At 35.6% G+C, this 72,089-nt stretch overlaps 3 protein-coding genes and 3 non-coding genes across 10 annotated transcripts in view; 4 read left to right on the forward strand and 2 right to left on the reverse strand.

Annotated features, from left to right (window-relative positions):
- Positions 1 to 1,083: 1,083 nt before the first annotated feature.
- Positions 1,084 to 16,067, forward strand: LOC104609829 (Pentatricopeptide repeat (PPR) superfamily protein). Of its 5 annotated transcripts, none has more exons than XM_010276220.3 (6): positions 1,084 to 1,254; positions 1,405 to 1,651; positions 5,282 to 5,435; positions 11,563 to 11,639; positions 12,570 to 15,003; positions 15,341 to 16,067. In XM_010276220.3, exon 5 carries the CDS (start codon positions 12,819 to 12,821, stop codon positions 14,994 to 14,996), a length of 2,178 nt encoding a protein of 725 aa, XP_010274522.1. In that variant the 5' UTR covers positions 1,084 to 1,254; positions 1,405 to 1,651; positions 5,282 to 5,435; positions 11,563 to 11,639; positions 12,570 to 12,818; the 3' UTR covers positions 14,997 to 15,003; positions 15,341 to 16,067. The 5 variants fall into 5 exon arrangements, with proteins under 5 accessions (XP_010274522.1, XP_088752022.1, XP_010274523.1 ...); XM_088895896.1 differs by lacking the exon at positions 15,341 to 16,067 and adding an exon at positions 8,750 to 8,900 and having other exon boundaries at positions 12,570 to 15,213; XM_010276221.2 differs by lacking the exon at positions 15,341 to 16,067 and having other exon boundaries at positions 1,405 to 2,104; positions 12,570 to 15,213.
- Positions 15,304 to 19,978, reverse strand: LOC104609896 (uncharacterized protein At1g28695-like). The gene is made up of 3 exons (XM_010276322.2): positions 19,810 to 19,978; positions 19,295 to 19,675; positions 15,304 to 15,809 (listed from the first exon to the last, which is right to left on the reverse strand). The coding sequence occupies exons 1-3, from the start codon at positions 19,954 to 19,956 to the stop codon at positions 15,318 to 15,320; spliced, it is 1,020 nt and encodes a 339-aa protein (XP_010274624.1). The 5' UTR covers positions 19,957 to 19,978; the 3' UTR covers positions 15,304 to 15,317.
- A 19,283-nt stretch (positions 19,979 to 39,261) lies between these two features.
- On the forward strand, positions 39,262 to 39,333 carry TRNAM-CAU (transfer RNA methionine (anticodon CAU)). Its single transcript has one exon. It is a non-coding gene; the product is annotated as a tRNA-Met (tRNA).
- Positions 39,334 to 60,488: 21,155 nt separating this feature from the next.
- On the forward strand, positions 60,489 to 60,560 carry TRNAM-CAU (transfer RNA methionine (anticodon CAU)). Its single transcript has one exon. It is a non-coding gene; the product is annotated as a tRNA-Met (tRNA).
- Positions 60,561 to 67,560: 7,000 nt separating this feature from the next.
- Positions 67,561 to 67,632, forward strand: TRNAM-CAU (transfer RNA methionine (anticodon CAU)). Its single transcript has one exon. It is a non-coding gene; the product is annotated as a tRNA-Met (tRNA).
- A 514-nt stretch (positions 67,633 to 68,146) lies between these two features.
- The window catches only part of LOC104609830 (rac-like GTP-binding protein RAC2), a 5,563-nt gene continuing 1,620 nt past the window's right edge, over positions 68,147 to 72,089 (reverse strand). Inside the window, exons 5-7 of the mRNA XM_010276223.3 lie at positions 71,000 to 71,064; positions 69,104 to 69,169; positions 68,147 to 68,709 (exon numbers count right to left, since the gene is read on the reverse strand). Coding sequence (XP_010274525.1) covers positions 68,611 to 68,709; positions 69,104 to 69,169; positions 71,000 to 71,064 — 230 coding nt within the window. The 3' untranslated portion in view covers positions 68,147 to 68,610. The remainder of the gene's footprint in view (positions 68,710 to 69,103; positions 69,170 to 70,999; positions 71,065 to 72,089) is intronic.

Genomic DNA, 72,089 nt, shown 5'->3' on the forward strand with positions numbered 1-72,089 from the left:
TACATGACAAGGGTAGTTTCGGTATTTTATAATATTTAAAGTTGCATGTGAATTCATATGCAATATATAAATGATAGAATACTGACAGATGGACCTAGGTGTTTATTTCTGAGTGGTAAAATACTCAAATATCGCAATTAAAAGTTCTGAGTACCTAGGTGTCAATTGACCGGTTTTGATTTGGATCCAATTTGATTCAAACCTTATCAAATCTGATTTGGATGGTCCATTATAATTATTGGATTGGGCTAATCCAAAATAAATTGGTCCATATTTTTATTGGTTTGAATTGAACCTAAACCAAAATTCTAATAATCTGATCATGAGGCCAAACCCTTGTTCAATTTGAAATCAATCAAAATTAAAGCCATCATAAAATCACTTTTACGAAAGCATTTTTATAAAAGTAATTTTATGAAAAGTATATTTACGAGAGCACTTTTAACAAAATACTTTTACAAAAGTACTTTTGTGAGAGCACTTTTACAAAAGTATTTTTTATAAAATCATTTATACAAAAGCACTTTAATAAAATCACTTTTATGAAAGCACTTTTACACGAAAGCACTTTTATAAAAAAACTTTTATGCAAGTACTTTTACGAAAACACTTTTATAAAAAACACTTTTATGAAAGAACTTTTACGAAAGCACTTTTATAAAAGTACTTTTATAAAATCACTTATACAAAAATACTTTTATAAATGCACTTTTGTGAAAGTATTTTTACAAAAGCACTTTTACGAAAGCACTTTTATAGAAGTGCTTTTTTAATCAAAATACTTTTCAAAAGTACTTTTTTAATACCAAGAGTGTTTTTATATAATTTTTGATATTTCATTTGGTTTGGATCAGATGGAATGCATTTACATTTTAACGGATTGGATTAGATATGATTTGTATTGAATTTGAACTGAATTGGATCCGGTCCATTTGTAAGTGAATTCATATTGCACTGGATTGGATTGGACCAAATCTAGTCCAATTTACCTATCTGTAATTTACCGTTTTTCTTCTCCTATTACCTTTCACGTTTCACCCCAATGGTAGAGGTAGAGTTCAGCTTCTGTACATGTTCAAATGAAGGAAGGAGGTATAACCATTGATCCATCCCAGAGCGAAATAAGACAGAACAAGAAAATAATCAAGACGAAGGGATACGACATACGAGAAGGGGCAATTCCTGATCAAACTTGATCCGATGATTCCTCAAGGTTCCATTCTTACCTGAGGATGGAGATGGACGCCTTGACCTGTGAGAGACTCTCTAAATTCTAAAACATATTACAGTTTACCAAAGAGGCATCTCCTTTTATGGCAAATTTCTTTCAGCAATCCGTTTTTACTCGTTGGCATTTTTTATTCAATTCTTTAGATTCTTATTTCTGAGTTTTGTTTTGTCCAGTTTCCTTTCACCGTTTCTATCCATTGAGGCCTTACTTTCGGCAAGCTGAAAACGGCAAAGGTATAGATAGGTAAAATTGGATTTTTATGAAGTTTGACTTGCACACAAAATAGGAAGGTGTTTGTCCGATGATATCATCAGTTCATCGTCAAAATCGAAGTCGCCGTCAACCTTCGAACAACAGTAGTAACCTTCTCTACTGCCCAGAGATCACGGACGAAGTTTCGGTCAGCTCTACCGTTGGAAGGTATGTTGGCGAATGCTTGAAGGGTTTATGATACAATTGCTGCAAGCAAAACAAGTAGAGCCCTGATTCACAGCGTTTCATCCTACCTCGGAAAGCCAGAAGCCGCATTCTTTCTCTCTCTAAAACTTCCGCTCTTTCTCCCTAAACTCTCTCCTTCTATTAACTTCTCTGCTGCCGTCCGGGAGAGGATTTATAGAAGTTGAAGCGATTACAGAGAGACTGTTCAGAGCTCTCTTTTGTATTTGTTTCATTGCTTCCATGGTTTTTGTTTTTCGAATTTAATAGAAAGAGTGTTGGTTTGAGGTTATTTCGTCTGATTGTTGACTGGAGACGTTGAACCGACTGGGAAACTTTCAGTTTTGGAGTGAAAATTCTGTAGAGGATTGGAAGTTGGGGTCTGAGTTTGGTGGAATGGAGCTCGAATCTGCTTCTCAGAGTCGGGAATCAATTTTGGTGGGTTTAGTTTCTTCGCGTGTTTGTTGAATTTCAACTTGAATGTGGGCTGTCATGTCGGTTGGTATTTTAGGGTTTTGGATTCCTTTGGACTATCGATTTTGATGTTTGATGCGTTGTAGTTATTCGGTTTCGAAGTATAAAGGAATTAATCTATATTTCTTCTAAATATATACTAAAATTCAGTTTTCTGTGTTTCTGTTGAGTATATTAGAATTTAGAGTAATGCCACTGTTACTGGATGAACATTCCTTAATTTTAAGTGGTTTTCATTAAAGATTTGATTTGCTTTTCCTGTTATTGATGCTCTGTTGGTTGCTAGTGTAAAAAGAATTGATGCTTTGGTATTCTTTAGGTTCTAAGTTTTTTTTTCTTCTTTCACTCTTTGCAGCAAGGAACTTAAGTTATTGATCCCTCTTGCATGTTTGGTTTTGGACTTAATCTTTTTGTTTTATTGTTTCTGTTTTTTTTTTTTTTTTCAAATGGTTTTCATTGATTTTTTTTTTCCTTTTGAATTGTATGTTTTATGCATGATGTTTTGGAGGAGGATTACTCAGTTGGTTGATTTTACTGAATTACTTGGTGGTTTTTATGCAGTTTGATCTTTTTGCAGTTTCTTTGCAGGGGCTACGTCTGTAGAATTTATATTTTTGTTCTTTTTCATTGATTTTGGGTTTGTTTCCTTACTTGCTTACATTTTGCTTGTTTCCTTCACACTGTATTAAAATCTTCTAAACTCAGGATCACAAATTGATTTTTAAGGATTTTCACCAAGCCTTTTTATTCTTTTTAGCTATTATTAGTTTTGAATTATTTTTCATTTTTGGAAAAATGGCATTGTCTAATTTCAAAATTATTATTATAATTTATTATATTTAGCCCTTTCCTCATCTTTTCTGTGTTTACTATTAAATTCATTCCTGCCATTCTCCCATCTATGTCTGCAAAAGCACTTTCTCAGGGAGGTTGCACCTTCATGAAGATGATGATGAAATTTTGGGGGGTACTCTCTTTAGTTTTCTGGACTTCGACTCTGATCCCTCTTTACAAGTACATTATATTATTAGGGTAAGATTCGATTTGTAGTAGTGCACTTGTGAGAGCTTATTCGAGAGTATGCCTTGTTGATGGAGCTCGTAGGGTGTTCAATGGGGTGCCCAAACCAGATTTGGTTATGTGGAATTCAATAGTTTCAGGTTATGGGTCTTCAGGATGCTGGGATAAGGGCTTGGAATTGTTTAGCAGAATGCAGGAAATAGGATAAGGCCAGATGGGGGTATACCATGTATAGATATCTCTTAGGTTTATGGGAACCCAACATGCCTCAAGTTTGGAAGGGGTTTCATGGTCTTTGTTTGAAAAATGGATTTGAGTCATACACGCACGTGGGAAGCATTGTTTTGAAATGCTTAAGCCTTGAGGCGAGGTACACAGATTTTGCCTCAAGGCTTAAGCCTCACAACTTTGATGTAAGGTTTAAGCCTTTGTCAGGATAAGGTGTAAACTTCAAGTACCAGTGATTATTTAGCGATTTAATGCAAAAAAAAAAGTGATGCATATTTTAGTTCAAAATACATGTAATAAGGACTTCAATAATTATGAGCCAAAAAAATAAAAAGTGAAAATGAAAAACCAATTGGGGAAATCAACTTCTATTAGTTTCTCTTAGTGTTTTAAGAGAGTTCAATGCAAAATGGGCCAATCAAGTTCTTAGTTTCTCTTGGATATATCAAGTGCTTTTTCTTATTATTCTAATTCTAACACCCTGGGTTTGTTTTTTTCTCATTTCTTTTCCTAATGGATTTATTTTCTTCTAAACTATTGAATAACCATATATCTAATATCCAATTATATGGATGATTCTTCGTATGTTTCCTTTCTTCCAAATTGGTCATTTGAATTATTTGAGAACTTTGCATTTTTAAACATGAAATGTGAAATGTTTATAATCATTAGCTGATTTGTTATCATTTTATTTAATGCTTAACTGCTGAAATTTATTGCTTATAAACTTTTCTTTTATGGATATTTATATACCTTTTATCATTCTAACTTTAGTTTATTATATAGTATTTTCAATTTATAAACTTTAATTAATTTTATTCTTAAGCTTTGTGGCTTATGCCTTCAACGCCTTGAGACGTATGCCTCACCTTTTTAGGCCATTACGCCTCAACTATGCCTCTAGCCTTTTAAAACCTTGGTGGGAAGTGCACTTGCGACTATGTATTCAAGGTGTGGTTGCTTGAGTTTTGCTTATAGAGCTTTTAATAATTGATCTCAGCCTGATTTGGTTCAATTGTCTGCTCTGATAACTGGGTTCATTCAATCTGGAGCTTGCGAAGAAGCCATGTTCTTGTTCAGGGAAATGAATCTCAAGGGTCAAAAAGCAGATGCTATTTCAATTGCTTATAGAAGCTGTTGTCTAAAAACTAAGGCAGCATTTGGTACTGTATCAAAGGAAGGTTTCTGGTGTTCCTGGGTACTGGAAACATTCCCATGGAGTGTTACCAAATGGTTCCTAATATACCTTAATTTTGCATCTCCTATGTAAGGATTTTGAAGGCCCCTTCACTAAATGAGGAGTTACTCTTCGATGGTCTGAACAGTCTAACATATTTTATGCAGCTAATCCAATATGTTTTCAAGACTTACAAGTTTCATCTGTTGTCCCATGTTATTTGGAGTTGATATTTGAGATAATTGTCTTTCGCTACTTTTATATGTATGTACATAAAGATTGGAAAAGAGAGAATTCAATTCATTTTAGGTCCTGGTGATGCCGATTCAGAAAATACATTATATAAGTCAACTGGTTCAGAATGCTAATTGGACAATAATAATATTGTAGTATTAGGTGTAAATCAGTGTGATAAAAAATCAGATATTTATGTTTGATCATTCAAACAGTAAAGGCAAGTGAAAATTTCCAGCATAAAGGACATTTATGCTAAGTTTCCGTCCATCTCCTCTCCTCTGTATAGTGAAGTCCATTATCAGATAATCTTGGTGTTCAGATAGTATTCGGAAAGTATAAGAACCATTCCTGAAAGATACTGCCAATATTCAATTTCCATTTATGATCCCTTATTCAGTGTCCTTTCTGTGGAGTTGTTCTTTAGAAGCCCATATTTCTTGTTATTAGTTTCAAAAGTTAAACCATTTGATGTTATGCAGGTTTCATCTTCAGCATGGAGATTTATCCAAGGATCTCATTTCAAAACTTCTTAAGTTCTCCTTGAAGATTCATGTATAACGAAATGGCAAAACAGGATTCATGTAGCTGAGCTCAGATGATGTGATGGATTCTCCTTGAGGACTGCAACACAAGGTGACTGTCATCTTAAAGCTCAGTGTATCCATAACACCTGCATAATATTGGAAATAAGTCAATATCTAGTCCTAATCATTTATTTATATGATTCTCTTCATGGAGTCTTGATTTTATATGATGTTGATACTACTCTAGATGTCTAGAAACATTATACAAGATGGATGCAAATTACTTCCTTTCTGATAGCTCTCTTTTTCTGAAACATTTTTTCTTCAAACATAATTTCTTCTAGTTAATTTATTTAGATGGAACAGGTTTTATAGGAATAAGGATTAAGGACATCCTGGATAGACCTCAAGGTGTGATGTGGTATAATCGTTCAAACAGGAACATGTTTTATAGAAATAAGGATTAAGCACATCTTAGGCATGATGACTTTTAACTGTACTGTTTTTATGTAAATACAAATATGTTCAATACAAAACCTTGTATATGGTATTTCTAAACCTTGTATTTGCACTGTATGTATTTGTATTTGTACTCTTCCCATATTGAGCCTAAATGGCTGATTTGTAATTGGTTTAGTCATACTACCCAAGTCTTTTTATAATGATTTTAGATGACTTAAGATGTCTAGTAATATTTTCAAGGAGGTTCTAGTACTAAAGATGAATATTAGCAAGAGTGAGATTTTGGAGGCAAGGGTTGCTCATAACTTAGAGGGCTTCAGCCAAAGACCTTTGTATACCTTTTATAATTTCCTTTTAATTAATTTTAAATACGTGCTAATTGCTTCCTTTAAAATTTCTTTTATCTTTTTTTCCTATTCATATTTTTTTTGTTACTGATGTGAGGCCCACATGGCTGATTTGTGTTTTGTTGGTGCGGGTCTTGCATTTTCCACTACACATATATATCATTATGCTATTATTTTGGTTGATGAAAAGAAGGGATGGGAATGGAATTTGCAACCAAACAAGTTCAAAATTATGCTATTATTATTTTGATTAATGAAAAAAAAGATTGAGAATGAAATTTGTAACCAAATGGGTTAAAATTTACTCTTATTCTTGCTACAAAAAGAATTCATTTTTTAGGTAAAAAGCATTTGGTTCTTAGCAATATTTTCTCATTCTGCTCATTTTTACTCATTCTTTTCCATCTTGAATTTCATCTTGGGTAAGAATGAGAAAGAATGAGAGTTTCGGGGGTTTCCATGACAGACAATGGAATAGAGATTATCGATTATTTTAGAGTTTTAGGTGGGATGGGTTGAACAAGAAACCCTAATGCAGTTTGTAAGTGTAAAATTGTCATGAGTTCGACGACAATGACCAGCAAGAAACTGCAATAACAAGTCTCACCAGCAAAAGGTACATCTCTCCTATGTTTTCATTATTTTCCTGCTATATAGTTGGTGAATGCCAGTTTGCTGATTGGTTAGTTCACTGATTTGCCGACTCATTAGAAGTTTTCCCATGGATCAGCTTGCGCTTAAATGAACCCAAATTCGGTACAACTCAATTTTTTTTTTCTAGTTAATTTGTGTAACCTTTTTTAAGATTGATTACACCTAACTTCTCCAGTCTCCCCCCAATTACCATCAAATGACAGCGAGTGGGTTTCATTTTCTTAATAAAATTTTTATTTGTAATGAAAAATTTATCTCGTTTTTTGTTGAATAATTGCTGCTATGTCTTGTTATTATCAGCTATTATTTTCTATACTGTTATTTTGTATTGAGACATACCATGGGCAACTGTTCGTTTTTGTTAGTCAATCGAGAATGGTTGTGTATGTGTGGAAGAGCAGTAATGGGTCCAGCTATCTTTTATTCTAATTCCTTGTAATGGGGTGTATTTTTCCTTCTTATATTAGTACAACTTCCTTGGGTGCTGTTTCTGATCATAAAAAATAGTTAAAGGGCTGGTTTGCTAAACAACATGCTTAGAGAGTTAAAGGTCAAAACAGCAATGGCTTAAATCATACTGGTAACATAAGAAAGTCAGATATAGAATTGCAGGCTAATAACCATTATTAGAAGCAACATGGTTTGGGTTGACTATGGTGGGTAATTTATGCTTGAACAAGCTTTATAGGTTTGGAATGGGATTACTGATGTTTGATCTGTAATCCAATATCCTTTTGACTTTACTCAAAAAGTCAACAAATTATGAATGGCAAAACCTTCTAGAATGAGGACTCTGATTGCTGTTTTAGGGGCCTTCGTATTTACTCTGGTTCTATCTCAACAAATATTTACTTTACATTTTTCAAAAAAAAAAAACCCTTATAGAATGAGGATTTCAGCTTTGTGGGAACTGATCAAATTTTAAACTTGAACACATTTTCATATCGGACAGGATTCATGTAGTCAACCCCATACAGTTGGGACAAGGCTTAGATGATGATGATTCATGAATTTTTGGAATCCAAACTTGGTGTTTTATTTCTGTCAAATTCATGAATTTTTTAGAGATATATTAAGTTCAAAGTAGTAGTAGGATTTTGTAATTATAAAATGCGAGCATGCTCATCGTGCCCAGAACCGGGTAGTTATATTCTGTCTTGGTTGGTAAAAATACTCAACCCTAACTACTCAATGGCTGTGAACTATCTGATATGGTTATTCAACCTCTAGGTCCAGATCACTGTGATGCATTGAAGTCTTTTGTGAATTAATGAGTTTTTCCTTTGGAAAAACTCTGAAATCCAAGGGGCTATTTGGCAAGTCTTTCTAGGTAGATCTTTTAAAAGCCCAGTAGACAAGAAGACACTGAGCTTTTCGGGTCTTCTCTTTAAAGATCAAGACTGTTTGGTTCGCATCATGGTCTACTGGGCTGTTAAAAACAGTTGGAAAGACTATTTTCAGCGTGAAAGACCAAAAGCTTTATTTCTGTGCGGTCGCCTTTGTGTCTTTTGGTCTATGCGATACCAAATGGAAAAGGCCATTTTGGTCTTTTGAGCTTCCTGAAGACCGAAAGATGTGCCAAACACCACCCAAGTTATTTTAGGTTAATTTTGTTGGTCATGAATAAAAAATAGGCATGTTGATTTCTGTAATTACTATTCACAATAAAAGATATGTTAACATTAAGGGAAATAGAGAAGGATCTTTTAGTTTCAACTCCTGATCTCAATCTCTTGCTTTTCAGTCTCAGCCCCCATCTCTTAATCTTTTCTTTTTTGAGCAAGGGTAAAGACGTATAGTATAATTGGATTAACCAAAAGGTCCTTCGTACAATGTAAAGCTGTACAAAAAACTGTTCAGAAGGACCTCAAAAAAGTACAATCAGATGTATCTTCTTTGAAATATGTATGTATAGACAACCAACTTCTAACAAACCCTATTGCCATGTTGATGACCTCAGCTTCAGAGGAGGCTGTGTTAAAAAATCCTACTGTTCCTTTCTAGCCACACAGCCCAAAAAATTGCCAAAGGAATGGAGGACCAGCAGACTTTTCCTTTCTTTGTCAGCCCGGGTACATGCCATACCTCCAAGCAAGCTTTCACCGAGGCAGGTATGTGCCAACTTAAATTCAGGATCTTCAAAAAGTAGCTCCAAATTTCTGAGACAAACTTGCAGTGTAAAAGATATGATTAACTGATTCCAGCTCCACACTGCAAAGGCTGCATCTCAGGTTATTGCAGATAAAGCCTCTCTTCTGCAACATTTCTTTGGAAAGGCATTTCTCTAAAGCTGCCACCCATACAAAAAACTTAACTTTTGAGGGTGCCACTATCTCCCAAATGCCCTGTCTAGGAAAAGGGACTTCATTCTCTCCCACTATAAAGCTGTAAAAGGATTTTTTTTTTTTTTTTGAGAAAAGTTAACCAAGATTCATTAATAAAAAAAGAGGTACATGAGAAGATGTACAAAGCAGTGGAAGAACCCCTACAAATTACAAAGGAGGAGGCTTGTCGCTATATAGCTGCTCTAAGAACACACCACATTTAGCTAAGCCATTTGCTGTATGATTGTATTCCCTAGGAATCCAAACTAACTTTACATTTAGGCAGTCCAAAGAGTTCCTGGCCTCTTCTAAATAGTGACTTAATCTCCAAGGTCCCCCCCCCCCCCTTTGTCTCTTAACCATTTTATAGTATTTGCTGAATCACCTGCAATGGTTATATTTTGAATTCCCTAACTTTTTATTATTCTGCCTGTGAGGGCAGCCATTACTTCAGCCTTTGTGGAATCTGCCACGTCAATTGGACCGCTGAAACATTTGGTTGTTTAACTTTCTTTGTGTCCCTGGAAAGAGAACCCACAGAGGGTACAACAGAACAGAAGATCAGGCTGGCTTCTGACCCAAAATATTTTCTTCCTAAGCTGTAAAAGGATTTAACTGAGAACTCTCATGACTTGTTCCACTGATGGTTTAAAGTATCGATACGATACGCCCCGTATCGTATCTTTTGAAAACGTTATGCTCTGAAATGCCTGTTTCCAGGTGTTTCGGAACCCCAACCATTTTTAATAAAAAGCCTGCTTTTTAGCTTCCCAAAAAACCAAATTTTGAAAAAAAAGAGTTTTGGGCATTTCTAAGTATCGATACGCGTGTCGTATCGATACTTTGAACCTTGCTTCCACTTCCACACTCTTGTATTCCTGTGCTTGCAAATTTAAAGCCTGATTTTGGAAAAGAGCTAAGAGATTCCCTACCTGCTGAACCTCCCAATCATTAAAGTCCCTTCTAAAAGGAGTCCAGCAAATGCTATTATCCATCAGCACAAAAGATTCAGCTACCAGTACCTCTTTATCAATTGCCATATTGAACAAAGCAGGAAACAGCTCTTTGAGAGTGCTCTCCCCAGTCCAAGGATCTAACCAGAATCTGATCCTTCTGCCATCTCCTATTTTAAATCTGACGCATCTTCTGAAAAGGGTGGAACCCCTACAAATTCCTTTCTACAAGCTGCACCCATAGGTCGAAGGGAGTGAACCACTATCCCAACCATTGCTGTCTAGCCCATATTTCTCAGATATTACCTTCTTCCATAGGTAATCTGGCTCAGTAGCAAACCTCCAAAGCCAACTACCTAATAAAGCTAAGTTGAAGGACTTTGAATTCCTTATCCCAGACCCCCTTGTGATTGGGGTTTGCAAATCTGGCCCCAATTCACAAGGTGATACTTGTGGTGTTTTCAACCCAACCAAAGTAAATCTCTCATCTTCTTTTCTAAATTCTCCACTACCTCTGAGAAGATCGGAAAGAGAGCCATAAAATAAGTTGGAAGGCTTGCTAAAACACTTTTAATAAGAGTCACCTTCCTATCTTTGGAGAAATACCTTGCTTTCCATGTGGCCAATTTTTGATCCATCCTCTCTAAGATTGGATTCTAGATGGCTTTTGATGTACATTTGGCCCCAAGTGGCAGCCCCAAATAGTTTGTGGTAGCGGTGCAAATGGATCGGATCATGATCCGACCAGATCCTATATTATCTGATTCAGATATCCTTGTTTTGGATTTCTGGATCAGATCGGATAATCAGATCCGATTAAAAATCGGATTGGATTCGAATCACCCCTATCCGATCCAATATTTATTATGTATTTATTTATTTATATATAATATATATGTATATATGTTATTTATTTATTTATAAATATGCTATTTATATTGCATTTTTGTAAATTTTTTATATTGTTTATTTTTTTTATAAAAACATGTATATATATTGATGAAAATTGTTGAAAAAATACTTGTATTTTTTGTTTTTATTTATTTAAACAATTATGTTTTATTTTCTTTTTAATAATTTAAGTTTTTTTTTAAATAATTCGGATATCCGGCCTCTTGATCGGATTCAAATTCAAATAAGTATTTATGAGATCCATTCGGATCAGATCAGACCTATAATTAGGATCGGATTTGAATATACCTTGATTCAAATGTACATCAAATGAAACTTTATTTGGGGCTGCTGGCTGCCGCTTTGCTGTGGGAGAGCCAATGTTTGGAACCTCTCCCTGATTCTAATCAGCCAAACTTTGATTACAAAACCAATTCTAATCAAATGAAACTTTTCTTTTCACTTATAAAAAGCTTTTCTTTTCTTGTTTCATCTTTTAGGTGATTTCTTATTGTGTTTTCTTGTATCTCCCTTTTCTTTTAATGGACTTTTTGTACAATTCCATTGGGTTTTCCCAAATAACTTGTGATATTGTTATTGTTTAGGTGTTGCTATTGGATTGACCAAGGTTCAAAGTATTAATACACCTGATACTGATGAAAATGCATATTGGGTGTTTCAGGTGAGTCAAATGCCATTTTTTTTATTATCTTTTGTTTTCATATTTTCAAAGGGGGTTATAATTTCTATTATTAAACATTTAAACAAACCAGAATTCCCAAAAGCCTTAAAACAAGCGTTTCAGGGACTTGCCGATATGATACTATACACTCGATACAAGGCGTATTGCATTGAAATTTTGAACCTTGGGATTGGCATTTGTGGGCTCTAAGCCTCTAACCCAATAAGCTTTCTTTTCTTTTCTTGTTTCATTGACATATATTGTGGAAGATTAAATGTTTTTAACGCCTTTGTTATTATTATTATAACTATTTAATTGTCATTACAACTATTTACTAATAGTTTTTGTAAATACTTGGTGCATATTTAAATGATTACTATTTTTGTAAATATTAGGTAAGACAAACATTCATGTCCAAATGTCAATTGGATTATCCATACTCCTTGTTGCTATGGCAATTAAGTGCCTCAAAGATAAAAATTAAAATTTTGGAAGTGAAAAGTGAGGATTTCCCATAAATTTGTGGCACAATAAACTTGTTTCTCTCTGCTTTCTCATTTATGAAGAGAGGAAAGGAGAAAGGCCCATTTTTCCTAAAAGAAAACTATTTACATAAAACCTACACAAGTTAATAGCAAAACAAGAGTGAATACCCCCAAAGGCAGCCTACAGAAGGGGGCAAAAAAGAACTTGCAAGAGCATTATTACTAGTTAACTGAATTTTGGATAAGGGATAGGATTTTCTGACTTAGTTATGTTCTTGAGAGGTTGGTAGATGTTTCAGAATCCCATCACTATAGAAGCCTGAAGCCCTTTCATTTTATTGGTTTGGCTGCATATAGCATAGTGTCTTTGTTAAAGTTAAAGCCTCATATCCTTCTGGTTTTACATTTGAATTTTCTGGTTAATTTATTTTTGTTCTTGAAACAGATGAGGATGAAAAATGTGCACACCAGCAAATTAGACAGAGTACATACTCTAAAATTCAATGACAAGAAAATTTTGTAGGAGGCTTACATTATCATATATGGGTTAAAGATATTAAGGAGTACAGGTTCGGGTTGTGATCTTTACCTGAGTCCTAGGATGTTCTCAAGTTATTACTTCTTTGGCACTGGATTATCTAAGTGAAATTAAATATATTCTTTTTTGTATGCATATTTTCAATAAGTTATCTCAATGGCATCATCTATGAGAAGAGTGGTCTTTGGACCTTTCTCTTTCAGAAAAAGCTCTCAATTTGGAATTTATGCTGCTTCAGTTATTTGGCAAGCTGGCATAAGATCAATTTACATGGGAGAAGACATCCATAATTCTTTGGGGACAAGGTTATCACATATATTCCATAAATCATATAGGCATCAATGCTCTAGATATTTTTCTTCTGCCATTCAGCCAGGAAAGATTTGTTGGGAAGCTTCCTCCCATGAAATTTTACTGCAAAAGCTTGAAAATGCTTTAAAAGATCAACAAATGGGTGAAGCATTGGATGCATTTAATGATTTTAGAAACTTATATGGTTTTCCTAAACACTCTCTTGTGAGGAGGTTGATAACTGAGCTTTCCTATTCATCTGATTCCCACTGGCTTCGAAAAGCATATGATCTAGTCCTCCTGATTTCAAAAGAGAAATCCACTTTTCTTAATCATGATTGCTTGACGTTGCTGGCTCTCTCCCTAGCAAGAGCTCAAATGCCTATTCCTGCATCCACGGTCCTCAGATTGATGATGGAAAAACACAAATTCCTACAGAAGGATATATTACGGATGGTCTTTATTCATATGGTCAAGACAGAAATTGGGACATACCTTGCATCTGATATCTTGGTTGAGATATGTGATTTTCTCCTGAATCATATGGCATATCGCAGAGAAAAAAGTTTCAAGGGTAAGTTGATAAATCCTGATACAATGATTTTCAACCTTGTTTTGGATGCATGTGTAAGGTTCAAATCAACCTTGAAGGCTCAACAAATAGTAGAGTTGTTGGCACAGGTAGGTGTTGTAGCTGATGCAAACTCAATTGTGATAATTTCCCGGATCCATGAGATCAATGGACAGAGGGATGAGTTGAAAAAATTTAAAGAGCACATTGATGTGGTTTCAGCTCCTTTTCTTCGCCATTATCGGCAGTTCTATGATAGTCTATTGAACTTGCATTTCAAATTTAATGACATTGATTCTGCTTCTAGGCTTGTTTTGGACATGTATCATGAAAGGTCTTGCTGTTGCTCTGATGGGCTTTTTCCAAGAGATAGGAAGGACTCTCAAAATCCTCGCTTGGTTCCAGTTGGATCTGGCAATCTGAGAGCAGGATTGAGAATGTGTATTGAGCCTGAGCTGTTGCAGAAAGACTTTGTTCTTGAAATGGAAAACCGACCAGAACTTGTTTTATTCATGAATGGGAAATTTGTTCTTAGTAACAAGGCCCTTGCCAAACTCATAGTTGGCAATAAGAGAGATGGAAAGGTTGGTGAAATTTCAAAGCTTTTAATTAGCATTCAAAAGATGTCAGGTTCATTAGAAGTGGACTTGATATCAGATGTGATAAATGCTTGCATTCAGTTGTGCTGGCTGGAAATTGCTCATGACATTTTGGATGATATGGAATCAGCAGGTATGGCAATAGGCTCAGCTACACATGTTTTTCTTCTTAGAGCCTATTGCAAAGAAAATATGTTCAAAGAAGCAATGGTAGTGCTAAAACAAATGAGGAAGGCTGGTCTGCTTGTTGATTTGTCTGATGAAGAGGTTATCTCCTCGTGTCTTTTAGAAGAAGGTAAGATTGGTGCTCTTGATATGAAATCTGAAACATCAGTTGGAAAATTGGGTTTGGTTGAGTCTTTGACCCAAGAGATAAGAGAGGAGGAAAAAGCAATCTCCTCTATAATTTATACAATTGATTCTTCAGTTTACTTCTTCTGCAAGGCTAAAATGATGGAGGATGCATTGAAGACATACCGTAAGATGCAAGACAGGAAATTATGTCCAACTGTGCATACTTTTGCTAATTTGGTAAATGGATATTCTTCTTTGGAGATGTATCGTGAGATCACAATCTTGTGGGGTGAGATCAAGAGGAGAATGGATACCGGAGATTTAGCAGCTGACAGGGATTTGCATGACTTTGTGCTATGGAATCTTATACGAGGTGGATATTTTGAGAGAGCGATGGAGGTCCTATCTTACATGACAAAGCACAACATGTATATTGATAAGTGGAAGCATAAGAGGGTGTTTCTGAAGTTTCACAAGGATCTCTACAGAAACTTAAAAGCATCAAAGGCCAAAACTGAGGCTCAGAAGGAAAGGATTGAGCATGTCCGGGCATTTAGGAAATGGAGTGGCATTGATTGAGAGACTGGTGAGTACTCCTAGAAAGATCCAAGCCCTATAAGTTGGTTCTTTATTCTTTGTTAAAACAGATTGGTTTATATCTTTCTTAATTTTTTGTCTTCTTTTTTTTTATGAATGATACTTTTTTTTTGTCTTCTTTTTAATTATCAACTCTTGGGCTGTGATTGGTTTGAAAGAAAATAAGAGAAACAGAACAAACTACATATTTCTTGAATCAGAACATTTCTCATAAACATTGCCATAACTTGTCTTTCTCACAATCTCCTTGTTTTGGACTTCGGATTGGAACATAATTGTACTTGAATCTGTTTCCCACACTGATCACCATGACTGAATACAAGCAGTACGGTTCGACCATTGGAAGGACGATGTTTGGTTGGTAAAAGCCTTGAACCTGTTCCAGTCATGAAGCACGGCCCAGAGATCGGCCACCTTTGCATTTATAGTACGACAACAGTTGGCGTGAACGGTGATCACTGCTCCAAAATCTCTGCTATCTTGGCAGAAGCCACTGAAATAGAGGGTGTCCAAGTACCTCACTTTGATCCCTAACCTGGAGAGCTCACCCATGTCTCGCATCTCCTGTAGTACGTCCTGCTCTTTCTTTCCCGTGGAGTTGGCTTTCATGGCGTACCAAGCTTCAAACAATGCCACTGTCTTGCTGTTGGATCTGACGTAGTAGAAGCCGGTGTTGATGGGGTTAGCAGCAGACCAGGAATCACCATAGAACCTGTCACAACTGATCTGTAGATCCTCTCTCTGGTCTTGAGACAACCTCGTGAATGGGTTTCTTAGCCAAATTACGTCCATGTCCTGTGATGCCCAAATATAAATCAGAAAAAGAATCGATTGATCATGTGGTTAGGACTTAGGTTAAGTTTGGAAGTGCTTAAAAATAAGTATTTATTTGAATAATCATTTATTTTGGACTGGGACATCCCCAATATTTACTTATTTGCGTTTGGAAAATAAGCCCAAAATAAGTGCTTATTCTAACAATAAAAACCTATTTGAGAATTCCAAAATTTGGGTTTATTTTTAATTGCTTATTCAATAAGTGTTTATTTTCTTTCCGGTTTGTCTTGGCCTGTCATATCATTTTAAAAATATTTATATATCCCTGTTTAAAATAAATTCTTTTTCACCAAATCCTCGTAAGCACTTATTAAAATAAGCATTTATTTAATAATCACTTATTTTTCAAATAAACACTTTAGGATCATTAAGCCAATGGATATACAGGATTTAATTTATTTCCCATATGGTTCTGATAATTACAAGTTGAGTGTGGCAATCTGGTGCTGGCATCATCAGACCTAATTATAAAATTCAAGCCCAGTCCCAAGAATAGGCCCTACCCACAGTGCTTACAAGACCGTATTCACACCGTTCGCACATCCTTTACAGCCTTGTAATTGGAATACCTCCGTATTTTCATGCTTTTTCCCGATGCAAGGCTGTAAAAGACCGCAAACGGTGTGAATACGGTCTTATGAGCACTGAAGCCCATTTTTCCTGCCCAGTGCCCATTTATTTGTTGAGACTGAATTTTGATATCAAATACCAGTCCTGGAAACCCAAGTCCTAGACTCCTAGGTACTTTCCCAAAGGGGGCTTAACACTCATTGATAGATATCAGTTATCGAGAAATTGTTTTCAAACTTTTTTCTAGGCAAACCAAATTCTCGTATGCTTTCCTTAAACAATTCCGGAGAAGGGGACGTTATTCATTTGGACCAGACAGGAGTGGAGGGTAGCATTAAAATCCCTACTACAATTTGGTTCTTATAGAATTACATGGAAAATATAACAAACATCCACTAACATCGTGTTTGCGTAACATTCAATAGTTTATAGTTGTGAGAAAAGTTATATAAAGGGGGTGATCATTTTCATCCTGGCCCAGTTTTACTTGGTTTGGCCCTACCAAAAGTATGTCAGTCTAAGCAATAGAATGAAAGTCTTACCCGAAACCTATAATTTTTGTCTCAAAGCTAAGCCAAGCTTGCCCTAGTTTGGGTGTACACAGCATTTTTCTTTGTGTTAAACATCCTACAATATAAAATACTATAAGCATAGTTTTGAAAACTGGATTGGACTAGACGGTTGGACCGGTTGACTTGGGAACCGGTCATGGCTTTGGGTCTGATTTTGAACCCCAAAACTGTTCAATCAGGCTTTGAACCTTTTGACCCAAGAACCAATGGTCAAAACAGTTTTGTTTCTGGTCCAGTTTTTAAAACCATGACTATGCTCAGTTTGGAAAAGTACAAATATAAATATGTAGAGTGCAAAGCCTTCTATTTTGTATGTATTTATAACATATATATTTGTATTTGTACTCCTTTCAAACTAAGCATAAATAAAAAATAAATATTATTTGATGTCATAATTCCAAAGCTGAGTCCAACCTGACCCATGATCACCTCTAATGCCAAGTTAGCAGAGGGTGAGAGATACCTGCTAATATTAGAGATTAAAACCTAACCATGAAATGAGAAGGCAGAGGTGGTAAGAAGTTTGATAGCATAATAACATTTGGGTAAAATATAAAAACCTCTCCTAAAGTTTTTGACAGTCATAAAAACCTCCCCCGAGGTTTTACTTTCCCAAAAGCATCGCCTGTAATTCACAAAAACCTGTAGATACCTCCCTTCCATCTTTATTGCTGTAATAGGGCATGTTTTAATATAATTCAAAATGATAGATTTTCCCTTCTAAACTTCACGAGACCGAATGTTTTTAGAGTAAAATTACTTTATTTTATTTCAAACTAATTTGGGGATTTTTTTTTATTAAAAGTGAAAAATACTTTTGAAGGTGTTTTAGTAATTTTCCATCTGAATCGATGGATAAAATGGTAAAATGGATACTTTAAAAAACTAATGCATTATGCCAGCATTTCCATCCAAGATAACGAGACTGCAGGTTTTTTCAATAATACATGGGAGGTTTTTGTGAAAGTGAAACCTCGGGGAGGTTTTATGATTGTCAGAAATTTTAGGGGAGATTTTTATATTTTATCCTAAAAATTTTCACTGGACACAAGGATCCTTGACACCCACCATCAATCATATGGATTTGATGGGTCAAACCCTTCTAGTATCATGTCTTTCTGCAGCATGTTCACCATTCTTCTCCCATCCACTGATAGCTGAGTTGTCAATTAGTCATTGGTTGTAAGCTCCAAATAGAGCTTTTCAGAATTTTTAGATTTGTCTCTGTGTGAAAAATACATTTGAGTTTGAATCAAACGGTTTTCAGACTATCAAGATTTTAATACAAAAGCTCATTGCGTCTTTTGACAGTCAGATTATCAAAAGATCTTCCCAAAAAGCTTACCAAACAACTCCTTAAAAATCTAAATAAAATAATTATAACAGTATTAACCATGCTGAAGGCATGAATTGATAGACTAACATGTCAGGTGGAGAAATCCCCTATAGTGTGTAGAGAGCAGGGACTATCGATTGTGGAAAGCCAAAGTTATTTGGCCTCCATGTGTCCCTTGGGCACCTCATACTCAATTTTCTTATTGTTTGGCTGTATTTGATTTATCAGAAGTCTGCTTTAAAAATAAAAGCAGTAAAGACATGTGTCCGACCAAATGCTTTCTAAACTTAGATTTTAGGGTTTAAAATTTAGGATTTAGACGTTTAAATTTCTTATTATTTTATTTTCACTATGGGCATGGGCTACGCAATAGGGGTAGCTTATCCAGCTGATTAGGGGTGTCAATTCGATCAGATTTAGTCCAATCCAGTCGGATATGAATCTATTATAGATGAACCAGGTCCAATTCAAATGAAGATTCTGAATTATTTTAGATCAATCCAATTCAATGTCTTGACTGTCCAATCTATTCAAATTAGTTTTAATTTAGACTGGTTGTACCTTATTCTTATCTTCTATTAATGAAGCAAGATATTGGTTCAATCCGACCCAATCCAATATAAATTCACTACAACGATCAGGTTCAATCCAAGTTCAATAAATACTTGAGACCATTAAGTCTGGATTGATCCAACCCAAAATCGATTCATTTACATCGATCCCTACAGCTGGCGTCTTACTAGGGTTTTAGCGTTTACGGTAGTCCCTCCCTCCCTCTCTCTCTCTGAGTCTCTGAGTCTCTGTTAGTGTGTTGTCTAGTAATGTTTTGAGAAAAAATCGTTTCCCATGAGTGTGTTCATCGTATTCGACTCCTCTTCCGGCGTCGGAAATCCACCGGAAACGTGGCTAACTAAAACGCTGACTGACCTTTTGGTGTGAAACGTCGATGAAGTTGAATGACGTACCGTGAAGATGAAACTGTAACCTCGCCTCAGAACATCGGCAAGGAAGAGGGTTCTTCTCCACATCATCTTGATAAACTCATCAGACATGTACAGTTTCTCTCCTTCGGAATCCATGTCGTCGATCCAAAGTCTGTAGCAGCGCAGCCTTAAAAACATGCAGCGATCGAAAGCCGTTTGATCGACTGTCACAAGCAGCAGGTGATTCACCAATGACCGAGTACCTTCTCCCGACCAGAAACTCTCCATGAAGAGATCCAGCATCGTCTTCTCCTCACTCTCGACGTAAGCCTTGTTTACCATAGAGATTATTACAGTCTTGTCTGCCATTGAAACCTCCTTCAAAGCCTTCTCGAGATCATCCTTTGAAGCAGCAATGGTGTTCTAAATTCACAAAAGAAGGAAGAGAATAAAACAAAATCGGATAAAAAAACACAGAACCCACGATTAATAATCGATAAGGGAACTTGATAGATAAGCTAGTTCTGAATCTGGGAGAGATGCTGCTTAGTGCTTACCATGACTGATGGAGAACATGGGTTGTTCATCTTGACTGAAGAGAAGACATTAGGCATGGAGGGAAACAGAACTGAAGCAGCTAGAACTCCAACCAAGAGAAGAGACAGTAGAGCTAAATTTCCGGCGTTGCTCTTGAAGAAATCCATATCGCCAACCTCGGATTCAAGAGTAAACTTTTCATCATACATGCACCTTAATGAAGTCTTGTAGCCAAAATAGGAAAAAGATATATCAATTAAATTAATTAGTATATTGAGAAAAAGAATATAAATCCTGCTGAAATCTGGTTTATTGCTTTTCTTGTGTATATATATTTAGAAGGGTGACAATTAAATCAAGCACATTATGTGCACCAGCATGTGCATATGATACGATGGTAGTGGTGGGACCTACAATTCGGGCCGACGCCTTGCCACTTGGCTGGAACTCGGAAGAGTAACTCTACTTAACCGGGGTCACGACTCACGAGCAAGACGTGCTCTAAGCAACAGGGATTTTGTGAATTTTCTACTCCAGCTTCTGCTTCAGTGCTTCCTCCAATCCGATTGGAGGGTATGGTCTGAACATGGGAAAATAAAATAAAAACCGCCCGGATCACGAAAAAAGTAGGGTTTGGTCTGGTTCGGGAAAATAAGGATTGATTTGAGTGGATAACAACTTCTTGAAACCGGACCAGAAGTTTTTAAATAACAAATATCACCCATTTAATATATATATTGAATGATTTCAGGCCAAAGCCCCTTATAACCAGACATGTGGCCCCATCTACATTTAGACACTTGTCATTTCAAAGATTTAAACAAAAGGGATAATAGTATATAAGGGCAACTTTTGGGGTTTAATATCAATAAAACTAATATTTTTTTAAAAAATTCAAAAATAGATTAACTTTTAAAAAATAATATCAACAAAGGGCAAAGACACTGTTCATTATCTTCTTCTTACCATTTGTTCACCACTGCAACGTGGCTGGAGGCGGAGGCGGAGGCGGCGGCGGGCGGTAGCAGACGGTGGTGGAGGGTGGCGGCAGATGGCGATGCTGTGAACAAATGGCAAGAAGAAGATGATGAACAATGTTTTTGCCCTTTATTGATATTATTTTTAAAAAGTTAACCTATTTTTGAACTTTTTTTAAAAATATTATTTTTATTGATATTAAACCCCAAAAGTTGCCCTTATATGCTATTACCCCTAAACAAAACAGACACGTGTCAAATTCTGATTAGTGGTAGTTCAAGAAAAGAGCCCATTAACATGTAGAGTGGATCCCACCACCATGCAGAGTTATGAGAAGTGGGAAGCTCCTGCTTTCAATCATTTCCTAGAAAAAAAGGAAATTGTGCTATTAATTACTATTAACTACTAAACTAATTAATTAATTCCAGCTATTGATTACTAATAATAATTACTGTTAACTACTTCTAATTAATTAATTACAACTATTCAATACTAATAATAATTATTGTTAATTACTAATTAATTAATGTTAACTACTTCTAATTAATTAATTCCAGCTATTAATTACTGATAATATTACTCATTATTAATTCAAAAAATAATTTCTTATAATAATTACTGCTAATACTTAATTACTGATAATTTATTATTGACAATATTGCTCATTATTAATTCAAAATGATAATTAATAAATATTTTCATAATGGTAATTAATAATTCAGAATAATAATTTTATATTTATATTAACTCATATTAATTATTTTGAAAATAAATACTTAATTTTAATTAATTATATTATAATTATTATTAAAAATTATAATTCATACATTTATATAAAATAATTAATTATATTATAAAATTAATTATGATTAGTATTATTATATTAATTAATATAATTATATTATTATTATCAATAATTATAATTAACTATTACTAATACTAATGATGATAATTATTACTTTGGAATGTTAATTAATTAATGATAATTAATAAGCATTTTAATAATGTTAATTATTAATTGGGATATAATCATTTTATATTAATATTAATTCATATTAAATATTTTATAAATATATAATTAGTGTTACTTATTTACATTATTATTATTACAAGTAATTATAATTAATACTATTATTATTCTCCAATAAATACTTCATTTAGTGAAAGTTAAATTATAAAACTTTCAATTATTCAATATTGTTAAACTTCAAGAATTATAAAAGCAAATATTATTTTATGAATTAACTAAAAATCGTAATTATAACAAATTAATAACTTAATAAAAATAAAATAATAATAGTAGTAGTAGTAGTAGTAATAATAATAATAATAATAATAATAATAATAATAATAATAATAATAATAATAATAATAATAATAATAATAATAATAATAATAATAATAATAATAATAATAATAATAATGATGATGATGATAATAATAATAATAATAATAATAATAATATACTTATTATTATTACTAATTTCATAATTATTAATATATTAATAATACTAATTATTATTAAAAAATGTTAATAGAAAAATTTAATTACTTAAAATTATTTGCTGGAATTACCCATTTTAATTCGGACAGATAATTAATTATTAATTTTAATTTCTTAAAATTATTATTTACTGAATAATTTTAATTACTCTTTGATTTAACGACCTTATTTTTGAACAATTGGTTTCTTATGTTCAATAATTCTTTTTTGCAAAATTCCAAATAATTTTTCATTTGCAATGCTAACCATTTTATTTTTCTCTTATTCAGTTTTCCAAAAGATAAAAAATAAATTAATGATATTTACCTATTTTTATCAAATTATGTATTTATCAAGTTGTTGTCATTGATGATGATGAGTCAACTTTTTGAAAGAGAGGGGTACTAATAATAATGAATGACTTTTAGTTAATTAATTTCAGGTTTCAGCTATTAATTACTAATAACAATAACTCACTGATTATAATTTCTTATAATAATTACTGCTAATACTTAATTACTGATATTAACTAACTATTGATAATTTTTTTCATTACTAATTCGGAATGATAATTAATAATGATTTTCATAATGGTAATTAAGAATTCAGAAATAATCATTTTATATTTATATTAACTCATATTAATTATTTTGAAAATAAATATTTAATGTTAATTATTTATATTGGAATTATTATCAGAAATTATAATTCATACATTTATATGAAACAATTAATTATATTATTATTATTATCAATACTTATGATTAATACTTATATTAATTAATATAATTATATTGTTATCAATAATTATAATTAATTATTACTAATAATAATGATTTATGATAAAAGTTAATTACTGATTATAATTACTTACTGATAATTAACTCCTTAATTATAACAACGATAATTATTACTTTGGAATGTTAATTAATTAATGATAATTAATAAGTATTTTAATAATGTTAACTATTAATTGGGATATAATCATTTTATATTTATATTAACTCATATTAATTATTTTATAAATATATAATTAGTGTTACTTATTTACATCATCATCATTATTATTATTATTATTATTATTATTATTATTATTATTATTATTATAAGTAATTATAATTAATACTATTATTATTCTCTAATAAATATTTCATTTAGTGAAAGTTAACTTATAAACTTTCAATTATTCATTATTGTTAAAATAAAATAATTATAAAAGCAATTACTATTTCAGGAATTAACTAAAAATCATAATTATAACAAATTAGTTACTTCATAATAAAAATAAAAATAATATATAATAATAATTTAATATTACTTATTTCAAAATCAATACACACATAATAATAATATAATATTAGTAAATAATAGTAATAATAATATACTTATTATTATTAATGATTTCATAATTATTAATATATTATTAATTTATATTACTCAATAAAGACATGGAATAAAAAAAATTCAATTTACCACTAAATGAATGAACTAAATATATATGAGTATTCTAATTGACTTGAATTTGACACATCAACATGCCCAAAATTATAATTTCAATCTACATTTCCTATTTCTATCTCCCAATTCCCATAATTCAAACATACCATTAGGTTATATACAGATTTCCCTACCTTTTTCCCAAAGATAAATTCTAGCTAGTCTACGTTCACCGTGGGGAGCTTAGACTTAAAATTTATAACCATGATTGACCAAAAGAAGTGTTGCCACCTAACTTGGAAGTGACTTCCTCCATACTCAAGATGGTCTCATTATTCTCCTTTCTTTCATGTTTCTTCTATTGGATCAGCTTTGGAGTCCTGATTATATTATCAGTTGATTGTAGCCATACATGATGATGATTTGATTATAGTCATATATTTTTCATCTCTTACTTCAGAGGATGGATGCATTTGCAAATGTTGTTTGGCATGGATTGTTTTTCTTAGCAGCTCTTTGAATGATTTCTTCCTTCTTTGCCTCTTTGAATGGATATCATTTAAATGCTTTTTATCCATTCATATGTCCCTAAATATTAAGCGGAATTGGTGATATTGTTGTAAATATCCATCTAATTTTACTATTTTATAAATAGATTACTGATTTCAAAGTTATTGATACTTTTTTGGGGGTGGGTTGCTCAACAAGACATTGATTTTTTATTGTTAAATAGTAAATTTCAAATTAAATGATACTATAGTTGCCCTTTACTTGGTATGGGGTCATTGTCTAGATAAAACATGGTAAGTCTATTAAATCAAATAAAGAGCCTACCCTAAATGTCTATTAAATCAAATAATTATTTGCTGAAAATTACTGGATTAATTAAATAATAATAACAATCAATTATTTATAGAAATAATTAATAATAATAAAAATCATCAAGTACTTAATTAAGTAAACAATAAAATATGAAATAACAATCATCAGTTATCATTAATGTTTATTCAAAGCATGCCCCATAATAATTACTAAATATAGTAATTAAACCTTAAATAAGAATCAATATTTATTAACAGTCATTAAAATTGTTAAGCCAAATCATTAATGTTTATTCTTAAATTCAAAATATGAATTGACAAATCTATTATATAATAATTATACTTGGTTGGAAAAAAATATTTTAAGTAAATATTTAAATAATTACAAATTTAGTTATTATTATTACTATATATAACAAAAATTTTAAATTAAATACTAAAATAAAAATAATAATAATAATAATAAGAAGAAGAAGAATAAGAATGGTTAAATTAAAGTAATAAAACGGTTCAAATTGAATTTAATGACCTGTATAATTTTACGGGTTTGACATATAAGGGTCAATTTATGTGGACCCTTAGACTGTATGGATGTCTTAAAAAATGACAGTTTATAAATAGTAATAAAAAATGATGATAAAATCATTAATGTTTATTATATAGATCTTCCCCATAGTTAATACGGAGCCATTCACTAGTTAATTAAGAAAAAGGATTCCTATCTAACGTGTTACGTGACATCCTTGCATGATATCACCCCATGCATAATGACTGGTTTTTGTGTCCGAATCTGCGCCTCAAAGAGTGTGTACCTCACACCAACTTTACAACTACATCAACATCTCTCCATGAATAATAAATGTAAATATAGATTGGGAGATGTTTCGCAATCTCTCCATGAATAATAAATGTAAGTATGGATTGGGAGATGCTCCTGATGTGCGGCCAGGACAGGCTGTGAAGTGCACTGGGTGAGGACTTGGGAGCAGATCCCGACTCTGCATAATGACTGGTTTTCCAGCTCTGTGCCTCTGTCCTCTCTTTTTTATTTAATAAAAAAATATCTGTATATCTATGTATTTATGTATCTCTCTCTCTATTAAAATTGGTATGTCCACGTCACCATATCTTTCCTTGCTTCGAACCCCTTTCATAATTTTCTATTATTATTTTTTTTTAATTCCACATAATTACCCATTAAACCAATAAGGAAATCACATATGCTTAACTATTTCTAACAACCATAAAGAACGAGGGATTTGCTTTTCTAATGTTTAGCCATATGTCACTACTTTCCCCCACTTCCTCCTAAATTATCTCTAATTCCTATTTATCTCCTAAATTATCTCTAACTCCTATTTATCTCTTAAATTATCTCTAATTTAGTAGAGAGGTTCTCTCCTAAATTATCTCTAGTTCCTATTTATCCTCTCCCCCACTTTTTATCTATACCTATATAAAGAAAGTTTCAATTAAAAAAATTCAGAACTATTAAAATGTTATAACAAAACTATATAATAAATTTAAAATATTTAATAAAACACTAATAATTCAATATTTTTACAAAATTCATATTACTAATAATTCAATATTTTTACAAAATTCATCATGAAATTATGTAGTAACAATATAAATTATAATTTTACAAATTATTCAATTTAAATTTTATTCAAATAATAAAAATCTAACATAAAAAAATAAAACATTATTTAAATATTTCAATAACTAAAAATATTAAATAAAAAACATTAAAAATAGCTAAATAATATAACAAAATATTTAGTATTACGTAATAACATTAAAATAAATAAAATTCAAATAATGAAAATTTTAAATATTTTACATACTATTTAAATATTTAAATAACAAAACATTTAACATGACAAAATTTTAAATAGTTAAAATAACGAAATTATGTAATAAATTTAAAAAAATATTAAATGTAGAAAAATAATTATAATAGAATTCATAATATTCATATTAATAATATTTTAATATTTTACAAAATTAATAACGAATTATGTAATATTGGTACAATTAGAATTTTATGGATTATTAAATTCAATAAATAATTAATATTCTAAGAATTTAAATAACAACATTATTTCAATAACTATATAAGATTGTAAACAACTAATTTCACTTATATCAATTAATAATTATAGAAAATAACTATCAACAAAATTATATTTATTAGTAATAATTTTACAATAATAGTGTATATTCATTATATTTATATGTACTATAATTAATGTTTATTTTATTTTCAGTAATTATTTATTATTTTTATAAATATGATTTCAATAATTATTTATAAATCTATTTTTATTTTGTTATTTAATAGAAAATTATCAATAATTATTGGAGATTAAACAACTATTATTTAACTTTTAAAATTTAATTTATCATATTTATTATATTTTTGTTATAAATTTATTTTTAATAATTATATATTTTTTATAATTTATAGAATAGTACTTATTAGAGATTAAACTATTATTTGAGGTTGCACTATTTATTGACCAATTTAGTATATTTTCAGTATTTATTATATTTTTGTAATTATTGTATTTTATTATATATCTATTATATTTTTCATTATAAACTTATTTTCAATGATTGTGTACGTTTGCTATAAATTTTCAATAATTATTGGAAATTAAACTATCATTATTTATTAGAGATTAGACTATAAATTTAGATGAAATTAGGAGTGTTCAATGATTTGTTTAGTTCAGTTGCAAGCTGTTTCGCCAACCAAATCGAGGTCAAGTCTGAAGTTTGTCACTCGAATCTGATTGACCATTAGTGAAAATCCACAAACTCGGGTTGTATCGATTTGGGTCTATTTTCAGTTTAGTTTGTTTGTTCAAAATATTTAAATCATGTCACCCAACTACCTAAAAATATTCCTATAATCTCTCTCCTAAGGTATTTCATTTAAACCAATAGGAAAGTATCATGTTGCCCCACTCCCTAATGAATTCCTAAAATGCATCCCCCAATCAATATCCACTCTCCCTCATTTAAAATATTCATATTAATTAATAAATAGTTAAATACGGTTAATATTTAATCCCACCCACATGCAATGAGTATTAAATATTGTTATTACCAAAAGTTAATAAATACAATTAGTAAATTACCAAAAATTAATAAATATTGCTATTAATTAATTCATTAACAACATTTTATAGAAATTGAGAACTCTTTAACAAATTTCTATAAAATTGAGAATTATATTTAATAATTACAAAAAAAGTATAAAATTTTAGTTATTGTTACTATTATAATTAATGACCAAGTACAAATGGGGGAGCAAAATATTATAATGTTAGAAAATGAAATTATTAATTAATTTATATTGAAAAATAAAAGACAAATTAATGTAGTTTTGTTAATTGGTAAACTACCAATTAAAAATATATATTTAATAACAATTTTAAAAAATTCAATAAATACCCATAGTTACACAAATGTAATAAAATTTTCAAAAATTTTCATCAAACTACATTTTCATAAAATAACATTTTTGAAATTAAAAGATATAAAGTATTTGAAAGTTTATTTAAAATGTATTAAATAATTATTGAAAATTATTAGAATATTTTCGAAAATTTATGAAAATTTATTACATTTGATAGATTTTGGAAAACCATTGAAAATTTGTGTAATTTTCATTGCAAATCATTGAAAATTATTAAAGATAAATGACTATGGGAAATGGAAAACTATAATTTGAACAAATAATTACACAAATTATTAAGATAAATTAGTATAATATTGGAAAAAGGAAATTATTGGTTAGTTTCTATTAGAAATTATAAGATAAATTAGTATAATTTTGTAAGTAAACCATTTAAAAATAAAATAATTTATTTAATACAAATTTAAACAAATTTGAATAAATTTTCAAAATTACACAAGTACAAAATTTTTTCCAAAATTTTCATAAAATTACATTTTTGAATATTAAAGACAATTTATTATACTTTTAGAAATTTACCATGTGGTTGATACTCAATATATCCTTTTGATCATTTCTATCATCAAATTGAATATTGGGTTGACAAGGATAGTGTTTTCAAAATTAGAACAAACCAGATGGTTAGATCGGAAAAATTGGGAACCAGACACTGTTTCACCTCAAAATCGCTTTTTGTCCAAAAACAGTTTATTTGGTTAGCGGACCGCTGACTTGGGCAGTTGAACCGTCAACCTGGACAACAGTTTTTGGCCTTTTTTGTTTTTTTTTTTAATTTTTTTTTTTGTCAGAGCAGGTCGTCCGTTCAGACTGAACAATCTAATGATTCGACCCCATAATGGTTCCCTATCTGGTCCAATTTTAAAACCTTGGACGGGGAGTGGGTGCCTTGCCTTGAGCTTGGCTTGGTTTGCGGCATGGCCTGGCCCAAGGCCCATCCCATGGACCAGCCCAACCCACAGAACAACACGGGCCCATGCAAGCTTGGGTTGTGGGCCGTGCCGATCCGACCCCCTAAATTATCCTAGAAGAGGGAGGCATGACATGGGACGCCTCATTGGCCAGCATGGCATGACTCGCACTTTGTGCGGGCCACATGTGGGTCGTGTCGTGTCAACCCAACACGACTCAATTTACACCTCTACTTGAACCCACCCAATACTAGGGATAGGGTAGGGAAATTCAAGGATTCTCCATCCTTGATGAGGAGTGGGGTATCTTGCCCTTGAACTTGCTCGACATTGAGGAGTGGTTACCTTGCATTGAACCTGTGTGACACAAGGGACGGGGTGGGGATGGGGTAGAGTGTCTTAACTATGGGGCAGGGAAAGGGATGGGGTGCCCTGGCCTGAACCCACCCCGTTGTCATTCCTATATAATTGTTAATTATTAGTGGAATTAATAAAAATGTTAGCTTTTATAATTATTTTTATTTATTTAAAGTTAATCAAAATTTCATTTAAAAAGAATAAAAATTATTAATAAAAGTAAACTTATTAAAAATATTTGTTCATATTCAATTAATAATAATTATTTTTATAAATCGGTATTAAATGAAAAATAAAATTATTAAATCTTTTAGATTTTCTCGTGCACCGCACGGGTCCCTCCTAGTATATATTAAAATTGGTCTGTCCACGTCACCACATCTCTCCTTGCTTCAAACCCCCTCCCTAATTTTCAGTTTTTTGAAATTTCTATTTTTTTTAATTCCATAAAATTGCCCATTAAAACAATAAGGAAATCACAAATGCATAACTATTTCTAAGAACTATAAAGAAAGAGGGATTTGCTTGTCTAATGTTTAGCCAAGTGGCGTCACTTTCCCCCACTTCTTCCTAAATTGTCTTTAATTCCTTTTTGTCTCCTAAATTATCTCTAACTCCTATTTATCTCTTAAATTATCTCTAATTTAGTGGAAATATTCTCTCCTAAACTATCTCTAATTCTTATTTATCTTCTCCCCCACTTTTTATCCATATCTATCTAAAGAAAGTTTCAATTAAAAACATTAGAACTATTTAAAGGTTATAACGAAATTATATACTAAATTTAAAATATTTATTCAAAACACACAAATTTATTAGATTTAATAATACTCATATTATTAATAATTCAATATTTTTACAAAATTCAACATGAAATTATGTAGTATCAATATAAATTATAATTTTATGAATTATTCAATTTAAATGTTATTCAAATAACAAAAAATTAACATTAAAAAATAAAACATTATTTAAATATTTCAATAACTAAAAATCTTAAATTAAAAACTTTAAAAATAGCTAAATAATATAACAAAAGATTTAATATTACATAATAACATAAAAATAAATAAAATTAAAACAATGAAAATTTTTAAAGATTTTACATATTATTTAAATATTTAAATAAAAAAATATATAACATGACAAAATTTTAAATAGTTAAAATAACAAAATTATGTAATAAATTTAAAAAATCTGAAAAGTACAAAATAATTATAATAGAATTCATAATATTCATATTAATAATAATTTAATATTTTACAAAATTAATAACGAATTATGTAATATTAGTACAATTATAATTATATGGATTATTAAATTCAATAAATAATTAATATTCAGGAATTTAAATAACAATATTATTTCAATAACTAAATAATATTGTAAATAACTAATTTCACTTATATCAATGAATAATTATAGCAAATAACTATCAACAAAAATATATTTATTAGTAATAGTTTTACAATGAATAATTATAGTAATATATTTATTGTTTTTTTATAAATATGCTTTCAATAAATATTATTAAATCTATTTTTATTTTGTTATTTAATAGAAAATTATTAATAATTATTGGAGATTAAACAACTATTGTTTAACTTTTGAAGTTTAATTGATCGTATTTATTATAAATTTAGTTTTAATAATTATATGTTTTTTATAATTTATAGATTAGTAATTATTAGAGATTAAACTATTATTTGATATTACACTATTTATTACCAATTCAGTATATTTTCAATATTTAGTGATTATATTTTTTATAATTTAGATTAATACTTATTAGAGATTACACTATTTATTGAATAATTTATTATATTTTTTATAATTATTGTATTTTTATTATATATCTATTATATTTTAATTATAAACTTATTTTTCAATGATTGTGTACGTTTGCTATAAATTTTCAATAATTATTGGAGATTAAACTATTGTTATTTATTAGAGATTAGACTATAAATTTAGTTGAAATTAGGAATGTTCAATGATTGGTTCAGTTTAGTTGCAGGCTATTTCATCAACTAAATCGATCTAGTCAAGTCTGCAGTTTGCCACTCGAAATCGATTGACTATTAGTGAAAACCCACAAACTAGGGTTGTATCAATTTGGGCCTTTTTTCGGTTTAGTTTGTTTGTTCTTAAGATTTAAACTTAAAAATTAATTTTAAATTTCATAAATTACAATGATATTATTAAAAAATAAATTACAAAAATTAAATCTACGATATAAAATATTTTAGACTAAGAAATATGGGAATTTTCCTACTTTTTCGTATTAAAAAATTAAATTTAAATTATAAAATATTAATATTTATTTATTAAACCAAAACCAATGTGAAATACTAGAAAACCGACCAACTTAAGTTGAATTTGATTGAATTGTTTATTGAAAAGTTAAAATATAAAGCAATTATATACTTTTATGTATTTTTATTGTTTAACTTTCGCTTAACAAAGCCTGTGCATCACAGGGGTTCCCGCCACCATGCCTCTCTTTGCTCCATTATCCCCACCATGCATTCTCTTTGACTTTCTCTCCTCTACCCTTCCCACCACTCCCATTAAGCCATGTCTCCTAAGGTATCTCATTTAAACCAATAGGAAAGTATCATGTTGCCCCACTCCCTAATCAATTCCTAAAATGCATCCCCCCAATCTATATCCACTCTCACTCATTTAAAATATTCATATTGATTAATAAATAGTTAAATACGGTTAATATTTAATCCCACCCATATTCCATGAGTATTAAATAGTGTTATTACCAAAGGTTAATAAAAACGGTTAGTAAATTACCAAAAATTAAATATTCTTATTAGTACAATTAGTGAATTACCAAAAATTAATAAATATTGTTATTAATTAACTCACTAACAATATTTTATTGAAATTGAAAACTCTTTAAATAATTTCTAAAAAATTGAGAATTATATTTAACAATTATGAAAAAGTATAAAACTTTAGTTATTGTTATTATTATAATTAATAACCAAATACAAATGGGGGAACAAAATATTATAATGTTAGAAAATTAAATTATTAATTAATTTATATTGAAAAATAAAAGATAAATTGGTGCAATTTTATTAGTAAACTACCAATTAAAAATATATATTTAATAACAATTTTAAAAAATTTTCAATAAATCCCTATAGTTACACAAATGTAATAAAATTTTCAAATATTTTCATAAAACTACATTTTCGTAAAACAACATTTTTGAAATTAAAAGATATAAAGTATTTGAAAGTTTATTTAAAATGCATTAAATAATTATTGAAAATTATTAGAATATTTTGGAAATTTTATGAAAATTTATTACATTTGATAGATTTTGGAAAACCATTGAAAAATTATGTAATTTTCATTGCAAATTATTAAAGATAAATGACTATGGGAAATGGAAAACTATAATTCGAACAAATAATTACACAAATTATTAAGATAAATTAGTATAATATTGGAAAAAGGAAATTATTGGTTAGTTTATATTAGAAATTATAAGATAAATTAGTATAATTCTGTAAGTAAACCATTTAAAAAGAAAATAATTTATTTAATAAAAATTTGAATAAATTTTCAAAATTACACAAGTACAATGAATTTTCCAAAATTTTCATAAAATTACATTTTTGAATATTAAAGACAATTTAGTGTACTTTTAGAAATTTACCATGTGGTTGATACTCAATATATCCTTTTGATCATTTCTATCATCAAATTGAATATTGGGTTGACGGGACTGTGTTTTCAAAACTAGATCAAACTAGATGGTTAGACCGAAAAAATTGAGAATCAGACATTGTTTCACCTCAAAACCGCTTTTTGTCCAAAAACCGTTTATTTGGTTAGTGAACCGTTGACCTGGCGGTTGAATCATCAACCTAGACAACAATTTTTGGCCTTTTTTGTTTTTCTAATTTTTTATTGTTTTGTTAGAGCGGGTCATTTGTTCGGACCGAACAGTCAGATGGTTCGACCTCAAAACAATTCCTTATCCGGTTCAATTTTAAAAACCTTGAACGGGGAGTGGGTGCCTTGCCTTGAGCTTGGCTTGCTGTATGGCATGGCCTGGCCAAGTCCCTACCCATGGACTAGCCCGACCCATGGCACAGCACGGGCCCATGCGGGCTCAGGCTGTGGGCTATGCCGAGCTGGCCTCCCAAATTATCCTAGACGAGTGAGGCACGGCTTGGGATGCCTCGTTGGACAGCATGGCAAGACTCGCACTTTGTGCGGGCCACATGCGGGTCGTGTCGTGCCGACCTAGCATGACCCAATTTACACCTCTACTTGAACCCGCCCAATACTGGGGACAGGACTGGGAAATTCGGGGATTCTCTATCCTTGATGAGAAGTGGGGTACCTTGCCCCTGAACTTGCTCGACATCGAGGACATGGTGGGGATGGGGTAGAGTGTCTTGACTATGGGGCAGGGAAAGGGATGGGGTGCCCAGCCCCAAACCCACCCCGTTGTCATTCCTATATAATTGTTAATTATTAATGGAATTAATAAAAATATTAGCTTTTATAATTATTTTTATTTACTTAAAGTTAATCAAAATTTTATTTAAAAATAATAAAAAGTATTAAAATTACTACAAATTATTAATAAAACTACTTTCATTAAAAATATTTGTTCATATTCAATTAACAATGATTATTTTTTATAAATCAACATTAAATGAAAAATAAAATTATTACACCTTTCAGATTTTCCCACGCATTGCACGGGTTCTTGCTAGTAATTTATAAAATAGAAGAATCTATCTCCTTATTGTTAACAAAAGAAATGTTATTTACTAAAATACCCCCTATCCAGTCCATTTACTCAGATGGTGTTTGGAAGCACGGGCATTTTTTGGGTCCGATTTTAAAAAAAAAAAGCCCACGCTTGTTAGACCCATTTTTCACAAAAAAAACACCTTCGTATGTTTGGTAGTATTTCTTCCACGAAGGCTGTGAGCAACACTAATGCTGTTTGGTAAGGTGATTTTCATCACTGTTTCTCATACACGTAAGCGTCACATCATTTAACCGTTGGGGGCAACGGTTCACCGATGCATGAAATGTCAATTTTACGATTTATAATGTGATTTGACATTTCATGCAATGGTTGGGATGCGATTTATGATGCATGTCTGTTTTTCAGCGTTTTTTCAAAAAACGCTTGAACCAAACAGTCATGTAGGCAGTTGTTTGTGGATCCGACATGTCACCGTTTTTAAGAAAAACACCTACTCTTCCAAACATCCCCTTAATCCACTTTAAGTGAGATGGAAGTGGAAAATGACAGTTTTGACCTTAATGTACACTTAAATAAATTTACTTAAAAGAAAATAAAATTAAAATGTTGTTTTTGCCCTCGGTAAAATGCAGGCAACCACTCTATTCGGTCACTTTTGTTCTCTCTTTTGAATAAGAAAGCTACGTTGTAGGCAAACCATGGTTCTCTGATTCTCTCAACTTCGTTTTGCTAAAACCAAACATTGATTTTGAAATGGCGAAGACATCACATTGAGATTAAATGCAAACCAACTGTAGCTAACAAGTAAAGGAGAAACTTTTTCAAAATAAATAATTGATGCTGCTCAATCCAAGGCGGTGCACTAACTGAGGAGAGCAACCAGATAATCTTTGTTGATTGGGCGATGCCGATCTTACAAGGATGGTACCGCGCTATGTATCCTGCGATCAAGAGAAGTCAGAGGCCCGAGGAATTGTCCCCGGGTAGACACTCCGACGCTCAAGTTAGTGAGAGGGTGGTGAATGGTCGGGCCGAGCAATGAGGGTGCTGGTCTGAGCAAAGTAACAGTATGGGTGCTAGAAGTTGGAATCCCTTACCTTGAGCATTGAGCACCTTTTTATAGCCGAGGTTTCGTCGCCTAGCCGGATTAGGCTTCCGAGGAGATCGGGATGGAGCTCTCTGTCGAGGTTACTGGGGTAGAGTTCTACTCCTCGGCAGAGTTGTCTTCCCACCCCCTTGTCTGCGGTTGAGCTTATCCATGGGGTGTGTAGTTGACGTGGCTGGAGGGATGAGACGAGGGACCATGATAATAACATAGCTCGGTTTGAGCCAAAACGACGTGGCCGAGGTATGCCGACGTGGCTGGGCGATGACTGGGCGACCACGTGTCTCTCAGGGCCAGATCAGGAATGACCCCAACACCACCCCCAGTCAGCAATGATCTCTATCACGCCTCGGAAGGCCAATTGGTGTGAACGATGACGCATGTGCGAAGCACTGGAAACCGAAGCAACGGCCCCAACATGCAACAGTTACGACCATTAATTGCGCCGATTCGACCCTCAACACCGGTCCAACCACCGACGCAGATCCTCGGTGGGCCGCTCAAGAACGCCGGCCCAACCAGAATGTTCAACACCGACCGGAACTAAACCCCACGCCGGACAAGGCTACACGGCCGCGCAACAGCCTAGCCGAGCATTCCCCTCCTTGACAGCAGAATTGGGGGAGTGGTTCCGGAACCGAAATTTCGGTTCTTATTCAAGTTCTGCAACTGACGATCGGAGGATTCCTCGGCAACGACCAACATTGTGCGGATAGCGAAAGAACCAGACAACAGTTCCGAAGTTCCTCAGTTAAGCAATGAACCAGGAGAACCTCATCTCTCGACTTCAAAATTGGGGGAGTGGGGTTGGGGTCATTGCTGAGCTAGCCCTGAGAGACACGTGGCCGCCCAATCATCGCCCAATCACGTCGGCTTGACTCGACTGAGCTATGTTATTATCGTGGCCCCTGTCTCGTTCGACGGATAAGCTCAACCACGAACAAGGGGGTGGGAAGATAGCTCCACCGGGGAGTAGGATTCTACCCCGGTAACCTTGGCGGAGAGCTCCATCCCGATCTCCTCGGAAGCCTAATCTGACTAGGAGATGAAACCCTGGCTATAAAAAGGTGCTCCATGCTCAAGGTAAGGGATTCCAACTTCTAGCACCCATATTGTTACTATGCTTGGACCAACACCCTCTTTGCTCGGCCTGACCATTCACCACCCTTTCACTAACTTGAGCTTGAGAGTGTCTACTTGGGGACAACTCCTGGGGCCTCTGACTTCTCTTGATTGTAGGATACATAGTGCGGCACCGCCTAATCAGCAAGGATTATTTGGTTGCTCTCCTTAGTTCGTGCACCACCTCAAATTGAGTAGCATCAATAATCAAGGGTGATGCTATTAAACATTTTTTAAACTATACAGTTCCAGAAATACAAACATAAATTTATACAGTATAAATACATACAAAATACAAGGTTTTGCACTATATATTTTAGAAAAAAATAAAAAATTAAAATAAATTAATAAAATAGACAAAAATTGAAAAATCTTAAGATTATATTTTATATGAATTTTAAAGTATACAATTGTTTATATATGCAATAATAAAATGAAATAATATAATAAAATCGAATATAGTGTGCCTCCTTTTTTTAATTGATGCCGAATGGAGATCAGCTTCAGACATGATTATACATCTAAATTTGGGTAATGACATACCTAACATGGTGAACGTTTAAAATTTACAAAGCCTCCCTGTTGATCCATTTCAAATTTTATTGAATTTCATGTTATTGTTCTGTTTTTATTCCATTCGTTTCTTTTTGCACTTTTGAATAAGAGATGGACCACTTCTTGTTAAGGGGATGGAATAGAATTAGAAGATATTGGAGTTTATGGTAAGAATTTCGAAGGCCCAGCATGTTTATCCAAACCATAGTTGGGCCCATTTCAGTCCCAGATTCGGAAATAATTGGGTCAAAACTTTGTTCGACAGCCCATGCTTTTCAAAACGAGACAGGACCGGACGGTCGGACTGGAAAATTGGGAATCGGTCAGATGATAGGTTTTGTTTCATCTCAGAACTGTTATTTTCCTAAAAATCATTGATTTGGTCAACAAACCGTTGACCTAGGCGGTCGAACCATTCAATTGTTTGGCTAGTTTTATTTTTTTTTTCAAAACTGGCCGTCTATTTGATTCGAATGGTCAGACTGTTCAACCGGAAACCAGACCCCTGACCGATTCATTGTCCAGTTCAGTTTTAAAAACCTTGCCACAGCCTATAGGATGCTAACATATTCAATACTTTTGGAAGGATCAATCCTTATGCTTTTGTAGGAAACAAATTTGTCTCTATTTGTTTGTAATATAAATTTGATATGGATACAAATTTTATACTTGGTTCAGTTTTTGCACCTGTTTGTTTGTAAATCATGATTTACACTCTTATTTGATACAAAATTTATATTTTTGCCTCAGTTCATTGGCCATGCAAAATTTGCATCTAAAAGTGGGGGGCTACAGCTTGCTTCCCACCTCATTCTCTAACAGGTAGTCCTCCTACGTAATTACCACCATTCTTTTTCATTAAGTGGGCATTACACCATTTTTCTTCCGAGTTCACTTCTGCCGTGTATTGAGAATATTTACCAATGATGATATCATCGGGACTGATACTATCATCGGGAGATGTTCCCAGTGCATGACAAGGATGTGCTGTGGGACGTTATGGGGCGCAGATGTGAACTCTTTTCTTCTTATTTTACTTCCCACAAATAAGTAAGACAAAGTCAAATATGAAACAAAAGTAAATCAAAATTTACAGTCTACCCATTTGTACTATTGAAAAATTTGCACTTCAGAGCACTGTTTTCAAAACTGGACCGGCCAGGTGATCAGACCAGAAAAACTGGGAACTGATCACCTGACCGGTTCTGTTTTCCTCCAAAACTGCTTTTTCCCTCAAACCGTTGATTTTGGTCAACAAGCCGCTGAACCAGTTGTTTAACCATTCGAACCATTCAAACCAGTAATTGGACCTCTGACCGGTTCGTTTTTAAAAACCATGCTTCAAAGTTCAAATAAACTAAGCCAAAAGAAAATGTCTCCTTTTCATTCTATGTGAACTTTGAAACAAGTCCAAAGTGGAAACCATTGGAAAGAAGGGCAATGCATGCAGCACCTTGTCATTTGCTACTGCATGTATGTCTAGTCCCTTTGTCGCCATGACCGTCCTCAGAAGGGCAATGCATGCAGCACCTTGTCATTTGCTAATCTCGTCCTTCAGAACCATTACAGTACTGTTTCTACTGACTTTGCTTCTTCTTTAATTTAGAGGAAACTTAGGGTCTGTTTGCTTTACAGTTGGAATTGGAGTCGGAATGAAATCTTTTAGAATCAGAATTGGAATTATCCATTTCTTGATTTTCATAGTCTGTTTGGTTCAGACAGAAATAGGATTGGGAATGGAAGAATGTACAAATGATATTTCATTTCCAAAGGAGGGGCAGGAAATGGCCATTCCCTCAAATGGGGGAATGCCATTCCAGCAGAAATGCAAATAGAATTCTAATTCTACTCAACCAAATAATTGGAATTGGAATATAACCCATTTCGATTTTAATTCCAAACCCCTATTCCGACAAACCAAACGAGCCTTAATTGGCTAGATTATCTGGGTCGCGCAATTACTCCCTGGAGATTATGATTAAGTTGCAGTTCAGAAGGCTGCTCTAATGGCTCGTCCAATGGAAATTCATGGGTTCTATCGTTGAAGCTTTGGTCTCTCAGTAGGCTCCTAACTACTGTACCAATCATTGTTTTCAAAACCGGACCAGACCAGACAGTCAGACCGGAAAAACCGGGAATCAGTTAGGTGACCGGTTCCGTTTCCCCCTAAAATTGGATTTTTTCTAAAAAATGTTGATTTTGGTCAATAAATCGCTGAACTGAGTGATTAACTGTTCGAACGATTTTGACCGTTTTTAATTTTTTTTGTCAGAATGGAATGACCATTCGAGTCGAATGGTCGAACCCGATAACCGGACCCTGACCGGTTTGGTCTTCGGATCGGTTTTAAAAACCAAGGTACCAATTGCCATTTGCTAGTCAAAATGAACACTGGTTTTGATTCATTTGGTTTCATCTATCGATATTTCTATTAAATAATTAGTTTTTATTAATAAATAACGAATCAGAGTGGCGCAGCGGAAGCGTGGTGGGCCCATAACCCACAGGTCCCAGGATCGAAACCTGGCTCTGATACTCAACTTGTAGAGGGATGTGAAAGTCATGTTTTCCAAATTTTTAACTTTGCTACCAACGCTCCGCTTTTCGATATGTTATTTATCGGGTAAATAACACAATGACCGTTTAAACAATAAAAATCTATTATTTAAAAGGGTAATTTTGTGAAAATAATTTTTTCCTAGACCTCAAGAGTTGACGGAACAGAGTTATGGGTATTTTAGATCTTGTCCAAATACTAAAGATTGTTATTCTCAAGGTTTTTAAAACTGAACCAGATAATGAACCGATTAGGGGTTTGATTTTTGGGTCGAACGGTCTGACCATTCAAACTGAGCAGATGGTCTATTCTGACAAAAAAATAAAAAATGGCCAAAATTATTGGACAGTTGGAACAGTTCAACCACACAGGTCAGCAATTTGCTAACCAAACCCAAAAATGTGCTTAATCGAACTGATCAGTTTGGTTTTGAATTGATATTTCTGAAAAAAAGAAGAATCGGTTCAATTTTTGGTTAACCTAAAAAAATGTGGTTAATTAAACTGACCAATCAACCGATTAAACACTGATACCAGTTTGATTTTAATTCGAAAAAAACAAAAACCGATAAAACTAGTTCTATTTTAAAAATTAACCAAACCATGAACACCCCTACCATTACTCGTACCATGGCACAGTTTACATTGAGATTGCATACTTATAAAGTCACCTCAAGCGCAAATGGTCTGGTTCAAGCACCACTTGGCAGTTGATGCTTGTCACCAACTATGTTAAAAAGACAATAGACGGATTGAACGTGAAACGAAGTGGAAAATTTTTGGCTGTAGCCTGGACTGTTATGGGAACCTGACATTCATAAAGTAGTCATAATGAATATGGGTAAAATAATATTTACATTCAATACTTTTTTAGTTTAAAAGGCAAATGAGGACCTGATTTAACCTGGGTGTCATGTGTAGACGCTCCCAAAACAGTCCAGACTGTCTGTTTTTTCAAATAGCAAAAATGATCTCAAAGGAAGTTGGTTGGATGGAATTGAAATCTAATTTTTATTTTTAGTGGAATGATATTTTTTCATTTGAGGAAATGGTCATTTCCTCCTCCTCCCTTGAGAATGAAATTTCATTCTCGTGATTTCAATTCTCATTATAATTCCTGTCTAAACTAAATAGATTATAAGAATAGACCATTCCGATTCTGACTGAACCAAATACACACAATCTGGTCAATGAATTACAACTAGGGATGAGCATTTCATTTATTCGATTCTGAATAAACCGAAATTTTAAAAACCGAACTAAAAAATTAAAACCAAACAAAAACCGAATTATAGAAAAACTGAAAAATTTTATTTGATTTTTAGTTATTTTGGTTAAAGCTGAATTTTAATAATATACCTATATATAAATATATTATAACATATAATATATTGTATATTATATGTTACATACTATATATTATATATAATAATAAAAAGTTTGATTAATTCGATTAACTAAATTTCTAATTCTAAAAATCAAAACCAAAGACCGAAAAAACTTAACCGAATAACCATGTAATCAGGGCGTGGCAACGGAAACGGTTTTGAAAGAAAACAGAACCGGTCAGGTCCAGTCCGATCCGGTTTTGAAAACAGCGCTATATGTAGACAGCAGAACTTCTCTAATGTTGTCTTCATTCTTTCCAATGAATGTTCAACCACTAATAGTTCTTGAAAAAGTTTTAATATTATTATTATTATTATTAGCAGTAGATGAACTTTGTCCCACATCGATAATAACAAAGCCTAAAAAGGATTTTCGAAACAAAGCAAAGAATAAAAGGATTTTCCAAACAAAGCAAAGAATAAAAGGGCACGACCTTATTTGAACAGGATCTTTTCTATACCATCAGAGCGTGCATAATAGCTGGGGGTCCATGATTTGGGTCTCTACGGCGGTAGAGGATCGTTCTCAGTCATTGATCTGATGGCTGCGGTTGTCTGTCAGACTCAACTTTTTGGCTAGATTAAGAAGTATTTTTAATTGAAATTATTAATTTATATAATTTTCTGTAAATCAATTGAAGTTTTGTTTTATATCATGCTTATTTTCTCTTGACAAAACTATGAGACTGGAGAAAAAATTACGTACGTATAACAAAGTTTTGAACCAACTTTCAGGGAAATTGATCTGCAACATTTCTTACCGTCGCCCTATCGGAAATTGAATGTGGATGTAAATCACTGACTGCCACGCCGTAGGGTCATTGAAATAAACTTCATTATTTTGGCATTTTAATGTTTTTAACATATTTTTTAGTATTGAATCACTCGACTTTGCCCGCTAGGGTCTTATTTCAATTTTCCTTTGACATAGTAGTAGGGCTGTTCACGGGTCGGGTTGGGTCAGTTTACCCGACTTGGTCGGGTTACTTGAAATTGAAACCAAAACCAACCTGATCGGTTTGGGTCAGTTTCGGCTCTACTTAGTGGTGATTTAGTTGCTGTTCAAGTGTTCATTTCTGGCTCTACATTCCCAAAGGAAACCAACATTTCCTTAATGTTTTGTGGCCTATTCATTGATCCAGTTGTGGAGGGAGCAGAGTTTGAGAGTACTATTTGCCAATTGGTGTCCACTTACACTATAGAGATGAGAGATATATAGTGTAATTAAATAGGTTGTAACTACTAACTAGGAACTAACTATTAAGTCGGTTCGGTTCAGGTCGGTTTTGGTTTTCACACATGAAAACCGAAACTGAATCGAATCATCGGTTTATGATTTTTTATAACCCGAAAACTGACCGGTGCTGAAGAAAACCCAGCTGACTCGGATTGGGTCCGTCCGGATTGGTCGGTTTGGTCGGGTTGGGTCTTCTTATGAACAGCCCTACATACTACAATATTTTGTCTGACAGAGTAGTAACATTAATAACTCTTCTCAAAGGTGATGAGAGCCGATAGTGGGGCTTGAAACTGCATCTCACTTGGGACTATCCATTTTAGTCTTGGTTTTTTGTTGTTTTCCATGAAATACTTCTCCAACCACTAGGAACATATGAACAACACTAAGAATGAAGAAAAAGTGTGAAATAAGAACTTAAGTCAGTGTTTTTGTGGTCTTACCTAGGGGTGTCCATGAAAAACCGAAAAATAGAACTGAACCGAGAAAACCGAACCACAAAATGCGGTTAACCAAACTGATCGGTTCGGTTTCGGTTAGAAATTTTTGAAAAACCAAAGGACCGGTTCGGTTTTCAGTTAACCTATAAAAAAACTTACGGTTAACTGAATCGATTAGTATATATATATTTATATGTATATTTTATAAATATTTTTAATATATGCCATATATTTTCTATGTATTTTATATAAATATATATAAATATATACTTATATTATATTTATAATGATCTATTTACAAATATATTATATATATATTTATAATATTTATAATATATTATATATGCTTTATTATTTATAATATAATATTATACATATATTTATATAATATATATTATAAATATAAAAAACCGAAAAACCAAAGAACCGAACCGGTCAAAAACCGAAACCAGCAGACCGGTTAATCGGTGGTACCGGTTCGGTTTTAGTTTGGCAAAATGAAAAAACCAGTACTACCGGTTCGGTTTACAAAAAGGGAATATGGTTCGGTTAAACAAACTGTGGACACCGCTAGGCTTACTTGGGAGTGGGAAGAGAAATTTTTGTTTGTGAGAACATTGAGAAGAAAGGAGAAGGAAACATGGGCAAGGTCCCTTTTCCTCTATGTTGGTCATTGGGGAAGTTTCTTCCTCTATCACGACATTGTAATTTGCTGTGATGATTTGGACTGAGGCAAAAACCCTTGGTGATATGGCAAAATGGGAGGCGTTGCTTCTGGGAATGGCCGAGGACAACAAGGTAACTTCGTCCCTAGACTCCAAAGGTAGGCCGAAGTCTTTGAGGGCTCGGAGAGGAGGCTATTGAGGCCAAGGCAGGGTGGTCTCCGAGTACGATAGAAGTCGAAGGTAGATGGCCGATCTTTGTTGGAAGACAGGAGCTCGTTAGAGGACCCCGGGTGAGAACCCGAGGCAGAGTCTCCAACGGTCAAGTTAGTACAGGGTACGAAGAGAGAGCACCAGGAGAGGATCCTGGTGGTTAGTTCTAGGCTAGAGCAATTATGACAATAGTTGTAGGATCCTCAAATTGTATCCCCTTTACCTGGAGGGGGGTACCCCTATTTATACTTGAGCTGTGTGGAGGTAGGTGGAGATGAACACTTGAGATGGGAGCTGTACGGGGGTCGTCAGCAGTTCTGGTAGGGCCATGTGATAGCGATGTGGTTGGTTCCGTACGAAGGGAGCGGGGTAACCCCTACTGTAGCGGATCTCGTTCCCTAATTTGGCGCTTGTGGGCTGGGCCTTCCAGCCTCGAATGGGCTGTGTTGTGTCACCCACATCACTTGCCCCCCACTCCTGAGGCCGAGGAGAAGAATTCGACTTCGGTCGAAAGGAGTAGTAATGGTGAGCGCCAATGGGCCCGGCAGTCAAGGTGTTCCCTACAGTGGCATCCTTTTCTTCGTCTTTTCCTAGTTCGTCTTCACGAGTCGGACCGAGGCTGCGAGTGATCTGTGGCACTGCGTGTTCGACGTAGATTTTTCGGGCATCATCGTCTGGGCTGAGGACCAGAGGGAGCTGAAGGTTGTTTAGGCCGAAGACCCGTGAAGCCGGGAGGCCCGAAGGGGCCCAAGGATCCGTGCGCGAGACGACTTTCCAACTGAGCCGATGTGCGCATCCGTGAGAGCGGGTCGCTCAGACTGGCGGGTTGCTTTGGGTGGACTTCGCTGGTCCATCTTGAGTAGCATTCCGTCTTCCGTGGGTGAGCGCTCGGGGGTGCAACACGGCTGGATCGCAGGTGTGAAGGTGCTCCTTGTCCGTTGGATCTGTGATAATTCGAATCGTTGCCAGCGCATCGTTTTGTCTTTCGAGGGTGAGCGTCATGTGGTGCATTGTGATTGGATCGTGGAGGTGGTGGCTTATCAGCCATTGGATCTCGAGAGATCTGTGCCACTCACTATTCTTTAAATAGTGCCTTTGATGGTAGAATTCTTGTCATTTTGCCTCCAAGTGTCTTCGTTCTTCAAGTGAACTCAGCTCCCAGATTTTCCAATTCTAGACACTCCATCTTTGTTCCTTTTTCCTTGCACCTCCTTTCTAGGTAATCAACAATGTCTTTCTCGGATTCCGGACCTGAGTGCTATGAACTTCCGAATGTATTGGAAGGGAGCTCTTCTCAAACCCTTTCTCCCCTTTCCCCCGTAAGTCCTTTCGTCTTCGTGCCCCCTCGGCATGAGGTGGAGGTGCTCCAGGGTAGGATAGCCTCTGGGGGAGCCAAAGGCATCTGCTGAGGCTATGACCCTTCCTGTGAGAGCGTCGCATCCGTGACGCCGAGGGAGGCCGAGGGGTTCCCCCAAGCTGAGGGGGAGTAGGACCCGGACCCCGTCCCCATGAGGAGGGTTGAGAGTACTGCCAGGGTGGTGGCCGAGACTGACCCTTCTCGTCCAGAGTTCAGAGGTTCTCTAGACTAAGATCAGGTCAAGGCCCTGACCGGGCAGTACTTCATTCTCTCGTCCTACGGGGTGAGGGTGCCTGAGTTAGACGATTGGCCATAGACTCCTAAGGAGGGGGAGATCTGCGTTTATCAGTACTTCCTCCAATTCGATCTTCGTTTTCCCTTACATCCATTGATCTCCGAGCTACTGAGGATGTATGGGATTACCCTTAGCTAGCTTGCGCCCAATGCGATCGGGACCATTGTGGCAATGTTGGTGGCAGCTCGACTCCAGGGGGTGGAGTTGACACCGAAGCTCTTTTGAGCAATTTTTGTGCTGAGGAAACAAACTTCCGAGGTGGGTGTCTTCTATTTCCAACCCCGTAAGTCCAAGCCTGCAGATAATCCCTCTTCCGTACATAACTGGAAGAGTAAGTCTTTTTTTATGTCTTGTCCCGAGGGCTGGTCCTTCAAATCGGGGTGGAGAAAACCCCATTTGTCTGCGGAGAAGTATGTCCCCTTACTTACTAGTGAGGAGAGTGACGACCTCGCACGGTTGCTCAACTTGGGAAGAGTCCGAACCCAGCCCTTGGTGGAGGAGGAGATGCCATTAGTTTTCGCGGGGCTCAACCCTGCCCCCTCGATAGGACGAGCCGCACAATCCTTTTCCACGTCTTCCTCATCTTTTGCTCTTGTATAGTGGTACTAACCGTTGCTTTGTTTGCAGATTTTCCGATGGACGCACGAAAGACCATAATGGAGTGTGCCCGTTCCATGCAGAAGGAGCGGGCGAAGACTAGTGGTTAGACCCCTCAGAGGGCCACCAAGGATGTTTCTGCCTCGAGGGAGAGGGTGCCACCCACAACGAAGGGGGGTTCGGCTCGACAAGTCCTAGCCAAAGGGATGAAGACACAGGCGCTCGCCGAGGGGGCTTCTTCTTCAGCTCCTACTAAGGGGGCCACCTCACAAGTCACCACGAAGGGAAGGGTCCCACCGAGGAGGCCCAACGACGTAGGAGGAGCAGGCGCTACAGCAGCTAGCCAAGGGGCCGAGAAAACCCACCGAGGAGGGCGAGGCAAGGAGGAAGAGAACGATCGAGGGGCCTGTAAAGGGTCAACCACAACAGAAGACTGCCCGAGCTACGAGTTTTGCGGGTGACACCTCCGGAAGGCCGTACAACAAGCGAATGGGGCCCTTCTCGGCCCCCACGCCTCTGGAAGAGCTCGCCCAGCGGTCCCACCAGATCTTTCGTCCCTAGTGGGAGGTCCACGAGGGGGACTCAGTCTGCAAAGAGGGAGTTGGCTCGGCCTTGGTGAGCGGGGCCCTGCTATCTCGGGACCGCTTTCGAATGATGGGGATGGTCCCCGAGAAGCTATATAACCAGGGATTGCAGAACCTGGTCGAGGTGATAGTCTATCCTTTCTTCTTTTCCTTTGTTTGTTTGTCTTCCTCTCTCTCTCTCTCCCCCTCTTATTTTTTTGTGCTGACTGCTTTCTTCCGTCACAGGTCTGCCTTCATTACATTAGTTAGGGGACCGGTTGAAGTTGACCCTGGCCAACATGGACAAGCTGGAGGCAGAGAAGGAGAAGCTCTTGCAGATGGCCGCCCATGTTGTGGAGAAGTGGAGGAAAATGTAGAAAGTTGCCGTGGACGAGCAAAAATTCCGCAAGGAGGCCAAGGAGAAGCTAAAGAAGATATAGGATCTCCACACCAAGGAAGAGATGGAGAGGACTCGGGTTGAGAGCCTTTTGTCCTAGTTCGAGCGGCGTCTTTGTCATCTGGCAGCGAGGAGGGCCTCTGAGCGAAAAAGACAACTAGTGCTGAGAAGAGGGTCCAGGAAGTGGAGAAGCGGGCCTCTGAGCTAGCCGAGGCTGCTTCCGGGGCTTATTGGATGGCATTGAGGACACCAAGTAGGCACTCCTGGCGGTGCTTCCAGACTTCAATGTTGAGTCTCTGTAGGTGATCCCCGATACTTCTGAAGAGGCTGCCAACTTCGCGCTCCCTACATCTGGTAGCGAGGCTTAAGTTAGGCTTCCTCCCTTTTTCTTTCTTTTTTTGTACATGCATATGTATTCGGCCTAAGGGGCCGTGAGGCTTTCTGTAAAGCCGAAGGAATACTTGAAATGAATGAAACTCAGTGGGCACTTTTTGACGTCTTGTGTGCTTGTGTTTTTGTTGCGTTGCAATTCCTTGTGTTGTTTTTTTTTTTTGCGTTTTTGTTGCACTTGTGCTTTTGCTTCATTTCTGAAGGGTCCTTATCCCTCCAAAGAGTATTCGCAGCGTAAAACAAGTGTAATTCCCTTAAGTTTGTTCTACTTTTCATGTTAGGAGCATAGCGAAGGGGTGGCTGAGGCGAAGCCTCCGAGGCTTAGCCGGGGCTTATCTGGCCTAACACCCTTTTAGGCATTTACATAGGCAAGGCCGAAGAGGCCTGTGATGGGGAGAGGCCGAAGCGGAGCATGGGGCTCGCCTGACTCTCTTCCCTTGTACTTAAGTAGATAGCGAGCTGACCTATCAATGTAGAGTGGGGCCGAGGCTGAGCTGGGGCTTACCTAGCTTCGGCAGGCTGAGGTGGCCTATCGTATTAAGGGGTGGCCGAGATAGAGCTGGGGCTCGCCCGACTCCGTAGGGCCTAGGCCAAACTAGGGCTTGCCTGTCTCCCGTATCCCCACGTATTAGCCTTAGCGAACTCGAGGTGGCTTGCCATATTGAGGGGTGGCCGAGACAAAGCTGGGCTTGTTTGGCTCAGTGGGGCCTAGGTTGAGTTGGGGCTTGCCTAGTTCCCATATCCCCGAGTATTAGCCTTAGCGAAGCCGAGGTGGCCTGCCATATTGAGGGGTGGCCGAGACAGAGCTGGGGCTCGTCTGGCTCAAAGGGGCCTAGGCCGAGCTAGGGCTCGCCTGGCTCCTGTATCCTCACGCACTTGTTTCGACAAGGTCGAGCGCAACGCTCCAAGGAGGCTATCTTCTTTTGATTGTAGCACCAAGTGTGAAGGTTCAAGAGGTTAGTTGCCGCCGAAATGGGGCGTTGAGGCACGTGAGACCTTGGTCGTCCTGGTTTATTCTAACACGTTCGGTTTTTATCTAGGGTGTTCGCTACTTATTCTTTAAGTCTTGGCGCTGGTCCAACGAGGTGATATGGTCCTCAGAGGAGGCTATGCGCCCCTGCCAGTCGCGAGACCAAAGAGTTATAAGAACTTAGTAGGTACACGCACTAAACACTGAGGTGAAAAGGAACTTTGCTTCATTTACCCACTAGTTACAAAAGGTATTACAATCAATGGTAATACATCTGGAGGTTTTCCGAGTTCCATGTCCTAGGTACAGGTTTCCATCTAGGTGCTCCAAGTGGAAGGTGTCGGGGCCAAGGACTCGCTTGATTTTGTAGGGGCCTTCCCAGTTGGGGCCCGGCTTTCTACTCCGGGTTTGAGGACCATGACCTTTCTGAGGACTAGGTCTCCCTCTTGATAATGCCTTTCTTTTACCCTGGAGTTGTAGTAGCGGGCCACATGTTGTTGGTTGGCAGCTACCCTTATCTACGCTTTCTCCCGGACTTATTCCAACAAATCTATATTCGCCCTGAGGGCTTCATCATTTTTGGCTTCATTGTATGCTTCGACTCAGAGTGTTGGTTGACCGATCTCTGCTGGGATTTCTGCTTTTGTGTCGTAGGTCAAGCCGAAGGGAGTTTCTCTCGTGGCTGTCCGAGGTGTAGATCGGTAAGCCCAGAGTACACTACTCAGTTCTTCGACCCATAGGCCTTTTGCTCGGACCAACCTAGTCTTCAGTTCCACCAGTGTCATTTTGTTAGTGACTTCGACTAGGCCATTAATTTGAGGATAGCCTACCAAGGTGTACTATTTTCTGATGCCAAGGGAGGCGCACCACTCCCGAAACCTAGCGTCGTCGAATTGCTTCCCGTTGTCAGTTATCAACATGTGAGGTTGGCTGAAGTGGCAGATGATATTCTTCCAAAAGAAGTTCTGGATGGCTTTTGCCGTGATGACGGCCATGGGCTCAGCTTCCACCCACTTGGTGAAGTAGTCTACTGCTACAACAAGGTACTTTCTTCCCCCCGTGGCTTGAGGAAAGGGGCCAATGAGGTCCATGCCCCACTTGGCAAAGGGCCACGGGTTGCTGAGGGCCGAGAGAGTGGTGGCACAAGTTGGCGTGCCTCTAGCAAGAATCACACTTTTGCACCAATTTTGTTGCATCCTTTTGGAGGGTAGGCCAGAAGTAGACCTATCTCAGAGCTTTTTAAGCTAGGGCTCTTCCGCCGAGGTGATTACCGCAGATGCCTTTGTGATTTTCCCGCAACACGTAGTTGCCCCCCTCCGGACGAAGGCATCAGAGGTAAAGCAAGGTGAAAGATTTCCGGTATAGCTTCCCTTCCAGCAAGGTGTAATGGGTTGCTTGTCACTTGAGTCGCTTTGCCTCGTTTCTGTCTTCAGGCAACCGTCCAGTTGATAGAAAGTTGGTGATAGGGTGGGTCCATCCATGAGGCTTTGGCTTCTACGTGGAATACTTGGACTTCTTCTACGGAGGGCCAAAGCAAATTCTCTATGTGCACAACCCAACCAGGAGTTCCACTTGAGGTACTTGTCAATTTGGAGAGGACATCAGCTCGTGCGTTCTCGGCTCACGAGACTCGTTGCAGGGAGAAGCGTTGGAAGTGGTGAGCTAGGTCTTGGACTTTGGCGAGGTACTTGGACACGCTTTGTTCCCTGGCCTTGTACTCGCCATTCACCTGATTCACCCCCAACTGGGAGTCGTTGAAGGCTTCGAGGTATGAGGAGCAGAGGTCCCTGGCCAGCTGTAAACCGGCGAGGAGGGCCTTGTACTCGGCTTCGTTGTTTGATGCTGGAAAGTCGAACCTTAGCACATACTCTGAGGCGATATCGTCTAGGGTAAGGAGGATGGGGCCCGCTCCACTTCCTTTAGCGTTGGAGGAACCATCAACAATGAGCTTCCATTGGAGTTGAGTCTCATCGTCCACCTGGTCCCCTTCAGCCTCTTCTGGGGGCCGGTGAAGGGCTCGGCTGAAGGTGCATTCCACTATAAAACCTGTCAGGGCTTGTGCCTTGATTGCGGGCCTCAACTGGTACTGACTGTCAAACTCTGATAGCTCAATGGCCCATTTCGTCAGGCGTCCCGAGGTTTAGGGTTTCGCGATGACAGCTTTGAGGGGCTGGTTCATCAGGACCACTAGGTATGGGCCAGGAAGTACGACCGAAACTTCCTTGCTGAAACCACGAGGGCAAAGGCTAACTTTTCTACTTCAGGGTACCTGGTTTCGGTGTCTTAGAGGACCTTGCTAGCGTAGTAAACTGGCTTCTGCACAATGTCATCCCTAATGAGAACTGAACTGACTGCTTCGTCCCCGACCGAGAGGTACGGATATAGGGTTTCCACTTCGGCCAACCGGGCAAGGAGGGGAGGCGAGGTGAGGTAGGCTGCATTCTTCCATCCATTGGAACTCTTTCAACTTCTTGATGGCACGGAAGAAACGCAGACATCGGTCTACTGATTTTAACATGAATTGATTGAGGACAGCTATTCAGCCAGTGAGTTTTTAGGTCTCCTTCACCGTCCACAGGGGAGCCATGTCTAGGATGGCTTGTATCTTTTTTGGAATAGCCTCAATGCAACTCTTCTTTTGGGCTTCCTAAAAACACATTAGTAGAACTTTTTTTATGCCTTAGGTTTCAAGCACCATATTTTAGGTTTTAAAATATAGGGCTTTTAAAAATTACAATTAACCCATATATGAGTATTTATTTTCTTTTTAAGATATACAAACATTCTAACAATTAGGGAGTGAGGGAGGTTTATATACGAATGTCTAAAACCCGCTTGCTGCATGGCATACATAGAGAATTTTGAGAATTTTTATTTTACTAGATGGACTTTGTCCCGCATCCTTACCAAAAAAAACTTTGTCCCACATCAGTGGCTATTAGATTAGAAGGGTTCTTCATTGGACCGGACCAATTGGTCAGACTGGTTGAACCATGACTTGGGACTTTGACTGGTTTGGTCAAACCTAATAACTGCTTTTGGTTAAAAAACCAGGGATAATCAATGAGCCGGTCATGGTTTCATGAAACTGTTAGGGTCCGTTAATAATTGAAAATTTAAAATTCATTTAATAAGAGTTAAACCCATGACCCTTTATTTCTATATATAACTTAATTACCACTAATCCACCCCTTTACTTATATTAATTAATGACTCTTTGTTGTATATATTATTTTATTACATATATTTTAATAAAAATGTAAACTAAGAGACTTTAACCCTATTAATTTGCTGAACTTGCCATCTATCTATCATATTTAAATGTATTACAAGTTATAAAATATATTATATAGTATTTAAGCAATATATTATATATTGCTTAAAACATATTACATATAGTGTATATATGTATGTATGTATATGTATATGCCATGTCATCATGATTCAACCTTAATTGAACCTCTTACCCGTTGATGAGGGCAAATTTGGCCATCCATTGACATCATGACACATGGCATCTCAAAACAGTTGGATGACACCCCAACATCACCTTGAAGATGACTTGCCTTAGCCAAAATGATGGAGTCCGACCTGGTGACCTACCTGCCTCTACCGCCAACCTAGCGACCTACCTCCGCCGACTTGGCGACCTGCCTCCGCCGTCGACTTGGCGACTTGCCTCCACCACCAACCTGGAACCCTGCCTTCGCCAACCTGGTGGAAACCTAGCTGGCGACATCGTCCACAAATCGGGCACCCCAACAGGGTGGCTAGTAGCACCTCGTCCAAGGTTGACCAATGGTACATCATCAGTACCAGTTGAAGTGACCTCGACATGAGGAGCAACCTCCCTCGAGGGCTTTTCGACCTAATTGAGGTCCAGGTGGCGACTTGCGAGACATGCTCACCGACCAATTCTGCATGCATCTTGTCACTCCCGGGTCTCTCGAAAGTCAATTCCCACACTGAATGTTCCGGAGGAAACCGAATAAGGCGCAAAGAATGGTTTACGTGCATGACTACCTCTAAGGACTTCAGATCAGTTAGGCACGTCTTCTCAGAGATCTTGGAACTTCATATCAGTTAGGCACGTCTTCCCAGAGATCTTGGATGCGGTGCGTAAAGCCCACGCCAAACAATGCCTATATAAGGGCCTTACCTCCAACCTAAGAAAATATATGCACAATTCAGCTCTCGCAGCTCTCTATCTCTCTCGCTTTTAGCTCTCTCAAAAACCTCCAGTTCGTTGACTTAAGCATCGGAGTGCCCACCCCAGGTAAAGCAATCCGAGCACTCTGACACTGTCTCTATATAGGTCGCCCCAATAAGCTATATAGCTCATCACTATTCAGGTAGGCATCCGAGCCACATTCCATCTAGGAACTGTTCAGCTTGGCATCCGAGCCACCTTCCAGTTAGGAACTATTTAGCTAGGCATCCAAGTCACTTGCCAAGCCGAAAACAGTCAAAATGTGCATCGTCATCCATGAACCTCTCCCTTCTCTAATTCTATACCAAATCCAATTCTCTAAACATTGCTTCAGAGTATGCAAAGGATAGAAGAGCATGACCTTGAATAGGATTTGTTTCATAGGCCCACATCTCTATCCTTGAGTTTTGAGGAGACATGTACTTAAGTCTGGTGGCTGAGATGGTCACATGGTTGTAGACTCAACCCTTTTTTGTCTCCATTTTGGTACACTGTAATCAGGGGCGGAGCAAAGAATTTTTTATGAGGGGGGTCAAAACTTATGGATGAGCCATAGAGGGGCCAACCATTGGGTGAGAAGTAAGAGAGAGGAACTAACACAGGAAAATGTATTCAGTGTGTAGATTTCTGGACCATAAGGGGGGCCATAGCTTCCCTGGGTCCCCCTAGCTCCACCCCTAACGGTAATTATCTGATCTTGGATAGATGAATATGTCATCCTCTTATAATTTGATTCCTCGTGTTAGTGCTTGGTTAGTTAAGAAGTAAGAAGCAAAGTTAAAAGTATCGATATATGTGCATACGTATTGGGTGTTTTGATATTATAAAATACTTTTTACTTTTACTTTGTTATTCTAACATTTTTATAGGGAGTCAATTTTAGGGGTATTTAACACTTACAAAAACTATGTTTCTAGAAAAGCCATAAAAAATGCGTTTTGGTTGGCAAAAGATATAGGATGTATCGTTTCAGAACTTTAAAACCTTGGTAAGAAGTATTTCTAATTGAAGTTATTAATTTATTTATTTTTATAATCAAATGAGGTTTGTTTTATATCATGCATATTTTCTCTTCGTAATCAATTAATTAATATTTCAATTTTTATTATCAATATTTTATTTTATTAATACTTATGTCTTAATTAATGATTTTAATAATTTATTATGAAATATTAATTAATTATTAAATTGTTTTTAATTGATTAATTATTTTTAATTAAATTATTTTATTTATATGTTATTAAATAATTAATAATTTATTAATGGGTCATGAGTCTAATATTAAGTTATTAATTCTTAGAAACACTACAATGAAGGTGTTTTTTTTTATTAAACAAGTTTACCCCTCCATTCCTACTTGTTTCTCACCAAAATGGTGGGATTCCAGTATTCCACATCCCAAAAATTGGGATTTATATATAATCCCACTTTTTTCTAATCCCATGTCATGGCATCCCATAAACCAAACATGCGAAGAGAAGAATATTCCAGAATATCCCATATTCTCCCTTCCCACTTCACAAACCGAACTAAGCCTAAAGGGATTAAATTTTCTATATTTTCCCGAGTTAAAAATAGTGAGAAGGAATTTCAAATAACCCTTTTATAATTATGGATCTACAATTATCCCATAAAAATGACTAAAATTGGCCCTCAAAAAATAAATTAAATTTAATAGGACTACTATATTTTTTCTTCCATATTAAGATATACAAATATTCAAATAATGATGGGTTTATATATACTAAAGTCTACGAAAGAAAGAAAAAAAATAAAGAAGAAATATATCAAGCTCCTGAGGGTGGTTTTACTACAATGGTGTGTTTGGTTCTTACGATGGGAATGGGAAAATGGGAATATTCCCATTAAATTCCCTTTTTTTCAGTGTTTGTTCGAGTAGATGGGATGGGAAACTATGGGACACAAGTTCCCAAAGAGAATGAAGAGGGGTCATGCTGAAATCGTGTGACCTTGGTGAGAAAAGAAAAGCGTGAGAAAGTTTTATCTAGTTCTTCCTCTCTGCCCCACGCAACCGACTATCACCGTCTACTTGCGTCGACAATGGTCAAGTCGCCAGCATCATTTCCGTTGATCTCCAGTTAAGGTACGACCATAATCATGACCAGTGACCACTGATGACCGGTGACTATTTTCATACCACTTTTGGGGTCGCCATTTTCCTCATGCCAGCAGGAAGAACTGGTTGTTCGTCGGCCACAACCCAAACTTTCCGATGGTTTAACTTGATTTTTTTTACAGATATCACTTCTATCTTGTGGATCTAATGTTATTTTGTGATTTTTTACATGTAGGGTTGAAATATTCTTGGAAAGCTGAACCAAGGTAAGAAATCTCATCTTTTTATAGAAAATGATTGAATGTCTATTTTAATCTACAAATCTACCTTAAAATGTTAGATTTTTGTGTAGTTTTCCCCCCTTTTTCGTAGATCATCCATTCGATCATCAGAAAGTTTTATTTGCATTGTTTTTTGAGATTTATTACAGGCTATTGTTGTGTTAAATACCCTATTCTATTCCGTCATTTTTCTAACTAGTATTTGTGTACGTGCTTTGCACGTAACAAATTTTGTGATGATGATAATATATAATATATTTCATTTTTTTTGCATTTTCTATATTTCTACATCTATAAAAATTATTCTTTATCACATTTATTATGGTTCATTAATATAAAGATATGACCAAATAAGATTCTTGCAAAGGTACAAGATTAATAAAATTCTTTTTATTCTTATTTATATTGGTTCATTAATAAAATTAATAATTTTTATCAGTTACCTTCACCAGAATTTTATTTGAATTCTTGTTACCTTTGCAAGAATTAACTTCTATATAATAAATCCAACTTCACCTCCTTCAACCTCTGAAAATCTTAAAATGAACTTCTATAAAAATATCACTTACTCTTCTAAATATCTTGTCATCCAATGATGTGGGCTTTAAGGTAACGAAAATGAAAAATTGACCCACCATATGGTGGGAATAAAGAAGAAAAAGTCATCTACTACCTTAATGATCAAGAACTGAACCAATGAAAATAGGTTAAAAATATTTAAAAAAACAAGAAAATAGTTTAAAGAATAAATTGTTCATCCATTTGCAAGTTGGAAATCTCTTCATGGTGGTTAATGTGGCCCAACATTGGCCATTGAAAACATAAGATGTACTTTTAGCTTTTTCCTTTAGGTTCATTTTGGAAGGAGTAAATACAAATATGTAAAGTACAAAACCTAGTATTCTATATTGTTTTGTTGTATTTGCACTGAACATATTTGTATTTGTACTCTTCCCAAACTAAGACTTAATTTAAATAAATGCAAGGGTAAATTGCTAAAACCTCCCGTAATTTTTTTATCATTACTGAACCCCCCTAAAGTATGGTAAATGCAATCTCTCATGAACTTTTGGGCATAGTTGGAAGTCGACACTTTGTTAGAAGCTTCTAATAAAAGCACAAAAATGTCCAAAATACCCATATAGTTACTTTTGACGAAAATGTTTCTTTTCCAATTTTTTTCTTCATATCAATCACTACACCAATCCCTTCTAATCTCTTTTTTTTTTAAATTTGATATATTTTCCAAATTTGCCCTTCATATCAATTGCTCAAAGGTAAACTTACAACTTTAAACTCTCCTTTTTTGTTGTTCATAAATTTATATTGTTTTTTATATATAAACCGGTCTCAATAATAATTACATGGGTATTTTGGACATTTTCATGCCTCTTGTTAGAGAGTTTTACAAAGGGGGTCTACTTGCAACTCTGTCAAAAAGTTTAGGGGAGGCAATTGCAATTAGCAAACTTCAAGGGAGGTTTGGGCAATGGTCAGGAACTTCAAAGGAGGTTTCAGTAATTATCATGGTTTGTTTTCCAACTATTGAACAAAATGAGTGCTTTTTTTTTGTATTTTCCCTAACAAGCATTAAATGAGAATGTTAATTAAATAACATTTTTGTCATTGACTTGTTTTACAATTATGAACAAAAAGAATGGAGTTTTGTGTCTTTTTTGTAATAAGCATTAAATGAGAAAGAAGTGTAGTTTCATGATAAACTTTAAATAAGAAAACGATATTACATATTTATCATTGCTCCTTCTATTATTCAAACCTTAGAATTTGAGCATTTTAGTCTAGTGAAAATAACAGAAGTCAATAACATATATTCGTACTTTTATAGATAGTACAGATATAGATGAGTAATCGGTGAATATGAGAAAAGTAACCAGGCCCTATATGAGATAATAGAGTTCAATTTGCTCTCTTTCTTGTATTGAGGCACAGCTCAAGGCTCATGCTTTGAATGCCTCTGAAAGCATTGATTTTAGGTCTAATAGAAAATTTTAAATTACCCCATGAGGAAAAACTTGATTGCAGATATCCATCCTTAATTTGGTACCAATTCATCAAGTTGTTTTAGCGGCAAAAGGTCATTCCTAGTAACCTTCACAATTGAATCAACTCTTTCTCACCTAGAGGCATTAGCAAGAAAGGGAGAACCCTATGAAATCTTGTACCTTTTTAGTTTGTTGGCACATTTTGAAGGAGAGAAACTACAAGATCTTTTAGGGGGAAGTAGCAAGAGACTCAAAGGACGATTGGCATAATTGAAAGAACAATCTTTTTCTTGTGCATCCACATTGAAGGATTTTGATGGCCTTTCCTTTCTCCACTAATGCAATGATTTGGACAATATTACTTATAATACTTAGTTAGGGGTGGTTGTATCTTTGGTGTAATTGTGTAAAGGCCTAGAGCATGTTGCTTGATTCTCTTGTATGTAGTGTCATCTTCTCTTTGTTCTTTTTAATAAATTCCTCTATCAAAAGAAGGGCACCTACCATCATTTTACAAAAGTTCTTAAAACCCACTAAAAGCTAAAGAGATAAAAGCAGAGAAGAGATATGAAAATGATAAGAGAAGAAAGAATATGTGAGGTATCCCCACACCTTCCAATGGTCTCAATTGATCCTTCCTCCCCAAGAGGATAGTGTTCTTCCCCTTTCTCTAAGTAGTATTACATGACTGTCCTAAATAGATGAAAAACCTATGCCGGACATGTGTGAGATTCTAACAATCACAATGAAGGAAATGTTGGTAGAGTGGCCATAGGCCCTCGTTTTGATCCTCAACATATTGGAATATCCACTGGCCATGTGACAAACCACATGTTGATGGAAGATGATTATTTTATGGTTATCTCTATGCAACACTTTCACACACAATCATTCACTTGTTTTTCTTAAATTATTATCTATTTATTTATTTTCTATAAAATGAAATTTATTTGATTGTTTACTTGAAAATGTTTTATGCATAGAGATACCAAAATTGTTGGATTACTATGGATCCTAGTAAATGGATATCCATTTGATCCAGTGTAGACTGGATGGCCAAGTGGTTAGATCCTTGGTCAACATGAGACACTTGTCTCAAATCTGATGAATTTTACTGTTGAGGAGCACGTATCTCAATTGGCTATTTTGGTTACTATTTGTTCCTAGGGAACTTAACATTGGAGAAGCAGACTATATAAGGGATCACTCCCAAGTGCTTCAAATACATGAGATAAGCTCTTTACTGAGAACGAAAAAGATCCTCTCATCTCCGGCTCTAATCAGATTCAGCAGTTCTCTCTTACATTTTGTTTGAGAGGTTGGTGTCTCAGATCCCATATTATGTGGCAGCTACACTTTTCTCTTTGTATGCAGGTTTGGAGTGCCCAAGCATCATCCGTCCATCTCTGCATCTTCATGGTCCTACAAGAAAGCTCTCAAATACTGTCTCCTTTCGAACAAGCTCGAAAAGAAGCAACATCCAAAATTCTTTACGTGCTTACCAAATCCAAGTAGGGTTAGGATCCATTTTCATTTTTCAATCCTCCATGGAAGCTTCCTCTTCGAAGCTTCACATTTACCTTCGCTTGCTTATTTCCTTCATAAATCTTTTTCATGGTTTTTAAAAACGACCCAGAGACCAAACTGGTCAGGGGTCCGGTTATCGGGTCGAACAGTCCGATCGTTTGAACCGAATGGTCAGCCCGTTTTGATAAAAAATAAAAAATAAAATAAATGGTCAAAACCGTTCGAACGGTTAACCACCCGGGTCAACGGTTTACTGACCAAAATCAACAGTTTTGGGAAAATTTCCAATTTTGGGGAAAACCGAAACCGATCAACTGACCGGTTCCCAGTTTTTCGGTCTGACCGTTCGGTCCGATCTGGTTTTGAAAACCATGATCTTTTTTTATGGATTTATGTGTGAGGTATGACCAGCCCAACCATCAAAGGACTGGATCGGAACCCACCATCCAATTGTTCTTAAATGGGCCGGAGAACTACTCGAGCTGACTATATAACCTATTGACCTCAATTTGGTTAGTGCCTGGTTCAGTGGTGGTCTGGTCGAAATTTTGAAATGAACGGCCGGCCCGGCAGAGGCCCAACCCAATTCATTTTGCGAAACTTTATTAGAAGCTCTTTGTCCCACATCGGTGACTTCAGAATTTTCAAAATATTTCTTCAAAGCATCCAAGAGAAGATTTGAAGTTATATCATGCGACCAGAGCGTGATTAACAACCTGGCTCCCATTATAAATATAATATTTTAAATAATAAATAATACATTATATGTTATAAATATATATAAGGCATATTTATTAATTTATAATATATAAAAATATATATATATATATAATATACATAAAATATATATTTATCAGTATGTTCGGTTAATTGCTGGTTTTTATTTTAATTAATTGAAATCAAATTAATACCTTTAATTTTTTTTAAATACCAAAACAATTCCTAATCAATTGATTCAGTTAACTGAATTTTCAATTCAATTTTTCGATTTTCTTGCTCATCCCTAGCTCCCATGATTTACGTGCTCCTAGCGGTAGAGGATCGTTCTCGATCATTGATCTAATGGCTGAGATGGTCACATGGTGTCTCACAGGTTTCAACCTTTTTGTCTCGACTAGAATTAAACTGAGATAGTGAGAATAGAAGTTTAAAGCCAATTGAAGCTTCCTTTTTTCAGTCTTTTTTGAGCTTTTAGATTCAACAGAGCTTTGACTTTGAAAGAACAACGTACCAAACCACAAAAGATCCTTTTTAAGCTTTATGGGTTTCAAAAGCCCAGTCATAGCCCAACCAAACAGGGCACTAGTTTGATACAGTTATGTGTACAGCCACCTAACAAATCAGAATTTCAGGGAATCCAAAGTGAAGACAACCTGGTTTGGGCTATTCACTAATGCCACATCGGGTACTTTGGCAGTACCAATATTGTTTCTACATAAAGCAATTGTCATTTGAGATAAGGATGGTGCTTATTGCTTGTTTGGTGTTTCGTGCTTGTTTACCAAAGAGATAAAGATGACTTATATTTATTGGATAAACGGTGTTAGTTCATCGTCGTGTAGGTATTTGTCGCAAAATGTTATTTGATAAGTTTATTTATTAGTTTAATGTAAGGCAATCATTGGAAAAAGCTTCGTTTTAATATTTTCCTCAACACCAAGATATTTATTTGCTGTTCCACTTATTTGACGCCCAATTGTTTAAAGACAAATGGTTGTTCAAGTTCTAGTCAAGAGCACAATTTACCACTGGATGCTTGGAATTCAAATTTGTGCCTCACAAACGCCCCATAGGCCATAGCATGTCCCAATCGTATATTGAGAATATCTCCCACTGACAATTTTGGGAGATATTCCCAATACATACTGAAATGTGCATGTAGGGCGTAAACGTGATCTCTGATTCTCTGGATGCTTGTGGGTGAGAGCCTTTTTTTTCTTCTTATTCTCTTCAGAAATACATTAATGTAAACCTTCCAAAAATTTGGAATTTTAATTATATACTTATATCGTGAAAATGAAATGAAGCTAAGAAAACAGGAACCTAAGCCTGGGTTGCTGATGAATAAATTATGACCGTGATCACATCTTCGCCCCACAATGCCCCACATCCCCGCTGTGTATTAAGAACATTTCCCGATGATGTCATTATCGTTTCTAATATTGTCATTGAGAGATAATCTCAATACACAGCGGGGATGTGCTGTAGGGCGTTGTGCAGCGGAGATGTGAACTTCCGTGAGACCAGAGCATGATTAACAGCTGGAGCCCATGATTTGAGTCTCCACTTCAAGATCGTTCTTAGTCATCCGAATCTGATGGCTGAAATGGTCGCAAGATTTTCTTCTTGCAGGCTTACGAAACCTCTTGGACCCAGTGGCTGTGGCCCACCTAAACTTCTACAAAACGAATAAGTTCTAATCTTCTCAAGAGGCCATGGGTGACCAGCAGGTAATGGAATCAAATCACATTTCTGTTAAACCACTAAATCACTAATTTTTGAATTAAGTTGGATAAATTAATCAAGTATCAGAGTGGCGCAGCGGAAGCGTGGTGGGCCCATAACCCACAGGTCCCAGGATCGAAACCTGGCTCTGATATAAGAGGACAAATTCTTTTTCCGAAAAACAATTTATTTTCGAAAGTGTGCTAGCTCAATAAGCATTACAACAACCACTAAGATAAATAAAGCACCAAATAAACTATTAAACTTAATACATGCAGATAGCTTTTTTAATCATTTAATTTTTTCCTTGACTTTTTTTTCTTTTTCTGAGGGGTGGGGGAATTATTTTCCCCTGAGAGAACATTTTAAATGCAGAAAGTAATCAAATTCTGGTATTTAAGCTTTTTTTTCTTTTTTTTTTTTTAGTATTTTGATTTGATGAATTCTCTAAAAGATATACACTCTAAATTGCTGACCTACCTAAAACATCTACACCCAACACTGTAGGTCAAGCACCAAATAAACTAAATGAATCTATCAGTCCCCTTGAATTGAATGCTTCGAAATATGCCAGAGTGGGTCTCCCCCCCTCGCTTTGTCTCTCTCTGTTCCTAGAGAGGTTTTTTCTCATGCTCTCTCGAGATAGCTGAGATAGTGTTCTGACAATATTTCTTTCTCAGTTTTTGTGTTTCTCCGGCGTCCTATATGGCTGTGATAGTGTTCCGACGTCCTGGATGATAGTTTCAATTCTTTGGCTTTCCGGATGGCAGTTACAGTTTTTTAGCATTTTTCAGCATTGCGAATGGACGTTCCGTTCTCCGACGTTGTGGATGGATGCTACAGTTTTCCGGCTTTCTTTGGAAGATAGCTTGCAGTTAGCAGTTCTTTGGTGTGTTGGATGGCAGTTACAGATGATGCGTCTTCTACTGTTTTTTGGCATGGTTGGAAGTTACTGTGGTTATGTAACCTCCTCTATCAGTTTTCGGTTTGGTTGTTAACTCCTCTTGTCAGTTTGCTCGCCAGTTATAGTAGTTTAGAGATGTTCTTATCCACTTATGTTGGTGATGTTAATTCATCTTGCTTTGGTTGCAGAAGTTCTTCTGATTCTCCTAATTCCATCTATTTGTTTTGTTTTTCTTAAGAATGTATCTCTGTTCTTTATTTTGCCTGCTTGGCATCTCTTTATACCAATCTCTTGAATGAATGAAACCTTCAAAAAAAATGAAGAAAGAAATAAGCCAAAGCCCTATCTTCGCAATGTGACCGGCCGTAAATGACATAAGCTTCCAATTTTGCATTTTTTTTATTAAATGCAATTTGTCACACATCGGTTGCTAGTAAGTATCTACAAGAGTTGCTCAAAGCATCCAAGTGAAATGAGGCCACGACCTTACTTGAACAGGATTTGTTCTTTTGGCTCGTTCGATCACCTATAATGGGCAAATTTCTTAAATTACCTGTAATGTTTAGCCAATTAATAAATTGTACCCTTATGTTTAACTATTGTGTTGAATCACCCTTACTTTTTCTAACAATTGTCATCGTAATGGAAATGATGAAATGTTTTTTTGCCTCTCTCTCTCACTCTCCCTCTCCTTCCCCATCGTTCTCTCTCATTCCCTTTCACTGACAATTGTCATCGTTAAACTTAGCAACAACTTTTTCCTATTTTGGGTTGTCTTTTTTTTTTTCTTTACCTCTCTTTCCCTCCATCCCTTGACTAATGACACCTAGCATGGTTTTAAAAAATGACCCGGAAACGGAACCGTTCTGGCCACCGATTTCCAAGTTGATGATTCGAATGGATGGCCCATTCTGACAATAAAATTAAAAAAAAAAGCAAAACAAATAATTAAAAAAAAACGACAAAAAACTGTTGAACGGGTCAATGGTTCGACCACTTAGGTCAATGGGTCATTGATTGATTCAACAATTTTTGGCAAGGGACCGGGTTTGGGATAAAAAGGAACCGGTTGCCTAGACGGTTCCTGGCCAAACGGTCTAACAGTTTGGGTCAACGGCGGTTCGAAAACCATGAAGCCTAGCTATTAACCAACAGTAGAAAAACATTTATCAACCACTTTTCCTCAGCTTTGAAGACAAATCAAATACAAACATTTATTAAATAAATGGAAGCCATACCAAACAAGATCGGATCTGCTCCTCACATAGGGCACCTCACATGCACATCCTACCATGCATTGGGAACATCTCCCGTGCTTATAAATTATTATTCACGGGAGATGTTCCCAATGCACAGTGGATGTGCCTGTGAAGCACCCATGTGTGAGGAGCAGATCCCATTCCATACCAGACATCCCCAAGATTTAACCATTTTAGCTTAAGTAACTCTCACAAAACATAATGTGACAATACATATCTTTCACCAATTTGTATTGATCAATGCAAAACATTTCAAGTAGAAATATCGATGGTTCTACAAAACTGTCCCAATATGGTTCAAACATGATTTCTGTTCACACAATCTCACAGATGTAGATCATGTAGGAATGTGTTGGGATGGTTTCCTGTTGCTAGGTGATTTGGACTCCACTGGCGCTGTTCATTTAACGGTAAATAAGCTTGGGAATGTTGGTCAATGGGTATCTTTTTCCTGTTGACCAAATTTACAATGTTCATTTTGCATTTACTACTTGGCCCTATGGTAAAATAAGTTACATTTTCCCAGGTAAAACTTATCCATCTTTGTTGGGAATTTTACAAAGTATAATGGGACAACTTTGCCCATTTTTCACTATTAACTTTTATGGGTAAAGATGTCATTCTTTTACTTACCTGGGAATCCTGGAAATCAAAAGAACGTGGGTAAGTTGCAAAGATGCAAATGAACTAGGCCTGATAGGGGCAACCATTTCTTTTGAGACTGCATTTGGGAAGCATCTCTTAGAAGGGATTTTGGCATTTCAAACATGTAACACTCACACAGTTTTGAAAATCGGATCAGAAATAGAACTATTTTGGCTGCCGATCTTCGAGACTATTCGTCTGGTCCAAACCCAGGTCAGATGGTTTTGGACGGGTCCAAAACCAAAATTGGGTCTGTGACTGGTTTATGGTTCAACCAGCCTGACTGTCCGATCGAGTCCAATTTTCCAACCGTGCGATTCAATCCATTTATGTGGTGGTGAATAGATTTGTTCATGGGTCGGGCTGGGTTTGGGATGGGCTTTGCCTCTTTATAAACAAAAAAATACTAGGCCTAAGCCCGAGCCTGGCCCGACCAACGGGCCTAGATCTTGAGCCCAAGCCCATCCCTATATAAAGCCCGAAGACCGACTTTGATAAGTATTTTGTAACATATTAATTATATATTATTAATAATGTATTATATGTTATATAATATTTTATACATTTAGTATATATAATACTTTTTTGCTATTAATTTTATTATCATATAATATACATTATATATTATTAACATATATATTAAATTTCTATTATATATTTAATATTATCGGATCAGGCTTATTTGGAAAAGCCCAAACCCAGCCCAAAAAATAATTGGACCCATTTTTTAGACCCGAACCTATGCCCATGTGCTTAGACCTGTTCATGGGCCGGGCCTTGAACAGGCTTTTTGGCCTGCGGGTTTAACCTCGGGCCAAAAAGCCTGGCCCACATAAAATTCGAGCCGGGCTCGGGCTTTGCCAAAATAGCCCGGTCCGGCCTGACCTATAGTTAAACCTAAGTAAAAACCCCATGTGATGTCCATTTGAATAATTTTTTTGATTTGAGAAGGTTGTTGATTCACTTGTAGGCCCATTGTTCATTTAAATAGGGGAAAAAACATTTGAATTAAAATAGATAATGTCTATTTGAATAGGAAAAAATTCGAATTTCTTTTATTAAGTCGGGCTTTGGGCTTTTTATCAGAGCCGGGCTTGGGCCCAAGTTGTAGGCCCGTTGGTCGGGCCAAGCTCGGACTTGGGCCTAACATTTTTCTGTTAATAAAGAGTTAAAGCCTGGCCCGAGCCCGGCCCAACCCGGCCCATGAACAGGTCTACATGTGCTTAAAATTTTGTCAAAACCCAATTTAAAACGAGTCGAACCGAGCCAACCTGTCGGACTACCCGGCCCTGAACAGGTATAGTGGTGAAGATGAAACTCTCGAACATATATATTCATTCAGCACATCATGTTAAGCATGACTTATCCATTTTACATGTCCTGACCAGGTCTTATTTTATCCATCCTTCCTCTAAAATTGTATTGTGAGAGATTGTAATTTTGCACGTAATTTAATAAACTTGCCTCATTAGACTTCGAAGAAAATAATTTTCCAAAAGTTGGATTACTTAAAACGAAAACCAAAATACTTTTCTGTGTAAATTGTGTTTGAAAAATAGAGTAATTAACCCCTAAACTTTTTAGTCATGCAAAGGGGTTAACCTTGAACACATATCTCCGATCGGATTTTATGGGAATTGTCCGTATAAATCTGATCTTGATTAATCAAAACATAAATACGAATATGATGGGACCTAAGAGTGTCTTGGACTACATTTAGGGCCCGTTTGTGGGAATAGGGGTTTGGAATCGGAGTCAGAATTGTTCTTTCTGATTCCAACTGTTTGATTGGGTGGAATCAGAATTCCATTTTCCCATTTGAAGGAATGGTCATTCCCCCATTCCCACCGTCATGGGAATGAAATCTAATTCCAATTCTTTTATGAACCAAACAGGCTATGGGAATAGACCACTTTGATTCTAATTGCAAACCAAACGAACCCTTAGGTCTTATTGAAATTTGAATTTTCTTATCTCAATCCATTTTGTGCACTTTTTGGAATTAAAAAAAAAAAGTAAATACTTATCAATAAATTACTTGCTTTTTGACTTATAAATACATCATCACAACTACATGGGGTAAGCTACATGAATTAGGGGTGTAAACGGTTCAAATTTGAACTGCATCAGGCAATATCCAATTCGAATCCAATTAGAAAATTCGATATCCGATAGATATTGAAATTAATATTTGAATTCAAATTCAATTTAATATTCGAATATTTGATTCAATTCAAATTTGACCAATTAATTATTTTGGTAATTAATAAATATATAAAATAAATATTTTATTTATATAAAGTATATAAATATATAAATTATTTATATAATTTAATTATTTTATATATAAATTATATAAAACGTTTAAATACTTTATATATTATATATAAGACTTAAATAATTGATCGAATTTGGATATTTATCGAATCAGATTAAGTCATATCCAAATTCGACCGATTATATATTCAAATTATCCAAATTTGATTCAATTATTTCAAATCTCGAATTCAAAACCAGATTTCCCATTTTACAATTCCATCATATAGTCACATGCTATGTTAAAATTATGAACACTCAAATCATTATCATTTCATTACTATTTAAGACCATGTCCTTGATTCGTTCTTTAACCTTTTCATCCCCTTCAAAGTGTAATATCACTTCTTTTTACGTGACCAACCATCTTAATTTATTAAATCCTAATTAGATTATTTATACCAAAAAAATTGCAATTGAATTGAACAGGGTTAAATGTATATTTAACCTGCTCATTGAACAAATGCCACTTTTAAAATTCACGGCTTTATTTGTATAAAAAGATCATCCAAATTCACTGCTTCATTTGTTTTATTTTTTTTCTCCAGAAATACATTAATATATACCCATCAAAAAAATAGGAATTTTAATTATATTAATTGTGAAAATGAAACGAAGCTTTCTGTATCATTTATTGCTTTCAAGTATGGTTTTCGAATCGCAATTGATCCAAACAGTCGAACCATTCGACCCAGGAGCCATTTAGGCAACTGGTTCCGTTTTACCCCAAATTCGATTCCTTACTAAAAATTATTGAATCGATTAACAATTCATTGACCCGAATGATCAATTTGTCGAATTGTTCAACGATTTTAACCATTTTATAAATTTTAATTATTTTTATTTTTTTATTTATTTTATCAAAACATACCATCTATTTGATCCGAACAATCGAACCATTGATCCAAAAATCAGTGGCCAAAACGATTCCAATTCCGGATCGTTTTTTAAAACATTGCCTTCAAGGGTAAAAACGGGAACCTAAACAGACTGGTGGATGAATTATGACCGTTAGACCAGAGCATGTTAGAAAGGTGGGACCCATGATCTGACCTGTGGACCTGTGGTGGATGAATCACGACAACTTCATCACAGCGTGATTAAACAACTGGGAACCATGGTCTGGGTCTCCCCAAAAGGGTCGTTCTCAGTCATCCTCGATCCGATGGCTGAAAAGGGTCGCAACTCGCAAGGTTGCCTTCCAGGCTATAGGAAACCTTTTGGACCTAGTGGCCCGTCTAAGTTTTCACCAAGCAACAAAAGAGACAAAACCTAGGGCTGTTCATAGGTCGGGTTGAGTCGGTTTAGTAGTATTTTTCCAATCAACTCGATTTGGTCGGGTTACCTGTAAACCAAACCAAAATTGACCCTCTATTAAGTAAAATCGGTTTGATCGGTTTGAATCGGTTTAAGTTAATTTAGGTTTCAACCAACTCTAAACTTGCACAATACACATGAAGTCAAAGTATTAATATTATATATAATATTTTAAAATATATTTTCTAGAAATATATATTTAAAACCAAAACATATATACAAATATATCGAAATATATATTTTCTAATTTCTGAAAATGTATATTTCGGAAATATATATCTGTTATTTCAGAATATATATTATTTAGATATATATTTATTATTTAAAACTAAAATATTTATATTTTAACAGATTTTTTCAGAATATTATATTTTTTTACATAACTAGATTCAGTTCGGTTCAATTTTGGTTTTCACATATAAAAACCAAATCAAACTGAATTATCAATTTGTTCATTTCTACAACCCGAAACCGACCAGTAGTGAAGAAAAACCGACCAACTCGGGTTGAATCAGGCCAGGTTGATCGGTTTGGATTTATTTGTGAACAGCCTAATAACACCATCGAAAGTAGTAAACCTCAAAAGCTGTTGTTCCGCATTACTGAAAAAAAGTTGTTCCGTAGTTTCAAACTTCGAAGGAATTTATTCATTTAGAATTTGTCCATCAACTTCTTTACGTTTTCAGAATTAAGTTGTGTCAAAATAACAAGAAATCAGAGTGGCGCAGCGGAAGCGTGGTGGGCCCATAACCCACAGGTCCCAGGATCGAAACCTGGCTCTGATAGCTTAGAGAAAAGCTTCCTCCACTGGATTTTTTATTCAAATTCCTTCTACAGTTGTCATTTTTTCAGAATCTCAGAACACAGCATCTGCATAATTGTTCTTTATCTCCTTTTCATCTACAAATAGGCTATAGAGAGGAAAAAAAAAGCTGCCTGGAGTTACTGCTACTGTGTCATTTGAAGCTGAAAAAAATTGATCTTGTTACAAAATAAACAAGCAAACAACCAAAACAAGGGTGTATTTCTTTCCACCACAAGGAAAAAAGACACAATAAGCTCACTTGATCAAGGTTGAAAAAACAAGGACAAACAAGACCTTTTCAGTTTCTACAGTTTACAAATTTTGGCTATAGTTATCATTTTTTTCAGAATCTCAGAACACAGCATCAGCATAATTGTTCTTTATCTCCTTTTCATCTACAAATAAGCTACAGAGAGGGAAAAAAAAGCTGCCTGGAGTTACTGCTACTGTGTAATTTGAAGCTGAAAAAAATTGATCTTGTTACAAAATAAACAAGCAAACAACCAAAACAAGGGTGTATTTCTTTCCACCACAAGGAAAAAAGGCACAATAAGCTCACTTGCTCAAGGTTGAAAAAACAAGGACAAACAAGACCTTTTCAGTTTCTACAGTTTTCAAATTTTGGCTACAGTTATCATTTTTTCAGAACCTCAGAACACAGCATCAGCATAATTGTTCTTTATCTCCTTTTCATCTACAAATAAGCTATAGAGAGGGAAAAAAAAGCTGCCTGGAGTTACTGCTACTGTGTCATTTGAAGCTGAAAAAAATTGTTGTTACAAAATAAACAAGCAAACAACCAAAACAAGGGTGTATTTCTTTCCACCACAAGGAAAAAAGACACAATAAGCTCACTTACTCAAGGATGAAAAAACAAGGGCAAACATGACCTTTTCAGCTTCTACAGTTTTAGTTTTACCCATAATACTTTAATAGTCAGGGCATTTGGGAAATTTGGCTAAAGAACACGGCACAGCCTCTGCCTTTTCTTCTGCTTCTTGGGCTTCGGTGGCTGGAGAACCACTTTGATTGCTGCATCAAAGACAGCCTTCACATTCTGCATTTCAAACCAAAGTTTAATGCTTCTGAATACCTCATATTCAAGCTTTATTGCCTTGTCCATGTCAAACAAACAGCAAAACTAAACACATCAAGTACTCATCAAGAAGACCATATAAATCGTCTACAAGTGGTGAGATTACATGCAGGATGGCACCACCATTTGATAGATAATTCATTTTTCAGGAATGGTGACCATTGTTCATGAACCCAGTTTGGACTTTATACCGTCTTTGCACACTTGAAAAAAAAAATATGGATTACCACCTGCTGCATCAGAGTAACTGGAGGGTCTCGACCACTTGAGATTCCCTCCATCAAAGTAGACGAAACTTTTTTCTGGTCTACAGGATGAGTACCTTATATTCAGCGTGAAAAAAAATAAATATAACCTGCTGTGTCTTAGAGCTGCACTCTACATATGACATTGCTCCAATCTGCTTTTTCAGCTCTTCACCCTGAAAATCCAAGCAAAAAATAAAATTATTAGTCCTGCAAAGGCATTAAGCACAAAATGCATTATAGCAAGAAGCACCAAATAAACAAAATACACGCAGAGTTTTTTATTTAATTTTATCTTTTGTTGTTTTGGAGGGGGTGGGGGAATTTTACCCCAGAGAGAACATATTAAATGCAGAAGATAATCAAATTCTGCTATTTAAGCAATTTATATTTTGATGGATTCTCTAATAATTAACACATAAATTGAAGAACTACCTAAAACATTTATACCCAACTTTGTAGGTTTCATGACATGGATGAAACAAGGGTGAGACAAAATAAAAGACTATCATTAGCAGCTCTTTGGAAAAACCTAAATTGGCAATGGCAAAGTGGCAAAGGTCAGGTCAGATGCTTCTATTTTTAACCTAGTATAGAGAATCTGTATAACCTATTTTTTGTGCCACATATAGACATAACCGAACAAGCAAGTGAAACATGCATCCACCTCTCCAAAATTTGAGAATCCCATAGTCTTTTTTAATCCATCACATTAGATGAAGGTGAATTTGTTAATATTGAAAACAAGAGCCTAGAGAGAGATCTCATCTCTTGATATGTTCAAGAACAAAGGACACTAAAATAAGTGCTGGCTCTTACTCAAAAGAAAATACAACTATTTTCTAGGCTTCAAGCCCCAGCCTGGATATCCTCGTTCAAGGACTCTGGTGAGGTCTAACGACTCCCGCGTTGGGGACCATCAGAGATTCAGAATTAGTTAACTATCCAATATACAACCCTATAGTCCCATTCAACTTCCAAAGTATTTCAACCTGCCTCAAAAGAAAGCTTGAAGGAAGGGATTTTGTTAATAAAGAAAATGTGAGACTAGAGATCTCAACCCTTGAAAAGTTCAAGAACAGAGGACACTAAAACAAGGGCTGGCTCATGGTTAAAAAGAAAATACAACTATTCGCTAGGCCTTAAGCCACAGCCTGGACTCTGAAGATCCTCATCAAAGGACCCTGCTGATCTTCATTACCAACACACTCCCTCTGAAAAATGTGTTGGTAATGTCATTGGCATGTCCTTGAAATCCACCAGAATGAGCCATTCAGGCTGAAGCTTTATATTCTCCCAAGTCCCAACCGACATCATAGGATCCAGGGACCATCAGAGATTCACCTTGCCTCAAAAGCAAGTTTAAGAGAAACCAGGAGTTGCCATACAGTTCTTGAGTTTTCAACTTTCAGACCAAAACATTGTAGGATATATGAAGAGGACCAAAACATTAAAGAACCGAAATAAAAGTAGAACCACTGAGAACACAACCAACCCAGTTCACCAAAATGCAGCAAGCAACTTTTTAACAATTGGAGCATCTATGACCTAGATCACCCGGTTAAAATCAAGCATCTGGTTCAGCCAATTCCTAAGTCCTAACAAGAGTTGGGCTGATTCTAATATGTTCAGCAACAGCAGTACTAAACCCACTCTAGCTAGATACTGCTGAACTTCTAAAGATTGGCATTTTTCACCGACTTAGCAAGCAAATGAAAACAAGACCATGTCTGACCCAAAGTTTCCTAAGGTGCAATTCTAGGCAGACCTTCTCTGCAGTCCTGGCAAGCCAACTTTTATTAGAGTTGCTCTTTTTCTGGCAAGCCTGCCTGGTTTCCAAACTAGCTGAAATGTTCTTTGTGAAATTTCCAACACATTCAAATAATCCCTTGAAAACTTGAACTACATCTAGTAAGAATTAAGTAATGGTTTCTTCCACCTCTAGTTATTATTGAATGCATTGTCTTACAGTTCATAAAAGAAAAAGATCACTGCATCAGACTTACCTGTACTGTTGATATAGTACATGCTCCAGGATGATCCATGTAGAACTGTTTGCCTTCTCTCAAATCTATCAGCCAAAGGACCATGAACCATGACAAAAAGAAGGATTAAAATAAATAAAGATGTGAAAATGTTAGTAAAATCCAGAGTCTTTCTCTTCTTTTTTCTTGTTTATTTACTTATTTGTATAAGTGAGTCATCCTTCAGTAGGGGAACTCAATTGTTAGGGGTGCAAGTTGGGTAACAGACTTGAAGAGTTAGCATAGCATCAGGCCAGGCCCCTCAGGATGAGCCCATTCAAAATTTGGCAAATGCTCAACCCAAGCCTTCCCAAGTTGCAGGCCTATAAATTGTCCATGATTTACTCAGGTTTCAGAATATGGTTAACTATATCTTCTTCTCTATGGTCTATCCAAAAAAAGTTAATAGAAAAATGTGAAACCAGTGTTGTATGTATTCTTCTAAGTAGATGACATTTTGGTGTCAAACGTGTGTCAAAGTCAAACATTCCACAAATTCTTGAGGTCAGTTCTATGCAACATTTCCTTTCTTTTTTTTTTTATCAATATAACATTTCCTTTCTATGTCCTAGCCTTTTGGACATAAATGAACAGCTAATGTACAAGATGAATGCTATTTTTATATCAAACGTTACATTTAGACCCCTCTTTTTGCAGAATATAAAGTTAGAATTCGAAAAAATATGAACTATTTTAATAGTATATATTTTCCATGGATGCTTTCTCTACATGTTTTCTCATCTTGTGAATAAACATAGAAAGGCATCCCCTCCTTCGAGTTATTGTTATTACTATGGCGTCGGGCATCCATATTACTTATTTTACAACACTTTCTAGGTCCTTTTCACAGAATAACTAAAAACTGGGATACTTTTATAAAAAGCTAATGGGTGGTTGAGGTATATTATCTGTTTACAGAAAATGGTGAATCATGTAGAAAGAATGAATGCATTACCTAGTTTGGTGCCCTCCTTCGAGTTATTGTTATTACTATGGCGTCGGGCATCCATATTACTTATTTTACAACACTTTCTAGGTCCTTTTCACAGAATAACTAAAAACTGGGATACTT

This window comes from Nelumbo nucifera, chromosome 1, assembly GCF_055504915.1.
Source record: "Nelumbo nucifera cultivar China Antique chromosome 1, China Antique-T2T, whole genome shotgun sequence".
Taxonomy (NCBI): Eukaryota; Viridiplantae; Streptophyta; class Magnoliopsida; order Proteales; family Nelumbonaceae; genus Nelumbo; species Nelumbo nucifera.

What these genes read in the sequence shown, in the direction of transcription:
- LOC104609896 (XM_010276322.2), bottom strand. Translation starts at nt 19,956, where the DNA reads ATGGATTTCTTCAAGAGCAACGCCGGAAATTTAGCTCTACTGTCTCTT. An exon ending in CATGTTCTCCATCAGTCATG is followed by an intron (nt 19,676 to 19,809) that starts GTAAGCACTAAG and finishes TTGTGAATTTAG; the next exon opens with AACACCATTGCTGCTTCAAA. An exon ending in GTTACAGTTTCATCTTCACG is followed by an intron (nt 15,810 to 19,294) that starts GTACGTCATTCA and finishes TGGGCATCACAG; the next exon opens with GACATGGACGTAATTTGGCT.
- LOC104609829 (XM_010276220.3), top strand. Translation starts at nt 12,819, where the DNA reads ATGGCATCATCTATGAGAAGAGTGGTCTTTGGACCTTTCTCTTTCAGA.